The sequence below is a fragment of the Aegilops tauschii genome, chromosome 3, assembly GCF_002575655.3.
Source record: "Aegilops tauschii subsp. strangulata cultivar AL8/78 chromosome 3, Aet v6.0, whole genome shotgun sequence".
In the NCBI taxonomy this organism is placed as follows: Eukaryota; Viridiplantae; Streptophyta; class Magnoliopsida; order Poales; family Poaceae; genus Aegilops; species Aegilops tauschii.
In genome coordinates, this window is record NC_053037.3 from 458,915,504 (window position 1) to 458,987,125 (window position 71,622).

At 47.6% G+C, this 71,622-nt stretch overlaps 3 protein-coding genes across 3 annotated transcripts; 1 reads left to right on the forward strand and 2 right to left on the reverse strand.

Moving 5' to 3' along the window:
• Positions 1 to 12,362: 12,362 nt before the first annotated feature.
• On the forward strand, positions 12,363 to 13,842 carry LOC109771727 (transcription factor WRKY45-1). Its single transcript, XM_020330422.4, has 3 exons — positions 12,363 to 12,872; positions 12,978 to 13,085; positions 13,177 to 13,842. The coding sequence occupies exons 1-3, from the start codon at positions 12,610 to 12,612 to the stop codon at positions 13,619 to 13,621; spliced, it is 816 nt and encodes a 271-aa protein (XP_020186011.1). The 5' UTR covers positions 12,363 to 12,609; the 3' UTR covers positions 13,622 to 13,842.
• Positions 13,843 to 14,202: 360 nt separating this feature from the next.
• On the reverse strand, positions 14,203 to 20,030 carry LOC109771712 (protein FATTY ACID EXPORT 3, chloroplastic). The gene is made up of 7 exons (XM_020330407.4): positions 19,568 to 20,030; positions 18,782 to 19,178; positions 18,424 to 18,594; positions 16,697 to 16,743; positions 16,564 to 16,601; positions 14,726 to 14,809; positions 14,203 to 14,572 (listed from the first exon to the last, which is right to left on the reverse strand). Exons 1-6 carry the CDS (start codon positions 19,796 to 19,798, stop codon positions 14,728 to 14,730), a joined length of 966 nt encoding a protein of 321 aa, XP_020185996.1. The 5' UTR covers positions 19,799 to 20,030; the 3' UTR covers positions 14,203 to 14,572; positions 14,726 to 14,727.
• Positions 20,031 to 24,143: 4,113 nt separating this feature from the next.
• LOC109771711 (tRNA-aminoacylation cofactor arc1) lies at positions 24,144 to 29,989 on the reverse strand. Its single transcript, XM_020330406.4, has 12 exons — positions 29,800 to 29,989; positions 28,467 to 28,547; positions 28,208 to 28,375; positions 27,993 to 28,058; positions 27,390 to 27,470; positions 26,844 to 26,960; positions 25,920 to 26,140; positions 25,739 to 25,829; positions 25,569 to 25,637; positions 25,037 to 25,128; positions 24,636 to 24,699; positions 24,144 to 24,397 (listed from the first exon to the last, which is right to left on the reverse strand). Exons 1-12 carry the CDS (start codon positions 29,875 to 29,877, stop codon positions 24,293 to 24,295), a joined length of 1,233 nt encoding a protein of 410 aa, XP_020185995.1. The 5' UTR covers positions 29,878 to 29,989; the 3' UTR covers positions 24,144 to 24,292.
• Between the last annotated feature and the right edge of the window lie 41,633 nt (positions 29,990 to 71,622).

The following is a 71,622-nucleotide window of genomic DNA, read 5'->3' on the forward strand; positions in this document are numbered from 1 at the left end:
CCGTCAGTTACTGGCTTACTGCAAAGAGAAGGTCGTGTACGGAGAATGGAAGTTGTCCAAGTCTCTGATGGAGATATCTGGTGAGTAAGCAAGCCACATGCCAGCGTGAACTCTGTCGATGAAGCCACACACCAAACGGTCCCCGAGTTTTCTTCTGGAAATCTCATGCATGTTGCCAAATTCATTAACTGCGCATACGCATTCATGTGATGTGCCAGCTGCCGGCTTCCATGAGATGAGAACATGGACACATAGTACTACGACACTAGATCGGCATCGCGCCTTGGCGCGAGGGTACCGGTCCCAACGATGTGGCGAAGCAAGTAATGGTCAAAGTTAGTAGAAAGCCAGGGTTTATCAGGATATAACAGAATAAAGGAAAGAAGAAGTATTCACATGTAATAGGAGCAAGACATCATAGATGGATACCAAAACTGTAGTACAACACATCTCCATAGCCAACAGAACGACAACACAACACATTTGAGGATGCAATGTTCATATACATGGTAAATTAAAGGATACAATTGTTCATACACGGTAGATATCAAGTACAAAAGGATGGATAGATGTGACAAAAGGGACGCATTCACAAAAGAAGAGGGAGATCACATGGTAGTTTACACGGTGCATCACAGGACCTAGTGGCATCGAATGAAAGTCTAGTCCCATGGTTCATGAATCCAAACAAACATAGGGACTTGTATAATCTAAGAGTTCCTGGAATCACAGTAATTGGTTGTCAACAAACAAAAATAACCACCAGTTTCCGAAACCCCACTATGTATTAGTAAACATATGGTTGTCACATAAAAGTGTCTTCATCCAAGGAAATCAAAAACAATATTTATGGTTGCTTGTTACGACCACGTCACTAATACAACACATACATCAAGTACTCCAACCCTAATGGGGAAATGACACACTATCTTCCCATGAAAGGTTATGTGTAGGTAAAAAAGAAAACAAAAGAATTCATGGTTTCTTCACTGACAAATTCATTTGAAGCAAGTGGAAAACTGGTAAAGCTTTGGAGCCTTGCACAAGGTTGAAACTTTAAAGCCTCACATTCCCAAACAATCTTAAGGAGGGCCAACATAATTGAAACCAAGAAGAACTAAACAATATATCAGCTAGAGAGCAATACATGCACTGGCTAATGATGACACAGTGGCATGTTTGGGAATAATTATGAAAGGTTCCTATTCATCTTCACACGGTGCGTGTTTCAACAATAATTCTGCCCCTGATATAAACAATTTTAGCGAGTGAGAACTTCCTGTCAATGTATCTCCCTGAAATGAAATAAGTTAATAATCAGATTTCATCCTCCCTAGAATGGAGCAAATTAATAATTTGATTACATTCTTATAAGCAACATATTGCCTAAATACTCCATAGAGGTTACTGACAAGTAAACAACATAAGCCACATGCATCAACAGATAAATATCACATGTCTTTCAAGAAAAAATATCACATGCCAGCAAAATAAAGGTTTTGGTAAGTATTTTCCTTCATGTACTCACTCTACAGGACAAACAAATTGGTACCAGGAATCAAAAGGACCAGCTTTTTTTACTGAATAGTAAGGATTAGCTAAATTGATGAACCAATTATCACAGTAACTTCAACTCCATCATGGACACTATCTATTTTCAAAAAACAACAAGGATCGACTAAATAGATAAAGCAATTATCTTATACACAAACAGAAAGACTACATCTACATATCTAAATAGAAAGACTTCATAATTGGCTTCTATCTTACCAATGTAATCGACACCTATAATTGACTCACAAATATTAAAGCCTAACCCGAACCAAAATGGAGGTCGCAATCTATTACCTTGACATAAGAAGTACCAATATAAAAAAATATAGGCAAAACCATTTGGAACCTCGATAACAAGAGTGGTGGTTACATAAGAAGTGGTTTCACCATTTGAGAGAGTGTGGCCATGAGTTTACTGCTTAGGTTTCACCAAAGCATTCAAAACTAACATGTTGATTAGACAACGTGAAGAGCTACAAATATTTACTGGTGCAAGTTTGAAGAAAATGATTCAATAAATAGGCGCTTGTAGTGAAACAACTGGGAAAATGTTTCAATAAATAGGCGCTTGTAGTGAAACAACTGGGAAAATGTTTCAATAAATAGGCGCTTGTAGTGACTCATGATATAACCACTAAATCTTCTCTAGCCTTCAATTGAATGTACTATTTTAGAATTAAAAAATTGCACACAAGAGCATGTAAGAGGCTCAAGTACCTCTATCAAGACCAAAAGCAACACATAAAAGGCGTATCAAAGAGTTCACAGGTTTCCCAGTTCATGGATACATTCCTGCAACATATAGCAACATAATGATCCAGCAATAGGTACCTCTGTCAAGAAAATGCTTCACATTATACCTAATCGTATTTAAGTGCCAGGAGGTTAGCAGGGAATTTCTAAATAACTGGATATGAAAGAGAAGTAAAACAAAGCAACACATATGGCCTTTTGAAGGGGGCAAGTAGATCAATGCTACCTCTGCATATAAAATTAGGCATGTTTATGGGAGACGCAGCGTGCCGGCTGGATCCCCTCTGCTATGGCAAAAGCGGCAACCTGCACGACAGGAGATGGAAGGAGCATCTGTGTGTGTGTGTGTGTGTGTGATAGAGAGAGAGAGGCTAAGACGAATCGGCACCACGAAGGGGAGCCGCACTGGCAGAAGGAGGCTCACCTCATCACGATGCCCTCATCAGCCCCTATATGGCAGCGGCCTCCGGTGCGGTCTGCCGGCAGATAAGCAAAATCCAGCAACCAGAGCACTGACGACCTGCTTGAATATATGCAATCCTCAATTGACATGAGCTATATATAAGTGAGCAATTCAAAAATCCATTATAGCAAGTTTTAGCCTCCTGGCTTGTTTAAGTAGTGAACCACTAATTAATTTTATTATCCTGGTTTGTGTAATTAGCTCCATTGTAGAAAGATTCATCCTGGGTTGTTTAATTAGGGAGCCACAAATTCATTCTAGCATCCAGGTTTGTTCAATTAGTGAGCCACTAATTATTCAATCAATCGAGCAGTAGATACACACAATCAGTGATATATATGCAACACTAATGCAACCATTACTTGCGTTGCTCTCATCATGACACACATCATCTGCTTGTCATGGCAACACACTTACACTGATGTACATGGCATCAGGTTTCAGCATCCATGATGCAAAAATAGCAAGTAAAGCTACATGTATGCTACCTTACTTGATTTAAACAAAATATATGACTTCACTAATCTTATTTTCTCAGAAAACCAATGTTCTTTTTAGTTCCATGTAAAAAATAGTATTGTCATAAGAAAATAATCAATTGATCATTTGCTAAGAAGTATCCATTTATCCCATACAACAAATTAAAGCAAAAAGAGAGAAACTAAAAATGAGCATAAAGGAACACTAAAAATAGACAGATCAGAGGAGGAGGGGAAGTTAGTACGTGAAGAGAGCTGGGGGAGGAAAAAGAGAGGATAAGGGCTCACCGGAGGACAAGTAGGGCGGCGGTGAGGGGTGCCTGGCGGCACGGGAACAGGAGAAGCCTTCTCTCGCTGGACGCCGCGTGCCCCCGTGCGGCATGAACCTCGCCCGTGCCCCTCCTCGACCCTGTATCGACCTCCTCCGCTCTTCTCTGGTGGCAGCGGGACTAGCCCCGTGTGGCTGTGCTCCTCGGGTGACTGTGACCGCGACCGCTGCCCCTATGCTAACCGATGCTGTCAATGACAAGGAGAAACCTACAGAAATATATATGTTGCTTTAGAAAAATCGACAACACATGCATGAAAGACCAAAATCTGAAAACTGTGCAAGAACATGGATGTACAAATTAAGGGCACAATCTCACATTCCTCAAGCAATCAATTTACATGGTCTATAAAATTGCAGCGTCTTACTAAAATACAATCAGATAGAGCAGCTCAGATCGAGCTGCCGCTATATTCTTTTAGGCTCCACTAATTGTGAGGATACATGTGTAGAGTCACACGATTGAAACAATGAAAATAATAGATCATTGCGTACTAAACGAAATTACATTTTCCAATTTGAAGGTATGTTAGTGCTCTCAGCTACCTAAACCGGCTCCCCGCTCAAACCAACGCATCCACTTGTACAATCCATAATATATCAAATCACACACTAACTCACAATTAACCCAACAGAGAAAGCCAAGGAATGATGGAGAGGGGGTTTTGGTAGTGCAGGAGAGGGTAATTTTATACCTACTATGTTGACCCGAGTGCCGAAGAACACTGCCACGGTGGCGTCGACCTGAGAGGAAGTAGGCAGGGAGCACATGTCAGGAAGTAGGCAGGGAGACAAGCAGCAGGAAGAGGAGATATCTCACTATCTCCTGTTATCACTGATTTCCATAGTCCAATCAGATCATTTCTCTCTCAGCAAAATAGACAACGATATTCAGTTGTCTGAAGATATTCTCAAAAGGAAATGGCATTTTCATCTTTAAAAGGGTCAAAGATGAACCTATAATGTGAATGTGTATACGTATACGTATGTTCCAGAAGCGATCACCAATTTTAACTGATTTGTGAAGTTCACCTTTGTAAGAAACCAAACCATACTAAATGAAGCTACTGCCATTAGCACTGCCAAAAAAATGCTAATACTTCTATCAGCGATAGGAGGATACCTTGGAGAACAACAAAGCATTACATATAACTAAAGCGCATATATGTGAAATATTTGTACTAAAGCCAAACTGTAGTTACTTTTTCAAATGATTGTTTGACTGCAGATATATGTTGATTTTATATACAAGAAGTATGGTATGCAGAAGTAGATATAAACAGCAATATCCCAGATGTAGACTATTTGAATTCTAATAATCAGGTATTATACCCCAGAATTAAATTTCCAAAAACTATACCAAATTTGGTTTGGATTTGTGCATAAATCTTGGTGCCCTTGCTCCATGGAGCACCAATTCAGTGTCCAATATATACTGTATCAGTAGTGTTCTCCCTTACTGTTTCAAAACAACAAATTTATGTTATACAGGAGGCGTAGTTGTGAAATGAGCAGCAGCGAGAGTATCCAAGAATCAAACGGGGCATCTGAATTACCTGGGTGCTCACTGAAATAAATTGTGCAGAGACCACAAAGAAATGTTTCAAGGCATTGCTCTTCATCGTAGCTGATCAAGCGCTGAAAAACATCCTCTACAGACAGAATCTCTCCAACAACCAGAGCATCCACAGGAGCCATCGTACAATCAGACTTGAGTATGATTATCCTGCCATCAAAACCAAGATGAGAGAGCGTAGAGCCCTGCACCCACTTAAAACTAACTTCCTGTCCAGACTGCTATGCCCAAATCGATTCAAGCATGTGACAAAGGGCAGTCACCTGTCTTGGCTAGTGGGTTTCAGAGAAGTTGTGTAGTTTCCAGACCAACAGACAACCGACCATGTCTCCGGTTGTGCTAGGTGAATCCAGACCTTGGGCAGGTTATCAAATTTTAGAAAGAATTAAACTGGAGAACCCCACAAAATTATGTAGCTGGTAAGGTTGGAGGATGTATATTACCTGGTCGACTGAGAAGTGCCAAAGACCAGTCCATCACTACATTCGCCAAGGGACACAACACCTTAAAGGGCAAGCGAAGGCAACTAAATTTAGCAGTAAGGGGTCTACTTATCCACGGAGATTAGGAGGGGAAACAACAATCAATTTGGTCAAGAAGAAGGCAAATTGAAACAGGGTCAAACAGCCTGTGAGTGTATCTTGGGGCTGGATAAGCACAAGTAAGGAAGAAAGCAACTAACTTTGACTCCCGGATACAACACCCTTGCGCAGCCCAAGAGAATCAACATACATGAGCCAAGCACATACCAAGCAGAATAAGGGATTTTATCAATTAATAATAATAGTTTTGTATTTTTCTACTAAGTAGAGCTCCAGGCTAAACTTTCCGCTATTGATTGACCTAACAAACCATAACCACGCTAATTTGTAGGGTCTAGAACTCCAGGATAAAATACCATGCTTTTTCAGTAAAATACCATGTTTATTTCACCAATGAAACCATAGCCATGGAGTAAAACTAATCTATGGCTATTTTTTTACGGAGGGAGTACATGATAACATACACAACCATCATTTCTACGAAAAATAAGCATGGGTATACAAATGGAGAAGCTTACCATTTTTCCTTATCTTGCAAGAAATTATCTTCTTGGTACTTGAAGCATGAGACAATTTGTCTTTCTTGATCAATCTACATAGATTATAAGATTTGCATTCCGTTAGAAATCAAAATCCCAACCTTCACTAACTTAACCAGACACATAAAGTAGAGTGCAAAGAAAATAAAAAATAAAACCAAATGATACAAGCTAGGACGGCGCATTAAGGATGCGATATATGATTAATAAGAGGAAGGGTTGGTTATATATATATTAAAGTGGAGAGAGGGGGGAGATCCTTTATTGCAATTGTTCTTCTAATTCTTGGACTGTTTGAGTAAATATAGCTGATAAAATATTAGAATAAAATTAGCATTTATACTCAGATTCTATCATGTTATTCCTCAGACATCTTGTGGGCTGTTAAAAGGATCACATATATGAAGTAACAGAGGCCTTTGTTATTTGGTAATCTCTCATGTGGCCATTAATCAATCATATACATATTAGCCGCGACAAAAGAGCTATGCACATTATCTACCCTACTTCTCTACCTAGACCAGTTAGTGTTATGTGTGGCTGTAGATAATAAAGTACATCATCACACCTTTGATCCATAGGTTAAGGTAGCCTTCCACCTCAATCATCACATCAAATCTCTTTCTATGAGCTGAGAGGAGAAAACCATCAAACATGGGATAATAAAAATGGATTCACCATGAAAGAGTAAGGAGAGACTTGGTACCTCTCGTTCATTGCAGATCAAGATGAGGCAAGGATGCGTTGGGGATGGAGATGGAACTGCTGCTGTTCAGCAACCATCCACAAGAAGAGGTGATTCCGCAGTAAGGATCGGGTACCCGTATCGCGTCCGCTGGTTCCTCATGATGGATCCCCTCACAGAAGACAGGACGATGGCGCGTCAGCCTCGTCGCCCGCAGCACCCATCTTCTTCTGTCTAGATGGGCGGCATGAGGTCGAGGATGACCCACTGCTTCTAACCCTGGCTGCAATTCACCGCAGTTAATCTACACAATAAGATCTTGTTCATCAAATCTGAAAACGAATGACAAAAAGGTTCAGTATCAAGACCTGAGCATACACCCATAGAAAAAGAAGGCATGGAAATTGTTTGTCAACATCCAACCAGTATATATATAGAACCAGAAACACAAAATAGCTGCAAGACCAAATAAAAAGGCATCAACAACACACTTATGTAAAATAGTGCAAAGTAAAAAATCAATCATATATTGTACACTGTAGTAGGAGAGATGTTTATTATCGAGTCCATGACTGTATTTGCAAGCTACTGTGAGAACAAAGGAATCTGACCAAGATTTTTTTTTTCATCTTCTCCAATAACAACTGGAAAAAAAGATACAACCAGCTCTCCTAGATGTATATATCTAGCAATTAAAATCACTGTAAGAAGGAACCTGGTAAAAGCAGCCATACAAATCTATGGTGTTCAAGTGTTCGGTAAAATTGAACAGACGATGCTTGAAACTATTTAAAATGGAGATTTGGAAAGAGGCAAGTAATTGCAGAGTAGGCTTGTACTGGATACCAATCATGGTACTCTCAAAAAGTAAACAAAAAATCAAATCATGTAAATAGACATGACAATTGCCGTATCCATTGACCTTGAGCTCAACCAAGCCGTACAACACGAACCTAAGTAAGAGATCATATTGGGATAAAATGACATACAATTAGAAAAACCTACCAAATAGCACAGAAAATTATGTGCAGGTTTATGGGGTAAATGATATTCATTGATGCTTAAACCAACTAATATATATTCACTCACATGATTAGCACTTCAGTACAGCATCATAATAGTTAGCATGATGCTCACTACAGTAGCATAAAAAGATATTGGTCACAGGTTCATAATAAAAATGCCGGAACACATGCAAGTGAATAAAAATTCATCAAAGAATGAGTTTCTTGATCATCGATGGAGAGTTAGAGATGCAGATTCTGAACTTCTTTTGACCAAGCATGATTCAATCAAACTGCCCTTTTACCCACATCATGGGAGCTGTTCACATGAACACCTTGACATATTTGCGTGACAACAGAAAAGCAAAGGAAAAAACAGGAAGTAAAATCATAGTAGGTCATCTATTTCATATCCACGCATGCATAATCAATATCTGTCAATAGTGTAGGTGGAGAAACCTCACCGGCTATCATCGCCAATAGGAAACTCCCATGGCTATGGCCATTTCTTCATCATGAAAGAAGCAAATAATCCAGCCATACTCACACCAAAAGGGCCAGTACTCCAGTAGCGATGCATTGGTTGTACCGATCACTGCTCGCAACACATACACACTGCAAAAAAAAGTTTTCATAAAAATCAAGCACTGCAAATAATTGGGATGGTCAGGTAGATCTGAGAATCATACAATTTGTCCTAACCTCCTGCAGTATTGGGATGGTCAGGTGGAGCAGCATTCTTATACGCCCTGCCAACCGTCAGGAAGAACGCGTAAAGCCACAAGAAAGTAACGGACATTATGACGGCGAACCCCTCAAAGGCAGTGCCCAGCAAAGGCACCGGATGAGGTATGTACTGCAGAAAAAAATGATCATAAGCTTCAGAAATTGTAAGTAAAGGTCAGACAGCAGCTACGTAGGACTGATGATGCATGTACCTGGGAAAGAGCTACCAGCAGTATGATCTCTGGAAGACCGATTTTGATACATTTCATGACCTACATAGCATATTCATACTGTTATGCTATTGTTATGCCCACTGCTGTCAACTACAGCCAGATTGAATTCAGAAGTGTAGATTTGTGTATGCACAACATAAAAAGTCTTACACTTGGGAATCGAAGCTTGTAGAGCCCGAATCCAACGAGCGCGATGAGCATCCCGGTGACTGCAACACAGCTAATGCAATCCGTCACACGGTCACACACGCGTTGAACTCGAGGGAGAGGGAAACATGACCTCGAGGCGGACGGCGGTGAGCTCACGCACCTAGGTCAGGGCCGAAGAGGGTGCCGCTGTAGACGACGTTGGGCGCCTTTTCGCCATGGTCGGAGACAATGCGGTCCGTGGCGAAGCTGTCGGTGGTGGTGCGGAGTCCGCATCAGCCCGACCGCCGCTGCTACTGATGGTGTCGGCATGGAGCAGGCAGTGGACGGAGGAAGCATCCCTCCGTTGAGGGAACCACGCCGGGGGGGCCCTGGTCGCCGGGATGCGTGGCGGCTGCCGCGGCCCCCTCCTGTCGGCGGCAGAGGCGGCGCGCGACCCAGAGCAGCGGGAGAAGACCTTGGCCGGGTGACGCACAGTGATGCCGGCCGCCTCCTCGTCGTGCTCGTGGCCGGCGCTCCTCCTCCTCTGCCTGGCCCCGATGGGGAGGAGGAAGGACGGCGGCATCAGGGGTGAGGGATGGACGGAGGCTCCGCTAGATGGACGCCGCGTTCTCCATCCCCGCCCTCGTCCCGGCTGCTGCTGCTCTTCCTTCCTGCGTGCGGCGGCCCGGTTGGCCGTCGACGGCATGCTGGTAGTGGGGAGAGCAGCTAAGGCAGCAAACTCGGTGCTGGGAGATGTACGGGGAGGAGAGGAGGACGGGACCATGGCGGCGACGGCTGCGGTGGAGAAGGGGAGAATGGGCTAGGGTTCTCACCCAATCGGGGACCCTCCTCGCTCCTATGCCAAGCGCAACCACCCACACGACGCCACGCACAGCCACGCACGCGAATTCCCGCAAATGCCCTCGGCGGGGTATGGGAATTACGGCGGTGGCATGAGATCTTTTCGGTGGAGAGCAGACTATTCATTGTAGCAGTAGCTTCATGTCGATCCAACGGCCCAGCTCCTCCCAACGCCCGGAAACGCATCAAGCGACTCGATCCGACGTCCGACAGTGGCTGAGCTCTGAGAAGCCTCAGGTTCTCCCAACTAACATAGTAGTCTGATTACTCCTATATGAGATGTTCAGAGCAAATTTACCCAATCAGTTAGTTGTCCTTCAGAAACTACAGCTGGCATTTCGGTTCATAGTTAGCCTTGCATCCATTTGGACCCCTTCAAAGACGGTACGATCCAGTCATATTCCCTCGAGTAATGTCATTTTCCCGCTCGGCGGTCACCAACTAGAAGCGTGTGTGCGTGACCATACTAACCCTAATTTTAACCCGCTAAAGCCAATCAACTGGGAGTCGCAGTTACGCACTGCGTGTATGTTTTCTCGGTAGCATAGCAGGCATGATAGCTCCAGGAGGTGGTTACTGTCAAACCCTAGCTAGAATTCGGGTCAAATACCCGCAGGCAGGGGAGAAATTCTTCGATCGGTTGGTGTATGTTTTCTCGTATAATTAACAAGGACGCAGGCCTACGCTCCGTACTAGGCGTCGCATTCCTCAAACCTGGATCGGTCAAACACGTAGATTCAAGAACAATTTTCTTGCGGAGACCCATGAAATGCGTCCGAATCGCGCGCGACTTTGAGGTACGTACATATACTCCCTCCATTCGGAAATACTCGTCGAAGAAATGGATGTATCTAGACGTATTTTAATTCTAGATACATTCATTTATTCGACAAGTATTTCCGAACGGAGGGAGTAGCAAAAATTTGTAGCCATGCGTGGAAGTCTAAGCCGTTTTGTTTCGCATATATGATGGTTTTGGAAGTTTCTAAAATACATACAGTTCTGATGGTCGTTTGCTCTGACCACTAGGAACATACATAAACCTCGCCATTTTCTGTACCATGCGTGGAAGTCTAAGCCGTTTGTTTTTCGCGTATATGATGAATTTGGAACCTTCTGAAATAGATGATCTGGATGGTCTTCCCTCTGTGCGGAGGTTGACCACAAGGAAATTGCTCGCACATTCGTGGCGACTCTCAGGTCAATACGATATAGCTTTTCTATAATCGGACAAGTCAGGTCAATTCGAAGAAAATGGTACCGTGCACACAGGTCCTCGATTATTCTCGCCCTTTCGGTACAAAGAAGCTAATCTCATGCACTTACTACTTGTCGAGGCTTCTTTAGCTAGTTAGTTAATGGATTAACAGTCGTGTCATGTCAACTTTCGAGACCGAACATTTCGACATGTCGAACCAGGACGTACTGACGGAAGATGGCCGGACATTGCCCATTGGTGAATGGTGACTAGCTACTGTGAGAGGCCAGTTTCACGTTCTACCAAGAGAAGGAGATCATCTCTCATATCAAGATTCTGAAATCGAAATCAGGCATTATTGCAGCACATGCGGGCCAGTTCTGGTGAGAAACCACCCCATTGTTTTTGGCAGGGAAGGGAACAACCTAATCTCGCTAGCTACTCGACTCGAGCATCGGGATCACTGGCCATCACTCATTCGACTTGAACACTAAAACTAAACTATTAGACTTAGGGGAAGACTGTACTACCAGTGTTCTCATCATGTCCGGCCTGATCAACCAACATATTATAAGCTCGCTTTGAACCAGCTCGGGGTGCAACTAAACTGAAGATAGGCACACATGAACATGAACAATATTATACTGGTGATCGAGGCTTCAATTTGCAGAAGGATCTTTCCAGAAAAGAAAATCGCAAGAGGATCAATCAATCAACCAACCAACCAACCAACCAAACGTACGCGGCCGGTCCAGGGATTACACGGCCGCTTTGAATCCTTTTGTTTAGGGCCCAACGGCGGGCTGGCACTGCCGGTACATGCACTGAACCTGAACCCGAATCCAGAGCCGCTGAGCGAGCAGGCAGGCACCACGCACGTGCCGTGCCAAGTGTCAACCACCATCGAATCTAGGGACACTTGCAGTTTTCTTGCGTCTCTCTGCGCGTGTGTGCGTGTATAGGGTTCCGTTTTCCCAGGAGTTGATTAGGACCACGATCGACTAGACTGGTCACGTTACCCAATCACTCGTGAGAGTGAGCTCGAGTCGCCCATGTGACGGCGTACGTACGTACCACATGCGTAGGGCAACGCGTTCCCGTAACCACTACACGTCGCCTTCGATCTCACTCGGACTCTGAGCGTATGCGTATCTCTACTAGCTTCGATCTCTCACACAGATTACAATTATCTCACCTGACACGTATAGATTATCCTTATCGCTTATCAGTTGTCTCTTGGCTCTTGACTCTCTCTTGGATCGGCTGCAAAGGGAAAAAGAGGAAGGGCTGGGCTCCGGGAGTGGACTTCAAAAGTTGTCGCGTCGCTGAGCTCAGCTTCACTTCGGCCGCTTCCATGCCAGCTTCCCCGCTGCTTCCCTTGTCCTAGGTTTCCTATAAATTGCCCACGATATGGCAAAGACCCGCCGAATTCATTCGCACTCACAAGCTCGACAACGAGAAGCCAAAAAAAGTTGGCGCACCACGTACTGTCCAGTTCTAGTGCAAAGTTCGAGCTAGCAGAGAAGACAGAGACTCGCCATGGCGCTGGCCACCCCGACGGCCGTGGTGCTGGAGCTGATGACCATGGGGCAGCAGTCCGCGGCGCACCTCCGGGACCTGCTCCGGGCGGCGTCCCCGCCTGTGCAAGCGGAGCACCAGGCTCTCGCCGCCGAGATCCTCCGCTGCTGCGACCGGGTGATCGCCGCGGTGAGCGCGGGCGCCGCCGATAAAAAGAGGAAGGCAGCGGACCCTGGCGCCACATCCTGCCATCCGCCCATGGCCGCCATGCCGTCCAAAAGAAGGTGCGAAAGTTTGATCGCTACTCGCACCGGGACGGAAGGAAGAATTCTGAATTCCTCCGCCCTTGCACGAGCGCTTGACTGACAGGTTTGCCGTCGAATTCGCAGGGTGCGTGGCGCGGAGGCGCACAGAGAGGTCCATGCCGACACGACGGCGGACGGGTTCGTGTGGAGGAAGTACGGGCAGAAGGACATCAACGGAAGCAACCACCCTAGGTACGGACAAGAAATGCCCCTGATGGTCCGGACAAACGGCAAGCCTGTCGATCAGACAGAGCAGAGCCTGACGCTATTTTGTTGCATGCAGGCTCTACTACCGCTGCGCGCTCAGCGGCGAGGGCTGCCGCGCGACCCGGCGGGTGCAGCGGTCGCAGGAGGAGCCCGCGGCGTTCGTGATCGCCTACTACGGCGAGCACACCTGCGGAGCCGCCTTGTGTCAGCAAAGGGCGGAGCCACTGCCTCCTACTGTCGTCGACTCCGGCTCAAACGCTTGGGGAGTCTTCGGTGCCGTCGACCGGAACAGGGGCTCGCCTCTGCTGCCGTCGCTCGGAGCCGAGCAAGGCGCCGTGCGCCGTCACGTCGAGGCGCCCGGTGACACGTCGCGGCGATGGTCGTCGCCGTCGTCCTCCTCATCCTACTCCTCCGAGGTGGAACTTGGTGCTTCTCCTGTCGAGGGGTTCCTCGATGGCAACTTCGACTGGGAGTGGGAGACCGTCGTCAACTCGCTCAGCTTCCGCGATCTGCTTCACTAGAGCACAGTAGATTGCACGACCTGTGCACTGTTTAGTGGACAGATCTGGAGCACATCGGCTGTCGCAGTGTGACTAATGAGTAGTGATGATGTACGGGGGTGGGTGAGAGGTTCCAGCTGCAAGAGCTTGTGATGTAGAGTTGGCTAATCAAATTGGTTGCAATACTAAGCATTTGTTCAGCAAAAGTAGTAGTTAATCAAATGGTTAAACAAATTGACAAACTCGGCAATAAGTAAATACTAACTCCGTCCTGTTTTATTGGTCCCCTAAGTATTTTGTGCCAAAATTTGACCATGGATTTAGTTGATAAAATGTTAATGCATGTCACAAAAAAAATGGTATCATTAAAAACTATATTCGAATACGAATCCAATGATATGATTTTTTACGACATGCATTAACATTTTGTCAGTTAAACTTAAATCTATGGTCAAATTTTAACACAAAATACGAATAGAACTAATAAACCAGAACGGAGGTATAGTACAGTACAATACAATCTAGCAAACATTAAGCAACAAAAGATAGCACGTGGCTGTCACTGCCAAAAATTGTTACCCTCAGGCCAAACAGCAACATACTGAGCGAGACAAACCGATTTTCGGATTTCACTGGATATTCAATGTGTTACAACTACGTTGCATAAATAAACAACATAAATGATGAACGGATTGATACATACTAGAGACCTTCAAGGGCCATTCCTTATTCTGCTTCTGGGACAGCATCTATATTACACGAGGAAAGGAACAAAGGTGAGGGGCGAGTGTGCGAGGCAAGTCTTGTGAGTCCAGGTATCACTGTATAGAGCCACTTCAGAGTTCAGACACCACAAAGTGTGCCTGAGTTGAAGGCTGATGAAAGAAGGAAACCTTAAGGCAAAGGGTCACCATCATTCTTCAGAACCCAAGTTTCCACGGTCATATGATTCATCCAAGTGTGTTGTATAACCTAGAGAAGTGTTGTGCCGTGAGATATAGAGCAATTTAGTTCAATCATTTAAGGCACATATGGTTTAGCTAGTTCAGTATCCAAGTGCATATACTTTACAAGGTACGCTGGTTTATACAAAAGCATCTTTAGGTGAAAGAAGTGAGGTGTTACCATTAGTTATCTGAACTGCTCTCGGTGCGACCATTGTGGCCACCAGTCACAATGCGATGAATGTAAAAGGTCGCCACCATTCCACTGCAGCACAAATAAAATATATATAAATATTGTCTATGTTTTTCGTGGTCGAATTCAAAATAGCCCTAGTGGCCTTTGCAAAGAGCATAAAGTGCTCTCTAAATGACGTACACAAATAGCCAACTTAATTGCTGAAAGAAAATCTCAAAAAAAAAATCAGTCCTCCTGCAAGTTCACAAAATGCTGATTTTTTTTTGACATAGGTGTCAAACTTCAAACTTCTATGTTTTAATATATTTAGATTGGGCAATCATATGTGCTGATTTGTCTAGAAAGTACTTCCATAGTTTCATAGCGTTATTAGATTTAATAAATACTCCCTCCGTTCCTAAATATAAGTCTTTTTAGAGATTCTAATATGGACTACATACGGAGCAAAACGGAGGGAGTAGAACAGAACAGAAATTATGGGTCATTGGGTTTTGGAGAGCACGTAAATGTCCAAAACGCCAAAATTGGGGAACTAGAGGAGCTCGTCCGATCCGCAGGGTGTCACATTTCTACCTAACAACGTACAGTTAAGGAATGGAACTTCACCTCTTAACAATCTTCTATGTTTTAATATATTTAGATTGGGCAATCATATGTGCTGATTTGTCTAGAAAGTACTTCCATAGTTTCATAGCATTATTAGATTTAATAAATACTCCCTCCGTTCCTAAATATAAGTCTTTTTAGAGATTTGAATAAGGACTACATACGGATGAATATAGAAGTAGTTTAGAGTGTAGATTCACTCATTTTGCTCCATATGTAGTCCATATTAGAATCTCTAAAAAGACTTATATTTAGGAACGGAGGGAGTAGAACAGAACAGAAATTATGGGTCATTGGGTTTTGGAGACCACGTAAATGTCCAAAACGTCAAAATTGGGGAACTAGAGGAGCTCGCCCACCCTCGTCCGATCCGCAGGGTGTCACTTTCTACCTAACAACATACAGTTAAGGAAAGGAACTTCACCTCTTAACACGTTTTTTAGGGGGGAACTAGAGGAAGTAGTAGAGCTACCAGACATCTTAAGACTTTTAGTCGACGGGGGGCTAGTACATGTCCAACTAGTATTATTTGACAGCAATTTGTGTCTAATGCTTGACATCAACTATGTGATAGATACTTCCACTAGTTCCATCCTTCTGTTTAAAGGAAACATTCATCACATTTGGGTTGATAATGGTGCAAGTCTTGCACTATAAGATACATCCAAAGCGTAGTAGGGAAACTCAAGGGCGAAAAAAGATGAAAATGATGTATTTAGCGGTTTAGCCTTTAGTAATCATCAGCTTCTTGACCACACCTTAAAAATATAACGCTGTAAAACTACTGAAAGGTGATACCGACAGAAGAAGGAAAAAAAGAGGATTTCTAACAGATCAATGAGAAGTGTCACCCTGTCAGGGGATTGCAGCAAAGGCAGTCAATATGGTTTTGCAAAGAGCTATGTGGTACAGTGGCAGTACAGTAAAAGTGAGAGGTGGTCTACTGCAGAGCACAGGTTGCCAGAAAGGTTTAATGCAAAATTGCAAATAGGTGAGAAAATCGTAATATCCACCAAGGAAAAACTGTATACTGTGTAGAGCCCTTGTAGCCACAGGAACAAGCCATTTTATGCAGTCTTGCAGGTATAAACGCACAACATAAACATGCAAGCAAGCAACGTAGTTCATGACAATAACTGTTTATATATCACTATATGTTTCTCTGATTCTAGACTGAAAGTATTCCTAGCAAGTACAAGGATTAAACGTGTACTGACCTGAGAAGGACTGCGAAAACATTTGGAAACCACCCATACTGCACACACACAAAATTCAATTAAATCCTGGCATTGCTTGGGGGGTGGAAGCTATCACAGTAGTAATACAATTTGAGCCAAATTAGAAACCTACCCGGAAGAAAACTGACAAGTCCTTGAAGAAGATAACGCTTGCAATAGCTGCATGCCACAAGTCAAGTATGTTGGGATTTTGCAAGTTATTAAAAGAATAACAAACCAATAACTTATCAGAGCTCAACTGATAACTTCATCTTGAGACTATTACTCAATGTGCAACTATAAATTGAGCCTCACTAGTGTTACACGGTCAATACAAGTCAATATAAATAATCAGATCTATGAATCATACAAGAAGTGCATTGCATTATCAATCTGAATAGTTGAAACCTTGGAGGCTCAACTTGAGTCTAAATTCCATCAGTAATATATGTCCAATATTTGTATGCATTATGGAACTCAACTTGAGTCTAAACTCGATGTGTGCTATGTGTGTAAACTCCCAAACAATCTCAAAATAGAAGTGGATATAGCCGGAGCACCCATAGTCATGTAAAAAAGAGAGATCAAGATCAAACAGAATCACATCCTCAAGATTAAAAAAAATAATCTGCATGCAAGACACTAGTCACTGTACAGTGTACACCACCTACTCTATGTGTTTACAACATTGTTTGACAACTTCAGAAGAAAAAAAAGTTACATGTGGATTTCTTAGAGTTTACGCTTAGTTATGTTTCATTTGGTATTTGCCTTTCAAATATATTTACATATCATTACAGAACTGAACATCAGCTCCAGTAGACAGCAAAAACAATTTTATTATAGTAAAAATGGAAAATGTCAAAATAAGTAGTGCGATCTTCTTTTTGGCATGGACCAATTATAAAAGTTAACTGTTGACGCACAAGCATCAATGATCAAGTTTGCAGAAATAACAAAAGCAATTCTTAAAATCCATTCCAAAGAAAATACAGAAATCCAGATAGTATATTTAGGGCCTGTTTGATTCACAGTATTCGCAAAATGCAGGAATAGAAAAAACGCAGGAATAGAGTACCATGCCCTCTTGTATCCTACAGGATTAGCAGACTACAGGAATTTGGATGGAAGAGTGTTTGATAGCACAGAAAAAACAAAGAAATTCTACCAAGAGGTTTGAGTGAAGGGAAAATTTCCTCCAAAATGTAGTACAAATGAATGAATCAAATGACCACCGTAGGAAAAAAAAACTAAGGATCCAAATCCTTAAAAAATCCTATGGATTTCCTTTGGATCAAAGGAGTTATAGTTGCAACAATATCATGCTGGAATACTGGATTCCTGTTTGATTTACTTTGAACTAATCTGATTGGATTTTATTGGAAGCTATCGAATTTAGATAGAGGACATGAGAAGCCTGATGAAAATATTCTTCTATTCGCATGGAGTCCAAAGCTATTTTGCAATACCCATACAATTCATAGCTGGAAACAGTCACCTATTTTCTCTCAGCAGAATTGTGATGGTGTCTGATGGTATGCATAACAAAAACTGATACATAGCACCTCACTCAACAAATTTAAATAAGCACAAAAACATAAAACTCCTAGATAGACAAAACAAACAGATCAATTGAAGAGCAATCTTCTGAACTCAATACATCACAAACAAATGTACTCCTATTTTACTTCTCTTTTCTTTCATTCTGTTTTTCTTAACTTTGCCAACATTAAAAACATGTCATATAAGTATACAGATAATATATACTGGCAGAAGTAGCTATGCCAATGCCACTTCAATCATGAAATAGGGGGAAATAACATCAAGCAAGGAAAATAATGTGAGAAGAAATGAACTAACCAGCTTGCCCTTTCAGCAGAAGACGAGGCTGACGACCGCCTGCTCTTTGCGATCTCAAACTTGAGATACCCAGAGCCAACAGTGCAAACCCAAGGACAAAACCAAAGCGAATTGCAGATGTACTTCCAGTTAGCATGAAGTTAAGGAAACCTCCTACAGTAAGAAAGGTACCTACAAGTAATACAGTTCCATTAATACTATTCAATTGCAGCCCTAACATAGCAAGGCAGCACCAAACTGCCTATATAACTGATGATCTAACAAAGCCATTTCCTGAATGAGCCACATGTTCGTCAACTTGCAGCATGAGTATTACTTAGATAACTGGAAATGCTACCAACATAATGCCTTTACATACCAAATGAAATGCCGACATGATAATCCTTATAATCTGATGGCCCATTGAGGTTGCCAACTGCATTGATTGTCTCGGTGATATCCTTGATAGAATCTGGGGAGTTCTTAGCTGCCAGCTGTAGATATTCCTGCCCCTCCTCACCAACCTCTGCAGCGATGATGGTCAGGTCCTTTTGTGCTTTATCTGCCTGGATCCTTAGCTTCTCCGAGGCCTCTAACAGCACCTCCCTCGCCCTCTTGGAGTAGACATCGTATGCCTGCGTTGTCAGGGCCTGCATTCGGATGGCCTCGGCCTTGAACTGCTTGAGCATTTCCCTCCACACTTCCTGGGCCTCCTCGGGCTCTATTTCAATCTTTTCCGTTTCCTTTTCCTTGTCATCACCCAATTCTGAACTCATCTGAATTCAGCAGACAAAATAACTCGTGAACTTAGCATAATTTGGCATCACAGTTCAGCCAAGGAATATGGTATTTAGCACACAGAAATATTGTCAAAAGACCTACACCGCTGCAAATATCTCCCATTCGGCACACGAAAAGAATATACTCGCACATTATCCTCAATGCACTCAACGAAGCGACAATTGTAAAAGCACGCAACGATTATTTCAGCCCGTGCGTCGCGCGAGTAAAATAAAATAAATAGAAATGCGGGTGAGGTGACCAACTACAACCTAGCAGATCAGATAGGCAGGGGCGGAAGGAACACGCCTCGGAAGTCAAAACAGGGCGTCACCACTGGAAACAGAAAACCAGGGCAAGGATCTCGGAGAGGGCGGGCACTCACCGGCTCCTCCCCCGCGAGGGCGGCGACGAAGCGACGAGAACGGGGGGCGGCGAGGCGAGCGCCGCCCGAGAGCGCCCGGAGCGGGGCGTCCAGTCGGGCACGGCGGTCGGGGGAGGAGCGCGCGAGGCGCAGGAATGGAGAGGAAGCGAGGGGGCGGAAGGCCGCGCGGGCGGCCGGGCTGGGCCCCGCGAGCGGGGAGGAGGCGGCGGCGTGGAGGAGAGAGGCCGCCATGGGAGACGGGCGAGGGGCTCCGCGGCTGCGGTCCTCGGGAGGTGGGGAGGGTGGCGAGGGGTAGACGAGACGGCGGAGGCGGACGGCACGAAGGAAATGGGAGCGGAGGATGGACTGGAGGAGTTTGGTGGGGTTTCTTCGGGGCTTTTGTTTAGGAGAATCGGTGGGGGACGGGAGCTCGCGTGCTGTTGTGCTTGGTTCCGTTGCGTTTGCGTGGTGCTTGACCGCTGCGGGGATTTTGCTAGAGATTCGTTTCTTTTTCCTTTTCGGCTTTCGTAAGCAGGCAGCGGGGTGCTGAAGTGAGACTGAGATCCGAGGAGACATGTCGTCCATCCTTTTTTTGCGGGGGGACATGTCGTCCATCCAATGTTCAACTAGGGTGATTGTAAATCTCACACATGGTATTGGTACATGGATTTGTGCCCAAATTTGTGTCGAATGCGAGAGCGGGTAGAGTTATCGAAGAGCTGTGTGTTTGCATCGAACGCGTTTAATCTGGAGTGTAAAGTTATCGATAGGTAACCAAACTGTAATTGACGAAACATGTACGCAGTGATACGGATCACGAGGTCGGAAGGTCTAACCGCATGTGGTAGAGATGGCCAAAACCATCCGTGGTAGGTGATCGAAAATGTCGTCAGAGTCTCGGTGGGTTCCGTCGTCAGTTATATCATGTCATTTTAATACATAGGGGGGAGCACCCGAGCAAGGGCTCCCGGAGGATGTATGAGCTATTGAGCAGATGGCGTCGACCTACCCTTGGCCTCGCCTTATAAAAGGGACGAGAGCTATGGTTTTGCAAGGGCCCTAACCGACCTCGCCACAGGAGCTTCGTGGCTTGCACGCCAAGATCATGTTTCGTCCTGAAGCCGGGCCCTGGATTGATCGCTGGGCTAGGGCTACCGCCAGACCTCCTAAGCCCCGAGGCCAACCCAATGTTAGGCTTCCCGAGCCACCCCTGATATACTGTACCGTCAACTAGCTGAACGCCGGTCTCAGATTTCTAACAAGTGGAATTTCAGATGGATTTCAAGAAAGGCCCATGTACAAGATGCTCTAGAGAAGCAAAAAAAGGACGACACAACATGAGCTTCGATCTATTGTGTGTGGCACTTAAGTTGTCGGCGAATGTGAGCGATAGAAGTCATGCACTTCTGTATAGTCTTTGAGAAGCAACCGAAAAACAGTGGCAATTTGACCAATATTAGGTGTGTATGGGAGGAGAGTACCATCATACTGCAAGATCACATGCAGCATATGAGGCGTGCAGCCACATAGAGCAGACCAATGCACAATCAAATGTGTGTTGTGGTACCGTTACCCTGGGCGGGGGTTACTTTGCCCTGAGGGCATGTTTGGTTGCCTGCATGAGGCTCGGCCTGGCTCGCGAGGGACGACAACGGGCCGATTGGTTGCCTGCTTTTACTGTTCGGCCCACATGGCACGAACCTTAAAGCACTCCTGGGCCTGGCTCCCTGGGAACGCTCGAATCGGCAGTTTCTCCAGGGCCAGGCCCGAGCGGTGCACGTGGGCGGCAGCGGCTGCACGCGCGCGGCCACGCTCGAGAAGCTGCGTTGCTTCCCGAAGCATCGGCAGTTATTAGCCTCACCGCCCCTCATCGCTCCCTCTCCCCACTCTCCCAACTGTCACCGGCGGCGGCGGATCGGAGGAGAGCAAGAAGACCACTGGACTCCATCACCGGCGAGCGGATCATCACTTGGCCCGCGCAATGGCGGTAAGCACTTCTCTCTGTTCGTCATGCACTACTTTTTCCCGTTCGATCCGGCGATAGATTCGATCCACGGCGGAGAGGGGAATGGGGAATAGAGGTAGATAAGCATGTAGAGGTAGTTCATACTAGTTCATACGAGTTCATACGAGTTCATACTACTTCGTACTAGTTCATGCAAGATCGGAATAGAGGTAGATGCGGATGCAGAAGGGGGATTGTGGGTACACAACGGACACCGGCTAACCGCGGCGGCCGTCACGGGCGTGCGGAGCGGCGGGTCGAGTGGCTGGCCTTCATCTTCTTGTTCATCGCCGTGCGGGGCGGCGGGCCGTCGTCATCATCCTCGGCGGAGTCGAGGTCGCTCTGCCAGGTACGACGGCCTGGCTCCGGCGTCCTCGCTGGCATCTACACCGGTTCTTCCTCCTCCGTAGGCTCCCCACCGATGACCGCCGGCGACACGATTGCCGTCTCCCAGTACACTGCGGCACGGCGGTCATTAGGAGCCCAGTAGTTCTTGTACTTGCACCACTTCTTCCTCTATTTAGCGTCATCGGGGACGGCCTGATTCATGGCCCAGCGAATGATGTCGACTGCCATCGCGCCCTTCGCTGGGTCAGGAATCAGCATCTTCAGCTCTGGTGCAGTGGCCCTCATGAGCACTGCATCAGGTTCCTTCTGCATGTCAGGCATGGAGCCGAAGTTCGAGCACACCTCCATGGTGTTCTCGAACTTGGTGCGGTCACCAGCCGACCACCCGAGGAAGAAGGCCCTCCAGCCAATACCCCAAGGGAAGGGGTTGGCGTTGGAGCTGGAGCTAGAGCTCATGGCGATGGAGAGGAGGAAGGTTGACAGTGAGAGAAGAGAGGGGGTGGGTAAGTAGTGGTGGGCAAGGTGAGTAAATATAGGGGCGATGAAGAGGAGGAGAAGAGTGACAGTCATGCCGTTTTAACTACATGCTCTTCAATAAGCCAATGAACTCTGTGTTGTGCCTGACTCCATGAATTGTGTGCAGATCGAGGAGAGCAATGAGATGGGCACGGAGGTGCTCCCGGCCGTTGACAACAAGGGCAAGCAGCCCCTTCATCCAATGCCCGACGAGGTTGTGCTGCCGCCCACCACCGAGGAAGAACCGAAGACGCCTGAGGCTGGCGACGACGAGCGCATGGAGGAGCCCCCCCCCCCAAACAACAAGCGCCGCAACTACGGCCACTACCATGAGGAGGATGGCCCAACTCACTTCTGCAAGGTCATCCTTGCACCGAAGCTTGAGTGCATCCCCATGCCCCTGGACTTCACCAAGCACTTCGTCGCGGTGCCGACGGAGTTCAAGCTCAGGAACAACACCGGCTGCTCCTGGAAGGTGACAGTGAAGCTGATGAACGGCAGGGTGACCCTGGATCAGGGGTGGGCCACCTACGCAGTCGTTCATCAGATCAAGATCGGCTACATGGTGACGTTCAAGCTCCTCACTCCCGACACCCTCAAGGTCATCATCTTCGACGGCGATGGCATTGAGGTCGTCAACAAGTGCGGGAAGCACGACGAAGCCTTCGCCGCCAAGGACTAGGGCCGGGGCACCTTCTTCCTAAGTACTATCGAGTCTGCTTTGAACTGTTTATGTTTATGGTTTATGCGTTGAACTGTTATGAAGTGTGGTACTGCTTATCTGAAATATGCTGTTAAGTAGTTGATGCTCTGCTTATGATGTGTGCTACATGGTTGTGCCGAAGTGTGCTGGTAACCTCACGAACTAGCCAAAGAGGTTACCACACACCAGACGTTGCATACAACCAAACACCATGCCTTGGGTTTGTCCACTAACATGCATGCAACCAAACACCAGGCAGTGTTGTTCAGCTCATGCGGGCAAGAGAGCATGCAGACAACCAAACAATTTGCAGATGGTGCATTTGAGGCTGCATTTGCATAGCCAGGCTGAGTTGAGAAAGCTATGCAATGCAGCTACTATTACTACTGCAACCAAACACGCCGTGAGTTGTTGAAGGCACACAAGACGTTGATGAAGGCAGGCTGGTTGCTTGATGACACCAAAAGAAGACATACCAAAGCAATGCATAGTGCTGGTTGCTTGGACATGGCAAAAGATTGCAACTAAACTACTTTGGAGAGACATTCAGCTTCTAGGCTAAACTTCCTATGACGGTTGCGGCCAAAACCTAGGAATCAAAGAATTGATGTATTCCCTTGTGCGAGAAGGGCAAGTTTTGATCAGATTCCAAACAATACTTTGCCACGGAGAGAGGCAAGATGCAGGTCAGGCAAAAGGAGCTCCACAAGGAAGAACTCTTGTGGCAAAAAAGAGGGGAGGAAGAACTCGATTCCCATGGCCTCATGCTAACTCTCCAGCGAAGCAAGGTATTGCTTGCTCTACAAAGATGTAACTGCTTCAGATCACTGGGTGGTCTCTAAACAGCTACAGGTAAATACTGTGGATATGCCATTGCACAGTTATAGAGCAATAATAGTTAACTGGAACCAAGGGCAAGAAAACTGAGCCACACCATTCTCAGCACACAGAACCGTGCACTTGGTTGATCACCTTTTGCGCAATAATATCATCAGGGCCATTTTTTTCCTTTTTGCGCATAGACAAAACAAAATTTGTTTTCAGATATTAAAAGTCAAGAACTGACAACTCTGTTAACATATGGTAACATTTAATATGTGCATTACGACAAAATGGTACATCTGCATGTGTCTTAGCACATCAATGTTTGAAATCAGCATGCTTAACGAGTTGCTCACTTAACATCCGCATTCGGAACTGAGGATCTACACAGACCGGCTGATGTAGTGAATGGTACCCCTCGGAACGTTGCAATTCCATTCTCGTCGGTACGGAGATGCTGGATACACATAATAAAGCAAAGTTATTTGTTAATTCATTCAATACATGCAGAATAAGTATGCAATAGCATTCATGAAGGCCTTTCTATATTTGATGGCAATATAAAGGGTAGGTTCTCCAACTAATGACAAAACTGGGTGCATTTACTCAAATCATGCTGAATGGCCAACCTTTGATCACCAAAAGGTAAAAAATAAGCGAGATAACATCAAAATTGGCCATCGATAAATGCTTACAGGTGTTATCTTGTCCAATTGTTTCTTCTTTGGGTTTAGAACATCTTCCGGCTTCCCATCAAACCTAGAAAATTTGAAAAATTGGTAAACATAAATATTTGCAACAGATGCAGATCAAATAGGAACTAAATAACTGCAAGGAGACAATTGGGCAAAATTTGACGTAAGTGTTAAAACTAAAACATTTTGTTTCGCAGGTGGCCACAAGCGCAGATATTCCTTAAAACTAAAAGACAACCCAACAGGTAGCATGACCCTTTGGTTCATCCAAATTGCACTTCCAAATATTGTTATTCGGACCAACATAGTAAAAGCTCTATAGAAGTGCACAAACACACCTTTATAAAATGGGACCCCTTATAAAATGTATAAATTCGTCATTTACAACATATGATTCTTACCCAGCAAAAGAAATGCGTTCTCCAAGCTTGGCACCTTCCGGAGGAATCAAAGGCTCCACGACTGTATGATCTTTATTTGAAGCACACAAGACCTGGTAATACGTTTAATTTAGAACATGTCGAAAACAAAATTTTATATAAACAGAACGACGTTTACAGTTTGGACTGAGGGTTGACAACATCAGAAGACAAAGACAAACACAATGGTAAGGGTTTCACATCATAAATTTATCATTGTTCCACTTCAGATACTGTAACTACATGGTAAGGGTTTTACATCATAAGTTCATTTTTCAAAATAGTTTATCATTCTCTTCCATGAGTTACAGTGATGATTTTAGAGTCTATCAGTATGAGGTCTAGTAATATGCACATGCCTAGTGAGTTAGCAGTGCACAGCAAGGCTTGCCTGGAGCTTGCATTTCACCACAGTAGTATTTTGGGGAAAGATGGCAAACAAACTACTTGCCAAAAATCAACAAGCTTTGTTTAGGGATAGAACAGAATTACAATAGGATGCAACAGAGCATACCAATCCAGCAGACATTACATCGCGCAGCTTCCCAGGCTTCACATTCGTGATCAAGACAACATGGCGATTCTTCAAAAGTAAGGGCAAATATTTATAACAGAACACAGAATCATGTATAAGAGAGAAAAATGAAGAAGTATTCAAGTTCATTGCTGCTGTTGACTACTTACAACAAGTTCATCTGGGCTGAAGAACTTCGCAAGACCACTAACAACTTGACGCACATTGCCATCTCCCAAATCTATCTCCTCCACCAGAAGACTGCAAAGATAACCAGTTGGATTGTCAGAAAGAAGACTGACAGAAAAACAGAGGACCTTTTTACAGGTGTTGGGTGGAAATTTATTGTACCTGTCAGCTGATGGATGTTTCCATGCTTTGCGAATAACTCCGACCTGTATATTCAGGATACTAACACTGCACTCAGAATCCTTTTCTGCACTTTTCTGTGGAGCTTTCTCTGCAGCTGCCTCTGTTTTGCCGGCAGTCTTCTCTTGGACTTTCTTTTTATCCCCAGAAGGTTTGTTGTTTTTGGTAGAAGTAGGATTTGCCTTATCCCCAGGAACCTTATTCTGAAAAGAATCAACACAGCAAAGAAACTCACCAGCTAATAGAAAATGACATATTGTACAAGAAATAGGTTCTGACAATGGTGTACAAAGATGAAAATCAACACCACAACAAACAACAACAACATGAAAATCAACACCGCTATGCAAAAGTTGTACTCCCTCCGATCCAAAATAAGTGTCGCAGTTTTGAAAACTGTGACACTTATTAATGGATCAGAGGGAGTACATAGCTAAACATTTTAATACTTACAGTCTTTCATGTTCTCTGGTGTACTGCACAAGTGGCTACATGAATCAGAACGAAGGGTATGTTTAGTTTCGTGCCCAAATTTGCTCAGCCAAAAATTTGGCAGCCTATGATATTCTGGGTCTTGCTTGTTTAGTTGCCAAAATATTGGCTGCCCATGAAAACTAACCTGGCCTCCTTCCCTTCATAACTTGCCAAAACTTTGGTCAACAAAGGGTCAAGTAGTCTGATAGTATGACCGGTCTTTTGGCCAGCCAATGACTGGAAAAAAATTATAGGGCATGATATAGCAATAGCATCAACCAAACATATCCTATAGTTTACCATGCATTACTAAGGCCAGAAATGCGGTAAAATGGTAAAGTTCCAGCCAAATCTTCACAGCACGATGTACCACGAGTGCCTTCTACAAATAATAATAGTCCAGAAATATCAATAACTAATGTGGATCAGTACCTCCCCTGCAGCCTTTTTGGAGTCAGCAGCTACATCTGACTTATCCGCAACCTTCTGTCCTGAAACAGCTTTCTTGGAATTTGGATCACCATCTCCTTTATCAGCTTTCTTTGGGTGCTGTCAAGTAGAATTAAGAAATGGTATGGTTATTTTTATGATTTAAACATAATCGTTTTGATAAACATTTTGAGGATAGTCTGAAAGAAACAGTGTATCAGTGATTTATCAATTCTCTGAAGTGTTTTTGCACTTTAGTAGTACTAACAACAGTATAGTATCAGTTAGATTCTACAAATGTAAACAAGCACTTATTTAGCAGATCAAGCACGAAATTGATCTTGTAACATACTCCCTCCATCTCAAAATAAGTAACTCAACTTTGTACTATGTACAAAGTACAAAGTTGAGTCACTTATTTTGGGATGGAGGGAGTAGTAATTAGCAACAGCATGCTACAGGGATAATTTCCCATACAGTTTTATATGAAAGTAAATAAATTTAGAAGGAAAATATAAAATACTTTCAGATCACCAAAAAATTACTTACAGAAGGTGCAGGTGCAGGTGGGTTGAAGATAGATTTCGTCAAGTTTATCTTTTGCAGTGTCATACCAAAATCAACAACATTCTGCATCAAGCAGTAAATTCACATGAGATGATATAAATGCCTGACAATGTGGGCATAATATTAATAACAAACTGGTATTTATTTTTAGAAGAGACTCCCACAGTCCCACCAGCATAAAGCTATGGTTACAAATGACACTAAAATAACTGCCCAGCTACAAATTACAATGTAAACCATGAGTTGGTGTCGAAAGGTGTAAAAGCTAGTTTTACGGAAGTGTGCTGGGTAAGCTTCAAATATCAGATAAAATTGATAATTGAAAACATTGCTATTTCCAAAATCTGGTCCAGTAATTTCAAATATGAGATTAAAATGACATTTTTGAATAGGCATGGTGACTGATAAGAAATGAGACGGCAAACATTGGAGATGTATTTAGTTCTGTGTTGGCAAGAAACTCAAATCTATATGGATTTGATTCTTTGATTCTAGAAGAGATGGTGTATACAGCCCACAGGAACAAGTTAATACAAAAGATAGACGCAATTATCAAAACAAAAAATCAAAAGATCCATCTCAAACCTGAATGTAGTCCATCCACCGCAATATATTTGGATATTTCTGCAACTCACTGTCACTAAGATGACACTGAAAAAAGCAATGTACAATTAGAACTTGGGGAAGTAAATGTCTGAAAAGGCATATCTATTAAGTAGTAAGACAGTGATCAAAAAAGTACATCCCAAATGAAGATCTGATGGTGTTCACGTAAATGGGTAAAGTTACAACATACATACCATGAAAACATGCACGGTTGCAAACACAATAATGTCCGCCGCTGATGGTTTGAAACCAGCTAATAGTACCGACATCTGGGACAAATGTTGATTCAAATTACCAAGTAATGCATGCTGTTCTCCATCACTTAGAACAAAATTGCTGGAGAACTCAACCCACTTCTTGACCTACCAATGAAGAAAAGGAGATTGTGTAACAGTACATAAGCAGTAGTGAACAGAATTAATGTACATTGCACATACATGCAAAAACAGTTACCTCATCCTGCGGTGAGGTCACGATATGTGAGAATAGGCTCGCAATATCATTCTCCTTGATAAGTGTACTGGATATGCTATTCTGTAATATTCAGCAGATAAATCAGCAACTGTTTCTAGCAATAAAACTCCATGCAAATAAAGCTTGATAAGAGTGAGAAGGGCAAAATTTGTTCAAAAGTAGCAAATTACGAAAGATAACACGGTAGTACGGTACATAGTACGCATCAAAGTTTGCAGATTGTGCACTACACATGTTGGTCCAGGGACCAGGGGTACCCAAAATACAAGTCATCCCTAAGTTACTCAATTAGTGCCATATCAGACCATGGCCAGCCACCAGAAGAAAAAAAAATGAGGCAAATGTTTTGAACAAGAGAATACACTACTCCATAAAAATTAAGATATATAACAGAGACTATGCCGAGGAGCAAGGGCATATGCTGCATGTGGTGAAGGCATCTTTACATCTAAGTATCTAACATATTGGAGGACTAGTGTTTCAAGCTTCATCTTTGTAACAAAATAATTGAATACAGTATGTTCTAACCATGTGCCAGATGGTAGCCACAGAATATACATCTAACTAGGCTACTCAATTCCTTATCACATTCTTGGCAATCAAACAAGCACCTTTCAGCGATTAGTATAACAACCATGAGAACAAGAATGTTCAGTTCCAACCCGATTGATAACAATTACTCCAGAACCAGAGAGAAGTACGCAGGCATATTAACCAGGATATTTAGCACGAAAGATGTATGTTAGATGTCTATAGCTCTTGCATATTAACATATGTTTGACCAAATATAGTTCTACCTCTTTATCTTACACAAAACATACTAGTAACTTGACATTCCGAACTTATTTAGACGCCTCACTTATTTAACAAATTATGTATTTCGTACCGTATTATTTTTATCAGCAAAACAATCTCGATAGCAAAACGGACCCCTAACTGGAGAATCTTCATAATATAACAGGTACTATTCAGGCCCCTAACTGATCCAGCAATTTAACTGTCGGTAACTTAGGTATCTTCACTTTCCCTAACCAAATCATGTACAAAATGGCCATACCTAAATTCCACATCGCGGCATAACAACAACATGAGATTTAAGCCACGATACTATGCAAACTTAACTATCGGTGAACTAAACATGCCCAGAGCCCCACAAATCTGCACTAAAAAATCTCAGCACGCACCTGTCAGAATGAAAATCACGCCCACATGACTAGTAAACAGCAAACACGGAACACTATCGCTCCGAGCCTCCAAAGCAACAGAAATCAGAACCCAAAGGTTTTAAGAGTGGAAGGGTGGAGGGGCTTACCGGATCGAGGTTCAGGTGCTTGCAGAGCGCGTACGACATGGCCTGCTTGCTCTGCGTGAAGTCCGCCGCCGCCGCCATTAGCAGGTCGAGCTTTTTCCACGAGCAAAGGAGGGATAGGGGAAGTGGAGAAGAGGAATGGTTTAGGGTCTAGTCATTTTGGGCCGCTGGCCCCTTTTTCTATGAGTGGTGCTGTCTCCTTTGTTAATTTGGACTGTACTGAGGCTTTCTTTTTATGGGCTTGGGATATCCTCATGGGCTGATGGCCCACGCGCGCACCGTGCATGGGTCGGAGCAGGTCGATAGCAACAGCTGGACGCTAGTTTTTTTTAGGAACATGTAGAAGTGCATGCTCTAGCCAATGCAACCAAAAAACCGATCTGAGAGAGAGGGTCGGACATTATACTCCAACACTCCCCCTCACGTCTATGCTTCTTTGGAGCTATATATGACATGGGCAGCGGAAGCGGGGGCAGGCCACAATTATTTATTGCGTTTACTGGGTTTTGAACCCTGAACCTGTTGGTTGTAAGTTTATGCACCTAACCAGTTCATCCATCAGACCGATCTAATGGAAGAGACTAGGCAGCACATTATACGTCAACACCCCCCCTCACGTGTGGCTTCCTCAGGCCTAAACGTGGACCGAAAGTGGGCTGCAATTTAATTGCGCCAGCCGGATCTTGAACTCAAGACCTCTTGGCTCCGATACCATGTAGAAGTGCATGCTCTAGCCAATGCAACCAAAAGACCGATCTGAGAGAGAGGGTCGGACATTATACTCCAACAGAACAGCTGGACACTAGTTAATTGCACCATGGTACACAAACTTGTCTCCGATACTCACTTTAGTCCACATTCTCGTAGACCCGAAAAGCGGCTACATCAACTTGTTAATCGTACCCTAAAAAAACTTGTTAATCGCGGTCAGTTTAGTACAAGAACAGCTTAGTGGATGGCAAGAGCCACCGCGTGGCAAGCTGAGTCAGCCGGTATTTTTCTAAAAAAACCCTTATGTTCTCGCATGTCACGTGGTGGTCTTCCATTGCTATATTTGCATATAGCCCCCACCCCTCGACGAGACGAAGATCACAATTCCCCTCTCCCGTGTCTCACTCTCTCTCAAACCCTAGGCCGACGATTTCTGGGTGACGGCGTTGTGTCGTCCGTCGGGCCAGCAACGACGGCTGCTCATGGCGGCTTGGGAGGCGTCGGCATCGAGCTGTCGCGGGCTAGCAACGGTGATGGTTGGCGGCAAAGAACCAGTGGTCGGGTCGGGTCAGCCCGCAATGGAGCGCACGACGATGGCGAGTGGAAGGTGGCCGCGATTGCGTATTGCGGCGACGTTGTGAAGGTAAAATTCCATTCTTGCTCAGTCACTAGCTAGTCAGTTGCATGTCTTGTCGTCTGGGTGGGATTTGAGCTTGTCATCTGCGCTGTAATTATTTTAGGAGGATGATGCGACGATGCAGAAGATGATTAATGTGATGCCTAGCTACAAATTTGATCCTGAATTCAATGGTTTGGAGATGAATTCAAAAAAGACTTGTGGTCACTGGAAAACACCTGCTCGGCATGTGTGCAGTGATATTCAGAACATTGGCAGAAGGTTTCTTGGTTGCCAATATGAGGTAATTGTAGTATTTGTAAATCTGAAATTTGTTGTTATTAACATAACACATGTACTCTGTGCTGATTGTAAGTTGGTAATATATATGCAGCAGGAGCCTTTCCTACTGTTTAACCCTTCAAAAAAAAGCAATGTTAACATGATGAAATTTGAAATGACTACAGGACCACAAAGCATGTAGTTATGTGAAATGGTTGGACAAAGACTGGACTGAAAGGGCTATAGTAGTTATCACCGATCTTGCAAGTGAGAAGATGCAGCTACTGAAAAAGGAGAAAGATATGGAGAGCAAGATCCAGAAGTTAGAATTTGAGAAGAAGATGCCCAAGGAAGTGAACGAAATATGCCGAGGCAATAATAAAGTTGTTATTTTATATTTCCTTATTCATGATAAAGGTTTATTATTCATACTAGAATTGTATTGATCGAAACTTAAATACATGTGTGAATACATAAACAAATACCGTGTCCCTAATAAGCCTCTACTAGACTAGCTCGTTGATCAAAGATGGTTAAGGTTTACTAACAATGGACATGTGTTGTCATTTGATAACGGGATCACATCATTAGGAGAATGATGTGATGGACAAGACCCTTAGCATAATGATCGTTCAGTTTATTGCTATTGCTTTCTTCATGTCAAATACTTATTCCTTCGACTATGAGATTATGCAACTCCCGGATACCGGAGGAATACCTTGTGTGCTATCAAATGTCACAACGTAATTGGGTGATCATAAAGATGCTCTACAGGTATCTACGAAGGTTTTTGTTGAGTTGGCATAGATCGAGATTAGGATTTGTCACTCCGAGTATCGGAGAGGTATCTCTGGGCCCTCTCGGTAATACACATCATAAGCTTGCAAGCAAATGACTAAGCAGTTAGTCACGAGGTGATGTATTACGGAACGAGTAAAGAGACTTGCCGGTAACAAGATTGAACTAGGTATGAAGATACCGACGATCGAATCTCGCGCAAGTAACATGCCGATGGACAAAGGGAATTACGTATGTTGTCATAACGGTTCGACCGATAAAGATCTTCATAGGATATGTAGGAGCCAATATGGGCATCCAGGTTCCGCTATTGGTTATTGACCGAAGAGGTGTCTCGGTCATGTCTACATAGTTCTTGAACCCGTAGGGTCCGCACGCTTAACGTTCGTTGACGATATAGTATTATATGAGTTATATGATTTGGTGACCAAATGTTGTTCGGAGTCCCGGATGAGATCACGGACATGACAAGGAGTCTCGAAATGGTCAAGAGGTAAATATTGATATATATGACAATGGTATTCGGACACCGGAAGTGTTTCGGAGGGTACAGGGTACTTATCGGGTCACCGGAAAGGAGTTTCGGGCACCCCGGTCAAAGATATGGGCCTTATGGGCCAAGAGAGGGAACGCACCAGCCACAAGGGGCTGGTGCGCCCCCCATAGCAGGTCGGCCTAGGAGGAGAAAGAAAGAGGGGAAGGGAAAGGAAAGTGTGGAGTAGGGCTCCCCCTTCCTTCCCTCCCCCCCCCTCTTTCCTTCCCCCTCGGTTATATATGGCAGGGGGGCGCGGCTTGGGAGGGACTACAAGTAGGATTCCTCCTACTTGGGCACCTCCTATGGCTTCTCCTCCCTCCCTCCCACCTATATATGTGGGAGGGGGCGCCTAACAAACACGAGATCAACTGTTAGCCGTGTGCAGCACCCCCTCCACTGTTTACACCCTCGTCATATTTTCGTAGTGCTTAGGCGAAGCCCTGCGAAGATCACTTCACCATCACCGTCACCATGCCATCGTGCTGACGGAACTCATCTACTACCTCAATGTCTTGCTGGATCAAGAAGGCGAGGGACGTTACCGAGCTAAACGTGTGCAGAACGAGGAGGTGTCGTGCGTTCGGTACTTGATCGGTTAAAGCACGAAGAAGTTCGACTACATCAACCGCGTTGTGAAACGCTTCCTCTTACGGTCTATTAGGGTACGTAGACACACTCCCCCCTCGTTGCTATGCATCTCCATGGATAGATCATTGCGTGTGCGTAGAATTTTTTTTGTTTTCCATGCAACGATTCCCAACAGTGGTATCAAAGCCAAGTCTATGCATAGATGATATGCACGAGTAGAACACAAAGGGTTGTGGGCGGTGATAGTCATACTGCTTACCACCAATGTCTTATTTTGATTCAGCGGTATTGTGGGATGAAGCGACCCGGACCAACCTTACATATCCACGCACATGAGGCCGGTTCACCGACTGACATGCAACTAGTTTTGCATAAAGGTGGCTGGCGGGTGTATGTTTCTCCTACTTTAGTTTAATCGAATTTGATTGCGGCCGGTCCTTGAAGAAGGTTAAAATAGCAAACTTGATAAATCACCGTTGTGGTTTTTGCCGTATGTAAGAACGGTTCTTGCTAGAAATCCGTAGCAGCCACGTAAAACTTGCAAACAACAAAGTAGAGGACGTCTAACTTGTTTTTGTAGGGTATGTTGTGATGTGATATGGTCAAGACATGATGTGATATACGTTATTGTATGAGATGATCATGTTTTGTAATTTATCAGCAACCGGCATGAGCCATATGGTTGTCTCTTTATTGTACGAAATGCAAACGCGATGTAATTGCTTTATTTTATCGCTATGCATTAGCAATAGTTGTAGAAGCAATAGTTGGCGAGACGACCACGACGCAATGTTGGAGATCAAGGTGTCGATCCGGTGACGATGGAGATCATGACGATGCTTTGGAGATGGAGATCAAAAGCACGAAATGATGATGGCCATATCATGTCACATATTTTGATTGCATGTGATGTTTATCTTTTATGCATCTTATTTTGCTTAGAACGGCGGTAGCTTTATAAGATGATCCCTTCACTTAATTTCAAGATAAAAGTGTTCTCCCTGAGTATGTGTCGTTGCTACAGTTCATCGTTTTGAGACACCACGTGATGATCGGGTGTGATAGACTCTATGTTCACATACAACAGGTGTAAAGACAGTTTTACACATGCAGAATACTTGGGTTAAACTTGACGAGCCTAGCATGTACAGACATGGTCTCGGAACACTTGAGACCGAAAGGTCAAACATGAGTCATATAGTAGATATGATCAACATAGAGATGTTCACCATTGATGACTACCCCATCTCACGTCATGATCGGACATGATTTAGATCATGTATCACTTAAATAACTTGAGGGGTGTTAACTTAAGTGGGAGTTCATTAGTAATTTGATTAATTGAACTTAAATTTATCATGAACTTAGTCTTATTAGTTTTTGCATATCTATGTTGTAGATCAATAGCTCCCAATATAGCTCCCCTATTTTTGATATGTTCCTAGAGAAAAATAAATTGAAAGATGATAGTAGCAATGATGCGGACTGGGTCCGTGATCTAAGGATTATCCTCATTGCTGCATAGAAGAATTATGTCCTTGATGCACCGCTTGGTGACAGACCTATTGCAGGAGCAGATGCAGACATTTATGAACGTTTGGCAAGCTCGATATGATGACTACTTAATAGTTTAGTGCGCCATGCTTTACGGCTTAGAACCGGGACTTCAAAAATGTTTTGAATGCCACGGAGCATATGAGATGTTCCAAGAGCTGAAATTGGTATTTCAAACTCATGCCCATGTCGAGAGGTATGAGACCTCTGACAAGTACTTTGCCTACAAGATGGAGGAGAATAGCTCAGCCAGTGAGCATGTGCTCAGAATTTCTGGGTACTACAATCGCTTGAATTAAGTGGGAGTTAATCTTCCAGATAAGATAGTGATTGACAGAGTTCTCTAGTCACTATCACCAAGCTATTAGAACTTTGTGATGAACTATAATATGCAAGGGATGACGAAAATGATTCCCGAGCTCTTCGCGATGTTGAAATCAAGAAAAACATCAAGTGTTGATGGTTAACAAAACCACTAGTTTTAAGAAAAAGGGCAAGGGAAAGAAAGGGAACTTCAAGAAGAATGGTAAGAAAGTTGCCACACCTGTGAAGAAGCCCAAAGCTGGACCTAAGCCTGAAACTGAGTGCCTCTGTTGCAAAGGGAATGTTCACTAGAAGCAGAACTACCCCCAAATACTTAGCGGATAAGAAGGATGGCAAAGTGAACAAAGGTATATTTGATATACATGTTATTGATGTGTACCTTACTAGTATTCGTAGTAGCCCCTGGGTATTTGATACTGGTTCAGTTGCTAAGATTAGTAACTCGAAACAGGAGTTGCAGAATAAACAGAGACTAGTTAAGGGTGAGGTGACGATGTGTGTTGGAAATGATTCCAAGGTTGATACGATCACCATCGCACATTCCCTCTACCTTCGGGATTAGTGTTGAACCTAAATAAATGTTATTTGGTGTTTGTGTTGAGCATGAATATGATTTGATCATGTTTATTGCAATACGGTTATTCATTTAAGTCAGAGAATAATTGTTGTTCTGTTTACATGAATAAAACCTTCTATGGTCATACACCCAATGTAAATGGTTTATTGAATCTCGATCGTAGTGATACACATATTCATAATATTGATGCCAAAAGATGCAAAGTTGGTAATGATAGTGCAACATACTTATGGCACTGCCGTTTAGATCATATTGGTGTAAAGCGCATGAAGAAACTCCATGCAGATGGACTTTTGGAATCACTTGATTATGAATCATTTGATATTTGTGAACCATGCCTCATGGGCAAGATGACTAAAACTCCGTTCTCCGGAACAATGGAGCGAGCAAATGACTTATTGGAAATAATACATACCGATGTATGCGGTCCGATGAGTGTTGAGGCACGCGCCGGGTATCGTTATTTTCTAACCTTCACAGATGATTTGAGTAGGTATGGGTATATCTACTTAATGAAACACAAATCTGAAATATTTGAAAAGTTCAAAGAATTTCAGAGTGAAGTGGAGAATCATCGTAACAAGAAAATAAAGTTTCTACGATCTGATTGTGGAGGCGAATATTTGAGTTACGAGTTTGGCCTTCATTTAAAACAATATGGAATTGTTTCACAACCCACGCCACCTGGAACACCACAGCGTAATGGTGTGTCTGAATGTTGTAACCGTACTTTATTAGATATGGTGCGTTCTATGATGTCTCTTACCGATTTACCACTATCGTTTTGGGGTTATGCATTAGAGACAGCAGCATTCACGTTAAATAGGACACTGTCTAAATCCGTTGAGACGACACCTTATGAACTGTGGTTTGGCGAGAAACCTAAGCTGCCATTTCTTAAAGTTTGGGGATGCGATGCTTATGTCAAAAGGCTTCAACCTGATAAGCTCGATCCTAAATCGAAGAAGTGTGTCTTCATAGGATACCTAAAGAAACTATTGGGTACACCTTCTACCACAGATCCAAAGGCAAGATCTTTGTTGCTAAGAATGGGTCCTTTCTAGAGAGGGAGTTTCTCTCGAAAGAAGTGAGTGGGGGGGGGGAAGTAAAACTTGATGAGGTAATTGTACCTTCTCTCGAATTGGAGAGTAGCACATTAGAGAAATCCGTTCCCGTGATGTCTAAACCAACTAGAGAGGAAGCTAATGATGATTGTAACGGCATATTTCTCCCTAAGTGGTTTTGGTGATTGATGACAATGCATTTGCGGACTAATCGTGTGCATTGAGCATTTCAGATATCTCATGTCTAGGCACAAGACGATTCGGTGCCCCTCGGAGTCTATCGAAGATGGCTGTTCTCTACGTTTCTTTTCGGTGGATTGAGTCATAGGAAAGCCATACTATTAAGAGGGGGTCTGCTTCGGAATGGTTAGGGTGGAATCAACATGTACACATCTGTTCCTTTGGACCACCTTTCCTTTGCTTCGATGGAGCACCCTCCGTTTATCCATGTCTCTGCGATATGAGGGCTGCCAAATGCTAAAGCCTCTGTGGCGTGCGGTAGTACTGCTGAAGGGAGCGGTAGTACCGCTCCTGGTGAGCGGTAGTACCGCTGCCTCCAGCACTGAAGCTGATGTATGCGGAAGTAGGCGCAGATGCAATTTTTTACATCCGCCCTTATGCGGTAGTACCGCGACGGCTGTCCGGTACTACCGTGCCGGACTTTTGCACTGTACCAACCTCAGCGGAAGTTGTTACGGAAGTAATTTATTACTTTCGTGGATTTCCAGTGCCAGTTGATGCCTGCCTTACAGTAGTACCGTAGGGGCGCGCGGTAGTACCGCTCCGGCGGTTCCACTGCTCGTTGCCCTGTGCAACAGGCCCTCATCTAGTCACTACCGCGCAAGCGGTAGTACCGCACCCTGCAGCAGTACTACCGCAACCGTGTGCGGTAGTACCATGGCCGTGTGTGGTAGTACCGTGCTGTGCGAGCTGAGAGAGGGGATAACGGTTGGATCTTTTTCCCCCACTATATAAAAGGGGTCTTCTTCCTCAAGAAGACCACCTCTTCCCTTCCCAAGCTCCATTGTTGCTCAAACTTCCATTTTCGCCCGATCTCTCTCCCTAGCCAATCAAACTTGTTGATTTTCTAGGGATTGGTTGAGAAGGCCCCGATCTACACTTCCACCAAGAGAAATTTGATTCCCCCCACTAATCCCTTGCGGATCTTGTTACTCTTGGGTGTTTGAGCACCCTAGACGGTTGAGGTCACCTCAGAGCCATATTCCACTGTGGTGAAGCTGCGTGGTGTCGTTGGGAGCCTCCAATTAAGTTGTGGAGATAGCCCCAACCTTGTTTGTAAAGGTTCGGTCGCCGCCTTCAAGGGCACCAATAGTGGAATCACGGCATCTCGCGTTGTGTGAGGGCGTGAGGAGAATACGGTGGCCCTAGTGGCTTCTTGGGGAGCATTGTGCCTCCACACCGCTCTAACAGAGACGTACTTTCTCTCAAAGGGAAGGAACTCCAGTAACACATCCTCGTCTCCACCGGCTCCACTCTTGGTTATCTCTTACCTTTACTTGTGCAAGCTTTTATTGTGTTGTATCCCTTGCTTGCTTGTGTGCTTGTTGTTGTTGCGTCATATAGGTTGCTTACCCAATTGCACATCTAGACAACCTATTTTGATGCTAAGTTTAATTTGGTCAAGAAAAGCTAAAAATTGTTAGTTGCCTATTCACCCCCCCTCTAGTCAACCATATCGATCCTTTCAATTGTTATCAGAGCCTTGTCTCTTTATTAAGGACTTTACCGTCTGAAGAGTATGGTTGGCACTACAAACGAGGGGGAGGAGCACTCCGGTGTGAATCCGTTCTCGTCTGTGATACGTCTCCAATGTATCTATAATTTATGAAGTATTCATGTTGTTATATTATCATTCTTGGATGTTTTACAATCATTTTATGGCAACTTTATATCATTTTTGGGACTAACCTATTGACATAGTGCCCAGTGCCAGTTGTTGTTTTTTTGCTTTTTTTTACATCGCAGAAAATCAATATCAAACGGAGTCCAAATGCAGCAAAACTTTTTGTGGATTTTTTATGGACCAGAAGACATCCAATGGGCCAGAGCAGCACCTGGGGGGTGCCCCGAGGGGCGCGCCTGGGCCCCCGGGCATGCCCCGGTGGGTTGTGACCACCTCGGTGGCCTCCCGCACCGCCTCTTCGCCCTATAAATTCTCAAATATTCCAAAAACCCTCGCGGAGACCCTAGATCAGAAGTTCCGCCGCCGCAAGGCTCTGTAGCCACGAAAAACCAATCTAGACCCCGTTCCGTCACTCTGCCGGAGGGGAGGAATCATCACCGGTGGCCATCTTCATCATCCCGGTGGCCACCATGATGAGGAGGGAGTAGTCCACCCTCGGGGCTGAGGGTTTGTACTAGTAGCAATGTGTTTAATCTCTCTCCCTCATGTTCTTGAGATGGCACGATCTTGATGTATCGCGGGCTTTGTTAATATAGTTGGATCATATGGTGTTTCCCCCTCTCTATCTTGTTGTAATGAATTGAGTTTTCCCTTTGAGATTTCATTTTATCGGATTGAATACTTTTATGGATTTGAGAGCACTTGATATATGTCTTACATATGAATACCCATGGTGACAATGGGGTATTATTTTGATTCACTTGATATATGTTTTGGCACTCAACTCGCGGATTCCCGAGGTGACATTGGTGTAATCTACGCATAGGGGTTGATGCACGTTCTTGTCTTTGTTTCTCCGGTAGAAATCTTGGGGCACTCTTTGAGGTTCTTTGTATTGGATTGAGTATTATGAATCTGAAATTATTTGGTGTTATTTTAGTACGAACTCTTGGATAGATCGATCGGAAAGAACAACTTCGACGTGGTTTCGTACCCTACAAACGACTTCTTCTTATGTTCTCCGCTAGATAGGAACTTTGGAGTGATTCTTCATCGCACGTTGAGGGATGGTTATATGATCCAATTATATTAGCATTGTTGGGAGATTGCACTAGCGAAAGTATGGACCCTAGCATCATTTTCAAGCATTGCAATACCGTTTTTGCTGTGTTTTATCAATTGCTACCTTGCTGTTTTTATTGTGCTTATTAGAAAAATCAATAACTACTATCTATATTACACTTGTATCACCATCTCTTCGCCGAACTAGTCCACCTATACAAATTACCATTGTATTTGGTGTGTTGGGTGAAGGAAATATGCCCTAGAGGCAATAATAAAGTTATTATTTTATTTCCTTATATCATGATAAATGTTTATTATTCATGCTAGAATTGTATTAACTGGAAACTTGATACATGTGTGAATACATAGACAAAACAAAGTGTCCCTAGTATGCCTCTACTAGACTAGCTCGTTAATCAAAGATGGTTAAGTTTCCTGACCATAGACATGTGTTGTCATTTGATGAACGGGATCACATCATTAGAGAATGATTTGATGGACAAGACCCATTGGGGATATAATTACTGAGTATAAACCGCCCAGGAGGGGTCGGGTTATACCCATAATGAGTTAATCATATTGAAGCCCATGAAGATAAGGATTATGGCGCTTTACGGAGGAGATCTAACATGAAGACCTAGGGCCCAAAGGCGGATTAGGGCCCGTAGATGTAAACCGCCTTATGGTGTATGACTTGTGTTGTAAGACAGGAAAGGGTAGAAACCGAGCCGGACACGTTTATGAGCCGGCCGGGATTCTGTGAACCGTCGGGCGTCAACCTGTGTATATAAAGGGACGACCCGGCGACGGTTGAGGGACAACAAACAACAACTCGAGAGCCAGGTCAAGCGGATTCGCTCCCTGGTCATCGAAACCCTAGCAATTCCACATCAACTGGATTAGGCCTTTACCTTCACCGCAAGGGGCCAAACCAGTATAAACTCCTTGCGTCCTTTGTCCCGCTTTAACCCCTTTAAGCTAACCCGTCGCGATGGCTCCACGATTAAGTCCTTGCACTAGGACATCTGCCATGACAAAACCACGACAGCTGGCGCCCACCGTGGGGCTATCGCACGATGGTTTCATGTTCTTAGAGGGCAGCTTCGAAGGGCACAAGGGATACGTTGTGGGCCAGATGACCAAGAGCCGTTGCGGCAAGCTCTACATCGACGATGCAGGCTAGGTCCCCGAGGCTGGCTCAATTGAGTACGTGTACCGGGTCCCCTTCGGCGGTATTCACGTCTTCATTGGCAAGATCGGCGAACCGGGCCCTGAGCCGGACATCTGCACCGACATCGTCGAAACGGCTCAGCGTGCGAGACCCGCCCGGATTCAGCCTGCCATGAAGCGTGCATTCCTGGGAGTCATCCATGGAGCGGAATCTGAGGATAGATCGGCATCTGGTGGTGAAACCGTCGCTTACTCTGATGACGAGTCATCTACCGGAGAGACCGAGTCATTGTACCAACTGCAGGACGGTCGGCTTGGGGGCTGTTCCGATGGCGACAGTATTCCGGACCCCTTCGATCCGCCGAGCCGGGTTGCGATCTTCATGGCCGATACACAATCAGTGCAACACTCTTCGACCGTAGCAGCGATGATCTCCAGGTCAGCAGCGGCAACAGCGGCTGGGGCAGGAGGCCCTGTGCAACCGCCGGCTCAAGTTTTGTCCGATTTATTTAACACCTTGCAACGCTGCTGGCGGTGGAGGTTAACCCGGCGAATCAGGATCAGCATAACGCGGAAGTTGCGAAGGTGAAGGACCAGATAGTTCAGGCCAAGGCAGACCTGGCAGCTGAAAACACCAGGATGGCTGCGGAGCGGGCCGAGTCGGATGCACAGGCTTACGGGCTTATGTTGGATCAAAACGCGTCAAATGATGTGATGAGGAGAAGGTACCGGTCTCACCTGCCTTCGGTTTATGAGGCAAGGAATCTCTTTAACACGCCAGGAGCAGGAACTAGTAATCAGCCAGTAGTAAACCGGGTGGAAGCACCTGGAGTGGGGGCGCCGGTTCAGCCGCCTCGCCAGAATGTCCCGTCACAAGACCTATCAACGCCTCCTGGTCATTACTCCAACCCTTTGGATAACATAGTCACCGCCGCTTCATGATTGGCGGCCCTCCCAGTCAAAGGCAAGTCCCCCGTAGCGGTTGAGACGCGACGGGTTAGGGAGCTCCTTCAGACAGCTTTGACTCACCAGCAGGCTTATTCGTACAGCCGCGAGAGGATTCATTCCACCCTCCGCCCAAGCCGGAGTTACAGCAGGCATATTGATGAACCAGCTGTGTCAAGCAGTGCGCGGAACCGTAACCCGCCTCGAGGGCATAACACGGCGGGCGGTGGTGCTAATGCTCAGGATGTGGCGGATCACGGTAGAGCACATCGAGAAGCCGAGTTAGCAGCGCAGTACGCGGCCCGTCAGCTTACTCCGGATCGTCCAACTACTTCGGTGGAACCAGGTGTTGCTTTTAGTTCTTTGGGGGTGCCGTGTCTCACCCCGGCTCTACGTAATGTGCGGTTTCCCAAGGATTTCAAGGGTCCTCGTAAAGTGCCCAATTACACTGCTGACTTACCCCCCGAGTCATGAGTCGAAAGTTATGAGATGGCGATGGAGATGCTGGATGTGGATGATGCGGCATGTGCTAAATACTTCACCATGATGTTGGAAGAGGAACAACTCGCACTTGGCTGAAAAGTTTGCCAGCTAACTCCATTGGGTCATGGCCCGAGTTAAAGGCCCGGTTTGTCCCGAATTTCAAGGACACGTGCAAGCAGCCCATGTCAATTGTGGACTTAGCCGCCTGTGTCCAAGAAGAAGGTGAATCGACAACCCATTGGGTGCGCCGGGTCTCGGCAATCTTGCATTCATCGGACCGCATCAATGCCGATACAGCAGTCTTAACGTTGGAGGGCAATTGCCGGTTCACGCCTCTGAAGCTGAAGCTAGGACGACTCAAGCGTCACTGCAATGATATGGGAACGCTTATGGCAGCTCTGGTTAAGTATGCCGACTCTGATAGTACCAAGGACCCGAGTCTGACAATGAAAAGCCGGGAAAGGGAAAGACGAGCGGCAGCACCAAAGGGCAGCAGCATAACCTGGCGGGCCATGGAAATAACGGTAAGCGTAAAGCGGATAACAGTTTAGATTTTGTGGCTAACACCAACACGCAGAATAATGGTCAGTGTCGTAAGGGCAAACCACCCCCGCGGAGTGGAGGATCAGGTGTCAATCTTGAACGCCTATTAAACCAGCCTTGCCCAAGGCACGGGACGCGAGAAAGGCCAGCTATGCACCTCTGGAAGGATTGCTTTATTATGCGGGAGTTCAAAAACTCGGATCTTTTCCAATATGATCATGGACCATCCGGCGGTTCAGGACCCGAATCTCATGGGCCGGGTTATGGTGGAGGCAGTTCTGGCTCAGGATTTCAGGGTAATCATAGCGGACATGGCAATCAAGGCAGTCAGGACAACCAGGGTGGTTATAACCATCAGGGGAGTCAGCAGCAACAACAGTCGGGTTACCAGAGCAACCCGAAGCAGTTGAATAGTGGGCAGTATCATGTCTTTACTACTGGCCTGTGCAAGCGTGATCAGAAGCTTCATAGAAGGGCGGTGAACTCCGTTGAACCGGTGGTGCCCTGTTACTTGCGCTGGTTTGAACAGCCCATTGTGTGGAGTCGAGAGGATCATCCGCCCCGAGTTGATAATCCGGGTCATCTGGCATTGGTGGTGGCGCCTCAGGTTGGAGGGTATAAGTTCACCAAGGTGCTCATGGATGGAGGGAGCAGTATCAACATCCTTTATTATGAAACCTTCCGTCGCATGGGGTTGACAGATAAAAATCTTAAACCGTCAAACACCGTTTTCCATGGGGTGGTGCCTGGTAAATCGACGCACCAGTTGGCAAGATAGCTCTGGAAGTTGCTTTTGGAGATGATCATGATTCAAGATCAGAGACATTGACTTTTGAAGTGGTGAAAATCAAGAGCCCTTATCATGCCCTGTTTGGACGGCCGGCTTATGCTAAGTTCATGGCAAGGCCCTGTTATGTTTATCTGCAGCTCAAGATGCCGGGTCATAAGGGGACCATCACGGTACATGGGAGCCGTAAGATAGCTTTGGAATGTGAAGAAGGTGATGTGGCCTATGCTGAGTTGGTTTGTGCAATAGAGGAGTTGAAGTTCTACAAGGACAATGTTGATCCGGCGGATATGACTTCTTTGAAAAAGCCAACTACAGAGCATGATCCGGCCTTGAAGTTTAAGTCGGCTGATGAGACTAAGTTAGTTGATTTCGTTCCTGGCGATTCATCCAAGCAGTTTATCATCAGTGCTAATCTGGATCCGAAATAGGAAAGTGCGCTCATCAAGTTCATCTATGAGAACCGGGACATCTTTGCATGGAAGCCCTCTGACATGCCAGGTGTACCGAGGGAACTCGCTGAGCACACTCTTAACGTTGATCCTAAGTTTAAACCGGTCAGGCAGTTTCTCTGCCACTTCAATGAAGAAAGGCGTAAGGCTATTGGTGAGGAGGTAGCCCGGCTCTTGGCGGCTGGGTTTATTATTGAAGTATTTCATCCTGAGTGGTTGGATAACCCGGTGCTGGTGCTTAAGAAGAATGACACCTGGCGCATGTGTGTGGACTACACGGATTTAAACAAGGCTTGTCCGGCTGATCCTTTTGCTCTTCCTCGTATTGATAAGATTATTGATGCGACGGAGGGTTGTGAGCATCTAAGCTTTCTGGATGCTTATTCTGGTTATCATCAGATCAAGATGGCAGTTAAGGACCAGGAGAAAACAACTTTTATAACTCCCTTTGGAGCCTTCTGCTATGTGTCTATGCCTTTTGGGCTCAAGAGTGCCCAGGCGACTTATCAGCGCTGCGTGCAGAATTGTCTTCATAATCAGATTGGGCGCAATGTTCATGCTTATGTGGATGATATCGTGGTGAAGTCCAGGAAGGAAGAGACGTTATAAGATGATTTGAAGGAAACTTTTGATAATCTCCGGTTTTATAAGATGATGCTTAATTCAGCCAAGTGTGTTTTTGGTGTACCGACAGGCAAGCTCTTGGGTTTCCTGGTGTCTAACAGGGGCATTGAAGCTAATCCGGAAAAGATCAAAGCTATTACGTCTCTGGCCAAACCGGCGTGTATCAACGATGTTCAACGTCTGGCGGGCCGTATTGCAGCACTGAGCCGGTTTATCAGCCAGTTGGGAGAGAAAGCTATCCCTCTATATCAGATGATGAAGAAGACGGATAATTTTGTCTGGAGTGATGCTGCTAATGCAGCGTTTGAGGACTTGAAGAAGCAGTTAGCTGAGCCACCTGTCCTTGCTACCCCGGTCGATAAAGAGCCGTTGTTGTTATATGTGGCTGCCAATGCCCGGGCTGTCAGCGTGGCCATTGTGGTAGAACGTAAGGAGGCTGGCAAGGAATATCCGGTTCAATGACCGGTTTATTGTATCAGTGAGGTACTTATTGAATCTAAGCAGAGGTATCCACATTGGCAGAAGCTGGTGTATGGAGTTTTCATGGCAAGCCGGAAGCTTAAGTAGTATTTTCAGGGTCATCCCATCATTGTGGTTAGTTCTGCCCCTTTGGGAGATATAATCCAAAACAGGGAAGCGACTGGCCGGGTTGCCAAGTGGGCCATTGAGCTTGGACCTCACGGGTTAAAGTATATGCCCCGCACGGCAATCAAGTCCCAAGCGCTGGTGGATTTCATCAATGACTGGACAGAGTTGCAGGCGCCAGAAGAAAAGCCGGATAATACTTATTGGACTATTCATTTTGATGGGTCCAGGCAATTGGAGGGCTCGGGGGCTGGAGTCGTGTTAACTTCCCCACGAGGTGATAAGTTTTGTTATGTTCTCCGTTTAATGTTCCCTTGCACTAACAATGCAGCTGAATATGAGGCCTTACTCCATGGTCTTCGAATGGCTAAGGAGATGAATTTAAGCTAGGTTAAGTGCTTTGGTGACTCGGATTTGGTAGCTCAACAAGTGTCTGGTACTTGGGATTCCAAGGATCGCTCATGGCAGCGTACCGACGAGAGGTGGATATTGTGGCTGGGCACTTCAAGGGTTATCAGGTTGACCATGTGGACTGGAGAAAGAACGAAGCGGCGGATGCTTTGAGCAGTTTGGGTTCCCAACGTAAACTGGTGCCACCCAATGTTTTTCTGGATGTTTTGCATAACCCATCGGTCAAGCTACCTATAGAGGAGGATTTGGCTGTTCCTGACCCGGAGGCTCAGTTGGTGGCGGCTCTTCACGTTATCCCAGATTGGACGGTCCCATATTTGGCATATATGAACCGGGGCGAGTTACCGAAGGACGAAACTTTGGCCAGGTAGATAATCCGGCGATGCAAGTCCATGACCATTGTCAACAGAGAATTGCATCATGCAGTGTAACAGGGGCGTTTCAGCGTTGCGTATCTCCTGAAGAAGGCTGTGAGATTTTGCATGAGATCCACGAAGGAGATTGTGGTCACCACGCCGGTTCAAAGTCCCTGGTAGCTAAAGCTTTTCGTCACGACTTCTATTGGCTGACGGCTCATGCTGATACTGAAGACTTGGTCAAAAAGTGTGATGGTTGTCAGAAGTTTTCACGCCGCGCTCATGTTCCGGCTCAGGAATTGAGGATGATTCCAATAACTTGTCCGTTTGCAACTTGGGGGCTGGATATGGTTGGACCCTTTAAGAGGTCTAAGGATAAGAAGACCCACCTTTTGGTGGCGGTTGATAAGTTCACTAAGTGGGTGGAGGCAGAGCCAGTCAGTAAGTGTGATGCGGCCACGGCGGTTCAATTCATCAAGAAGGTGATTTTCCGGTTTGGTTTTCCACACAACATCATCACGGATAATGGCACTAATCTGTCCAAGGGGGCTATGAAAGAATTTTGTCAACGTTAGCACATCCGGCTTGACATGTCATCAGTAGCTCACCCCCAATCTAACGGTCAAGCGGAGAGAGCCAATCAAGAGATCCTGAGAGGCATCAAGCCCCGGCTTATGGTTCCTTTATAGAGGACGCCGGGTTGTTGGGTGGAGGAGTTACCCTCTGTGTTATGGAGTATCAACACCACACCTAACAGGTCTACGGGTTACACACCCTTTTTTATGGTTTACGGAGCAGAGGCAGTTCTCCCTAGTGACATCCGTCATGACTCACCTCGGGTGGCGGCTTATGTTGAAGCTAACAATGAGAAAGCACGTCAGGACGCACTTGACCTGTTAGATGAGGAGCGTGATATTGCAGCGGCTCGATCGGTGATTTACCAGCAAGATCTGCGACGTTATCACAGCCGCCGGCTTAAACCAGAACTTTTCAAGAAGGCGATCTGGTGCTCCGGCTCATCCAGGATCAGACTGACATGCACAAGTTGTCCCCGCCTTGGGAAGGACCCTTTGTCGTCAGCAAGAATCTAAACAACGGTTCATACTACCTTATCGATGTTCGAGAGCACAAAGACTCACGTAAATCGGAGGAGGAGACCCACCGGCCGTGGAATATCGCTCATCTTCGGCCCTACTACACCTGAGCCATAGGCTCCTCTCATGTACATATTCTTGACAATGTATATATTATGATCAATATAATAAACCGGCATCCCTACTAAAGCAGGGCCTCTGTCGTTTTTCCTTAAATGCTTTTGAGTACTCGGGGGCTTCTGTTTATAAAATGGAGTTTTGCTTGTCCATTGATCCGGCTCAAAGGTTATAAAAAAACTTGGGGGCTTGTTACCCAAAGTCAAAAGGGGCCAAAGAGAGTGTTGCAAAAGCACAACTCAAACATAGGCACCCATTGAGCACATCTCAAAATATTGCTCGGGGGCTCTTTGCTTCTACAAGAACAAAGAGTCTATAACCTTGTAATAGGCTATAAAAGCCAGGCTTGGAAGCCAGGTGTATTCACCTAAAACCCCGGGTTATCCTGCCTTTTTTAAGTAAGCCACTCCGCCGAGGTAATCCTGGTAAGACCCGTCGAACGTTTGACAAGTCAATCTTATAAAGACCCTGAACTTGTCATAGTTAAAATGACGATTGGTTAATGTGAGGTCCATCTTATAAGGTTTTGCAAAATGGTTTAACTCAATGGCCTGGCAGCCCATGAAAAGCCTCGCCTTTTTGCATGTTTTTTGAATCTTTCTTTTGGCGGTTTATTTTGATGAGGTGTTTACTGACCCGGTCTGGCTTTTGAGTTGCCAAGTACAAAACTACAAGATGACCGGTGTCAATTGACACGGCTTGGCCTTCAATTATAAATTGTCAGTGCACGATCAGTTATAATCCGGTGTATTTATTAACCCGATCTGGCTTCGACTACAAGTCGCCAGTATGATATACAGATAATCCGGTGTTTATTACAACCCGGTACGGCTTTACTATAAACCGACAAAACATGGGAGGAGTTATCAGTACTCAAGATTTGGGTTATCACCCTTACTACAAAAAGTTGGTAAACCAACAATGTGATTCAATATCACAGGTATGATATATTTCATGTTTAATTATTCTTAAGTGCAACCTTGGTTATAAACCCGTGTTATATGTTGGGCATTATGACCCGTCCGGCGGTAAACCGCCAGGACACTTTAAACTTGTTGTATGCAGAAATAGGTTGACTAAAACTGCTAAGGATCATAAGCAGACATAGCATAATCATGGCGGATTAACAGTGACATGCAAAGTGAATATGCACGATGGCATAGCAGACCAAGTGTTTAAACTAGCCTATTACAAGGCGCTTCATGCCCAAAAGGATAATTGTTTTTGATAAGCGTTGCAGTATGCAGAAAGCTAAACCGGCCTCTGGTTCATGACTTTTCACCAGGCTGACTTGAAGGTTGTGGATCATCCTGCGCCGGTTCATCCTCCTCCTCTCCACCCAGTGGCTGGAAGTCAATGGTTGCCCAGTCAATCCCAGTTAAGGCTTGGAAGACAGCTTCATCACTTATAAGGGTGGACGGTTCAACATTAGGGGCGTAGGTATGCTTACGGATTGGCGGGATAAGATTTTACACGTCATAAGTTGGTGCGTTAACCCGTTTGTTGTTGGCGTCATAAATCGACTGGTAATATGACAAATCAGTGTCTTCAGCCAATTTGCTAGCCAAGGGGCGCATTTCTTTCGTCAAAGCTCGAAGGTCATCATTATCAAAATCTGATCCGTCCTCCTTTAAGCTTGGATAGCCATTACCCACATCCGCTGGATCAAGATCAGGTACCCACGCTTTGGCCCGGGTTAGTGCGGTCAGAGCACCTGCCCTTGCAGCTGATCTTTTTAACTCTTCAAACTGGGCAGGCAACATTGACAACCTCTCTAAGGTTTCCTTGATCAAGGTTGGGGGTGGTTTGTTATGAGAGGTGGTGCAGATGATCCGTTGTGCACCGGTATATAATTGCTCTATAAGAGTATAGGCAGCCTTTAATTTCTTCTGCATGTCGGAGCCAAGATGAGTAATGCGAGATCCTGCATCATTACAAGTATTGGTACCGGCAGTTTATGGGATAATACATGTGTAAAGCTTAGGAAGAGGTTCTTTACCAAAAACAGTAGAAGTCATGGCGTTTATTTGGCGCTTCAAACCAGTCAGCTCTTCTACCATCGGATTAAGTGCTGCTTCTGCATCCTCAGCCCTCTTTTGCAGTGTGGTTTTTTCTATGTCCCAATCTGCCCGCTCCTTCTTGAAGTTTTCCTTCAGTTTCTCCATGGCTGCTAAGGCACTGGTCAGCTCTTCTTTGGCTTTGGAAGTTTCTGCTTGTTGGGACTTGATATTTTCTTGAAGGTCAGCGGTTTGAGATTCCTTTTATCTCAGCTCAGCCTGTAAGAGACATACATGTTATGAGTTGGCTGCATATATTTGAAGTACCAAGCACATAACTTGGCACTTGGGGGCTAATGCCTATTGCTTCTTATCAAAATTTTCTTATAAGTCCCAAGATCAATTCAAGTATTATTCTTGGCACTTGGGGGCTAATGTATATTTGCTCAATAATAAAGTCCCGGTTCATCTTGAAAGGATAAACCGACCCTTGGGGGCTATACAGGCAAAAGTTAAAGTATTACATAGTCCCAGTTTACATTGATATCATAAACCAGCCCTTGGGGGCTACTGGAGTTGATATTAGAAATTGGACACAAGAGAGAAACAGTTATGCAGAGTTAAACATCATTTACCTCATATCGCTCTTTCATCAGGTTCACTAAACCGGCTTCATAGTCGCGGTTTGTGTACAGGCGGTTTAAAAACCCAGAATGAATGTCTTGGGCGTTGAGGTGGGCATAGCTTGACAAATCTGTATTCCACTTGCCTTTGTCCATAGCAGAAAATTCTTCCTTGGCACTATGCTTTGATAAAGTGACGGGATTGCCAGGGGTGGTGTGGCCGAAGCCGGTAATCATAATATCATCCGCCTTGTCATCAGCAGCCTTGACTGGACTTGACGGTTTATCAGCAGCTCGGACCGGGCTTGTCAGTTTATCAGCATGGCCCGTTGGATCAACTTCCACTTGTTCAACTAAAAAGTCATGATCTTGCGGTGGCGGATCATCAAGCATGGCATCAGCATTTGCTTCTTCCATATCTGGAGTTCTCTCCGATTCAGTGACCACAATGTCATCAGCCGGTTTATTCAATTTAGCCTTTGCTGGGTCTAGACTTGGCACTGAGAAGAACAAGCATAAAAGTCAGTACATCGGGCAAACATAAGGTGTTAAGGGTAAATTTAAAGCATAACTCACCCAGGAACCGTCTTGAGGGTTGGAAGTTGCGTTTCTGTTGATTCGCCAGAAGAGGAATGGGAAGTTCCCTGATAATTTGAATCAGACGGAGTAAGAGGTTGCCGGAAGTAACCCGCCTTAGGATAATGTGGGTCAGAAATATAAGAGACCTCTGGGCGACGTTTACGAACCGGCGTGTTCGGCAAACCGGAAGAAGTTACCACATGGCCTCTATGCCGAGTTGTGCGGCGAGCTTCGTGTTGTAGTTTCTTCAAAAGAAAGTTTGGATCCATGTGAGCTAGAGGGTGAGAAAATCTTACTTTCCGGTTTGCTTGACGGGTTTTCGGAGTTGGCAGAGGTTCTGAGCCAGAGGAAAGAATAATTACCTCTACATCACCAGCTTGGCTAGCCTCTGCGTCCTCCTGATAATAATCATTGTCAATGAGATGTATGAAAAAGGAACCAAGTGAATCAAGTTCTACCTCTGACTCATGATTGTCATCATCAGCATCAATGTTTAACTCGTTGGAGTCAGCGGTTTCCTTTTTAGCAAAATTCTTGGTGGCTTTAGTCTTGACACGAGGGGTTTTCGCCGGTTTATCTTGTGGCTTTTTCTTCCAGAACGGATCATCACCCTGACAAAGATTGAAAAAGGTTATAAGGGAATATATAAAAGGACCGGATTAAAACAAGAGTTATATAATTCTTACAGCTGGCGGTTTATTGGAAACGCAGAAGGGACTAAGCCCTGTTTTGCTACAGATAGCCACTGGTTCATCCAGTATCTTTTTAACAGCTTCTGTAATTTCAGCCTCACTTAGCTAAATGTCGATATGCCATTGAGGGTCTTTCAAGTCCCCTATATATTCGCACATTAAACCGGGGCGACGGCTTAAAGGCAGAATGCTCCAGGATATCCAGCAGCGAACAAAGTCAACACCTGTTAAACCATTCGCAACAAAAGCTCTGAGCTTTGAAAGTTGTGGTGCGTAGTTGGCCCGTTCCTTTGCAGTCAGCCTTTTAGGGAATGGATGTGTATTGGTAAGCCGGTGAGCACGATAACCCGGCAGAGGATTTTCTTCAGCGGGAGACGTATCTCGGCAATAGAACCAAGTCTGATTCCAATCTTTTGGGTGAGTGTGATGTTTGGCATGAGGGAAACTGACATCTTTCCTTTTCTGAATTGAAACCCCGCCAAGTTCAGTATTAGGCCCATCTGTAAATTCAGTACGGCGGTTCAAATAGAAGAAGTCTCTGAACAGTTCAACAGTGGGTTCTTCCTGCAGATAAGCCTCGCAGAACACTTGAAAATTACAAATATTGGACACAGAGTTGGGTCCAATATCTTGAGGGTGGAGTTGGAAGCTAGCAAGCACATCGCGGAAATTTTTTGATCCGGGAGGACTGAACCCTCGACCCAGGTGATCAACGAATACAATCACTTCTCCATCCTTGGGTTCAGGAGGATTTCCGGACCGGGGGCCCTCCGGTGTATGACATCCTTTTTTGCTAAAGCGCCGGTTGCAACGCACCCATTCAGTTTTTCTTCAGTAACTCGGGAGGAACCCAGTTGCAGGCATAAAAAGACTTAGCCATTTATCCACAACCTGAGGGAAGGTTTGAGCCGGTTTAAGGTTTATGAATGACAAGGCATAAACCGTCAAAAGCGAAAAAGCAGGTGTTGAAATGCATATAAGTGTTAAACCGGAGGTTGGTGTCATCATAGTTATCAAGACGAGAAATTGGCGGTTTAAGAGGGGACTAATGGTACCTGGCGGATTATCATTATATAAAATTAAACCGCCTATACTAGTATGGAAAGTACAGATCTGAAGCGATGGAAAACAGGTTTCATAGATTGATATGATAATTTCAGATCTGAAGCGTGTCAGCAAATCAAAACATATTCAGACCTAAAATACAGGTGCTTAAGCAGTTCATCAGATCCAGATGAGATTTTTCTATACAAAGAGGATGCACTAATGATGAAAAAGGGAACTATAACTACGACTGCACAGGAAAATATCAGATTTGAACTCGCCATTTACGCTGCGGAGAAGAACAGGGAAGAACAACACTGAGCTTCGATGAACTCGCAGAAACCCTAATGACATATCTATGGGAAGAGCAAAGGAAGACTCGCTAGGGCTGTTGAACGCGGAGGTGTGCAGACGAGAATCTGGTCGAACCAAGTTGATGCAGCGGTCGTTGTTGGGGCAGAGGCGAAGGTCGACGGCGGTGGCAGAGCTCGAGCGCTAGGTCGACGCAAGGAAGGGGACGATGTGAAGAGGCACGGAGGGTAAAATGAAAGGGACCCTCGGCCCTATTTATAAGGCAAAGGGATAAGAGACAGGTGCGAGAATCGAGGAGCCCAAAAAATGGATATGTGACAGAGCTGTCGCCTCGGTTTTCTGAGGCTCATTAATAAAGGTGAGGTATATACGGTTTTTAATAAACAGGTCACGTCATGGTGGTTTATTATAATCTTGGAAGATGACGTCATGGCGGATTACAAGGTTTACATGAAGGTGCTGAAGGGGGAATTTTCTTAAGTATTGAAGATTGACATGAACAGGTTCAAATCAATCTGGGGCCTAATGTTGGGGATATAATTACTGACTATAAACCGCCCAGGAGGGGCCGGGTTATACCCATAATGAGTTAATCATATTGAAGCCCATGAAGATAAGGAATATGGTGCTTTACGGAGGAGATCTAACATGAAGACCCAGGGCCCAAAGGCGGATTAGGGCCCATAGATGTAAACCGCTTTATGGTGTATGACTTGTGTTGTAAGACAGGAAAGGGTAGAAACCGAGCCGGACACGTTTATGAGCCGGCCGGGATTCTGTGAACCGCCGGCGTCAACCTGTGTATATAAAGGGACGACCCGACGGCAGTTGAGGGACAACAAACAACAACTCGAGAGCCAGGTCAAGCGGATTCTCTCCCTGGTCATCGAAACCCTAGCAATTCCACATCAACTGGATTAGGCCTTTACCTTCACCGCAAGGGGCCGAACTAGTATAAACTCCTTGCGTCCTTTGTCCCGCTTTAACCCCTTTAAGCTAACCCGTCGCGATGGCTCCACAACTAAGTCCTTGCACTAGGACATCTGCCGTGACAAAACCACGACAAGACCCATCCGTTAGCTTAGCATTATGATCGTTGAGTTTTATTGCTATTGCTTTCTTCATGACTTATACATGTTCCACTGACTATGAGATTATGCAACTCCCGAATACGGAGGAACACCTTGTGTGCTATCAAACGTCACAACGTAACTGGGTGATTATAAAGATGCTCTACAGGTGTCTCCGAAGGTGTTTGTTGGGTTGGCATAGATCGAGATTAGGATTTGTCACTCCAAGTATCGGAGAGGTATATCTGGGCCCTCTCGGTAATGCACATCACTATAAGCCTTGCAAGCAATGTGACTAATGAGTTAGTTGCGGGATGATGCATTATAGAACGAGTAAAGAGACTTGCCGGTAACGAGATTGAACTAGGTATGATGATACCGACGATCGCATCTCGGGCAAGTAACATACCGATGACAAAGGGAACAACGTATGTTGTTATGCGGTTTGACCGATAAAGATCTTCGTAGAATATGTAGGAGCCAATATGAGCATCTAGGTTCCGCTATTGGTTGTTGACCGGAGATGAGTCTCGATCATGTCTACATAGTTCTCGAACCCGTAGGGTCCGCATGCTTAACGTTCGATGACGATCAGTATTATGAGTTTATGTGTTTTGATGTACCGAAGGTAGTTCGGAGTCCCGGATGTGATCACAGACATGACGAGGAGTCTCGAAATGGCCGAGACATAAAGAATGATATATTGGACGATGTTATTCGGACACTGGATGAGTTTCGGGGGTCACCGGATAAATATCAGAGTGCCGGAAGGGTTATCGGAACCACCGGAGAAGTAATGGGCCTTATTGGGCCTAGGGGAGAGAGAGAGGGGCTGCCAAGGGCTGGCCACGCACCCCCCATGGGCCTAGTCCGAATTGGACTAGGGGTAGGGGTGGCGCCCCCTCCTTCCTTCTCTTTCCCCCTCCTTCCTTCTTCTCCTAGTAGGACTAGGAAAGGGGGGAGTCCTACTCCTACTAGGAGGAGGATTCCTCCCCCCTTGGCGCGCCTATGAGGGCTGGCTGGCCTTCCCCTCCCTCCTTTATATATGTGGGGAGGGGGGCACCCTAGAATACATCAAAGTTGATCTTAGCCGTGTGCGGTGCCCCCCTCCACATATTTCCACCTCGGTCATATCGTTGTAGTGCTTAGGCGAAGCCCTGCGTCGGTAACTTCATCAACACCGTGACCACACCGTCGTGCTGACGAAATTCTTCCTCGGCCTCAGCTGGATCAAGAGTTCGAGGGACGTCACTGAGCTAAACGTGTGCAGATCACGGAGGTGCCGTGCGTTCGGTACTTGATCGGTTGGATCGCGAAGGCGTTCGACTACATCAACCGCGTTACTAAACGCTTCCGCTTTTGGTCTACGAGGGTACGTGGACACACTCGCCCGCTCGTTGCTATGCATCACATAGATAGATCTTGCGTGATTGTAGGTAAAAAAATTAAATATTGCGTTCCCCAACACTGGCATCTGAGCCAGGTCTATGCATCCCTAGATGTTATATGCACGAGTAGAGCACAAAGAGTTGTGGGCGATAATAGTCATACTGCTTACCAGCATGTCATACTTTGATTCGGCGGTATTGTTGGATGAAGCGGCCCAGACCGACATTACATGACCACGTTCATGAGATTGGTTATACCGCCGTGCTTCGCACACAGGTGGCTAGTGGGTGTCAGTTTCTCCAAATTTAGTTGAATCGAGTGTGACTACGCCCGATCCTTGTTGAAGGTTAAAACAGCAAACTTGACGAAAAATTGTTGTGGTTTTGATGCGTAGGTAAGAACGGTTCTTGCTAAGCCCGTAGCAGCCACGTAAAATTTGCAACAACAAGTAGAGGACGTCTAACTTGTTTTTGCAGGGTATGTTGTGATGTGATATGGTCAAGACGTGATGATATATAAATTTTTGTATGAGATGATCATGTTTTGTAACAGTTATCGGCAACTGGCAGGAGCCTTATGGTTGTCGCTTTATTGTATGAAATGCAATCGCCTTGTAATTGCTTTACTTTATCACTAAGCGGTAGCGATAGTCGTGATAGCAATAGTTGGCGAGACGACAACGATGCTTCGATGGAGATCAAGCTGTCAAGCCGGTGACGATGGTGATCATGGCGGTGCTTTGGAGATGGAGATCAAAGGCACAAGATGATGATGGCCATATCATATCACTTATATTGATTGCATGTGATGTTTATCCTTTATGCATCTTATTTTGCTTAGTTCGGCGGTAGCATTATAAGATGATCTCTCACTAAAATTTCAAGGTATAAGTGTTCTCCCTGAGTATGCACCGTTGCGACAGTTCTTCGTGCTGGGACACCACGTGATGATCGGGTGTGATAAGCTCTACGTTCACATACAACGGGTGCAAGCCAGTTTTGCACACGCAGAATACTCGGGTTAAACTTGACGAGCCTAGCATATGCAGATATGGCCTCGGAACACTGAGACCGAAAGGTCGAGTGTGAATCATATAGTAGATATGATCAACATAGTGATGTTCACCATTGAAAACTTCTCCATCTCATGTGATGATCGGACATGGTTTAGTTAATTTGGATCACGTGATCACTTAGATGATTAGAGGGATGTCTATCTAAGTGGGAGTTCTTAAGTAATATGATTAATTAAACTTTAATTTATCATGAACTTAGTTCTGATAGTATTTGCATAACTATGTTGTAGATCAATAGCTCGCGATGTAGCTCCCCGTTTATTTTTGATATGTTCCTATAGAAAAAGTATGTTGAAAAATGATAGTAGCAATGATGCAGACTAGGTCCGTGATCTGAGGATTGTCCTCATTGCTGCACAGAAGAATTATGTCCTTGATGCACCGCTAGGTGACGGACCTATTGCAGGAGCAGATGCAGACGTTATGAACGTTTGGCAAGCTCGGTATGATAACTACTTGATAGTTTAGTGCGCCATGCTTTACGGCTTAGAACCGGGACTTCAAAAACATTTTGAATGCCACAGAGCATATAAGATGTTCCAAGAGCTGAAATTGGTATTTCAGACTCATGCCCGAGTCGAGAGGTATGAGACCTCTGACAAGTACTTTGCCTACAAGATGGAGGAGAATAGCTCAACCAGTGAGCATGTGCTCAGATTGTCTGAGTACTACAAACGCTTGAATCAAGTGGGAGTTAATCTTCCAGATAAAATAGTGATTGACAGAGTTCTCTAGTCACTATCACCAAGTTATTGGAACTTCGTGATGAACTATAATATGCAAGGGATGACGAAAACGATTCTCGACCTCTTCGTGATGCTGAAATCGACGAAGGTAGAAATCAAGAAAAGCATCAAATGTTGATGATTGACAAGACCACTAGTTTCAAGTAAAAGGGCAAAGGAAAGAAAGGGAACTTCAAGAAGAATGGCAAGCAAGTTGCCACTCCCATGAAGAAGCCCAAAGCTAGACCCAAGCCTGAAACTGAGTGCTTCTACTGCGAAGGAAATGGTCACTGGAAGCGGAACTGCCCCAAATACTTGGCGGATAAGAAGGATGGAAAAGTGAACAAAAGTATATATGATATACATGTTATTGATGTGTACTTTGCTAGTGTTCATAGTAGCCCTTGGGTATTTGATACTGGTTCAGTTGCTATGATTAGTAACACGAAACAGGAGTTACAAAATGAACAAAGACTAGTTGAGGGCAAGGTGACGATGTGTGTTGGAAGTGATTCCAAGGTTGATAAGATCACCACCGCACACTCCCTTTACCTTCGGGATTAGTGTTGAACCTAAAATAAATGTTATTTGGTGTTTGCGTTGAGCATAATATGACTGGATGATGTTTATTGCAATACGGTTATTCATTTAAGTCAAAGAATAATTGTTATTCTGTTTACATGAATAAAACCTTCTGTGGTCATACACCAAGGTGAATGGTTTATTGAATCTCGATCGTAGTGATACACATATTCATAATATTGGTGCCAAAAGATGCAAAGTTGATAATGATAGTGCAACATATTTGTGGCATTGCCGTTTAGGTCATATTGGTGTAAAGCGCATGAAGAAACTCCATGCTGATGGGCTTTTGGAATCACTTGATTATGAATCACTTGATGCTTGCGGACCATGCCTCATGGGCAAGATGACTAAGACTCCGTTCTTCGGAACAATGGAGCGAGCAACTGACTTATTGGAAATAATACATACTGATGTATGCGATCCGATGAGTGTTGAGGCTCGCGGCGGGTATCATTATTTTCTGACCTTCACAGATGATTTGAGCAGATATAGGTATATCTACTTGATGAAACACAAGTCTAAAACATTTGAAAAGTTCAAAGAATTTCAGAGTTATCGGCGTTCTGGGAATGGGGGTCCCCAGACTTGCCTGCCTGCGGCCCACGGCGTGGATGTGCTAGCAGGTGTGTACGGCCCATCTTCATCAACAAGGCATCCAAGACCCTCGCGAGGGGCCAAGCCTCGCGAGGCGGACGACACAAGACCTCCTCGGGAGCGGCCTCGCCAGGTTGGCTCGCGAGGAGTGGAGAGATCAAGGCAGGGCAAATCTCATGAGGTTCTCGTGATGTGAGCCATGACGATCAAGATCAGGCGAGCGCCAAGCGGGCGCCAGCGCGCGCAGTGTCCTTGTTTCCTTTTTGGTGCTAAGGGAGCGAGCGCAGGCGCAGGGTACCGAGGCATCAAGCAAAGGTTTCCATATTGGTGCAACGAGACCAAGACAAGCAGGACGGCAAGACGGAGGTCACCATGGAGCCCAAGGCGGCGTCACCACCAGAGCCTTTTGCAGCCGAAGTCCGCTTTTGTCAGGATAAGCTATACTAGTTGTCCCCTTTCAAGTTGGCCATTGTTGGATCCCTTCCCGCTCAATATTTGGGGAGAGGACCAGGGCCTCTGTAAATAGGACTAGCCACCACAGTAGGAGGCATCTGATCTGGAGCCAATCCTTAGCCACACACCGAGCACAAGAACACCTCAACCTCGGGAGGCTGTTCTTCCCCTTGTACTTTTCATCATCAACCCAAGAGGATTTCCACCACCACCACACTGGAGTAGGGTATTACACCACAACGGTGGCCCGAACCAGTATAAATCTTGTGTCTTTTGTGTTGTTAGTTCGTCGAGTTCATCCGCGAGATCTTAGCAAACCTAGGTCGTGGATCGGTAGGGGGAAAGAACTTCGCGCGCACCCCAGAGTTTGAACCTTAAGGGTTTTGCCAGAACCCGTGATCCAACATTTGGCGCACCAGGTAGGGGTGCGCCGTAGCCTTCCCTTCGCCAATCTACGCTCCGCCACCGCGCTCCGCCCTCATGGCAGGTGCCTCGCTACCGGCTCCGACGGCCGGCGCTGACGACGGGGCTAGGGGGATCCGAGCCCTGGCTCCCGCCTTACGACGGGTGCAGTGGCCACCCAAGTTCAAGCCGGAGCTGCCGCTGCGCTATGACGGCACGGCGGACCCGACAGCTTTCCTGCTGGCGTACAAGGAGGCCGTCCTCGAGGCCCGGGGCGACGACAAGGTCATGGCCAACTGGTTTCCCATGGCCCTCATCGGCACGCCGCGCGCCTGGCTGCTCAACCTCCCCGGATGCACGGTGGCATCTTGGGAGGGGCTGCGCGACCTCTTCACTGCGCGCTACGTGGCACCAGCGCACCACGCGGTCGCGGCCCTGCTTGGCGGCTCTCAAGCACCGCCTTCATATCGCCATGTCAAACCATTCCTTCGCCAGATCGGCGTCGCCTCCAAGCGCTCGGGGGCTCCGCCGGGCTGGGCTGCCCCCAAAGCCGTCCTCACCTTCGACTCAGAAGACCACCCTGTCACCACCGTCGGCTCGGGTATGGTCCCGATGCTCTGCACGCCCACCATCTGCAACGTGGCCGTCACCAAGACCCTCATCGACGGCGGCGCCGGCCTCAACGTGCTCTCCGTGGAGGCCTTCAGCCTTCTTCATGTGCCGCTCGAGCGGCTCAGCCTCAGCAAGCCTTTCTCAGGAGTTGGCGGCGGCACCGCCCGCTCCTTGGGGCAGATCCGCCTCCCCGTCACCTTTGGCACGCGCGACAACTACCGCACTGAGCTGGTCGACTTTGACATCGCCCGCATCGGCCTTTCGTACAACGCCATCCTCGGGTACCCAGCACTGGCCCAGTTCATGGCGGCGACCCATCCGGTCTACAACCTCATGAAGATGCCTGGAAGCAAGGGCGTCCTCACCATCAAGGGGGACGCCAAGGAGGCCCTGGCAGCGCTCAAGCTTGCCTTCAAGACTGCCGCGGCGGCGCAGCCCGCCGACGCGGGCACCTCCGAGCCCAAGGGAGCGGCACCAACCAAGAAGAAGCAACCGTTCACCCAGGACAAGGCGGAAACCAAGCCGGTGCCGGTCGATGAAGACGGATCCTCGGGGGCCACCTTCACCATAGGTGCCGACCTCGACCCAGGCCAAGAGGAAGCATTGGTGAAGTTCTTGCGTGCAAACAAGGAGATATTCGCGTGGGAGCCCAAGCAGCTGGTGGGGGTCCCGAGAGAAGTGATTCAACATCACTTGAGGGTGTGCCCCAATGTACGCCCGGTGAAACAGTGGGCGAGACGGCAGTCCACGGAGAAGCAGGCCTTCATCGTCCAAGAGACCTGCAAGTTGGAAGCGGCGGGCACCATTCGCGAGGTTCGGTACCCCGAATGGCTGGCGAACCCCGTCGTAGTGCCGAAGAAAGGCGGGAAGGAGTGAATGTGCGTCAACTTCACCAACCTCAATAAGGCCTGCCCCCAAGATCCGTTCCCTCTCCCACGCATCGACCAGATCGTTGACTCTACCGCCGAGTGCGACCCGTTGTGCTTCCTGGATGCGTTCTCAGGGTATCACCAGATCAAGATGGCGGTAGAAGATGTAGAGAAGACAGCCTTCTTGACCCCGTTTGGGGTGTACTGCTACACCTGCATGCCCTTCGGACTGCGCAACGCGGGCGCGACCTTTCAGCGGTTGATGCACATCGCCTTAGGACGGCAGCTCGGGAGAAACACGGAGGCCTACATCGACGACATTGTGGTGAAGTCTCGGGAGGCAAGAACCCTGATCCAAGACCTGGAGGAAACCTTCGCGAGCCTGCGCTAGGTGAACTTGCGACTTAATCCAGAAAAGTGCATGTTCGGTGTCCCTTCCGGCAAGCTGCTGGGATTCCTCGTGTCCCACAGAGGGATCGAGGCTAACCCGGAAAAGATCAAGGCCATTGAGGACATGAGCCCACCGCAGACCCTCAAGGAAATGCAGAAGCTGGCTGGTCGGGTAACTGCGTTGGGATGCTTCATCTCCAAGCTGGGAGAGTGCGCCCTACCCTTCTTCAAGCTAATGAAGAAGAAGGGCCCATTCGAGTGGACCCCTGAGGCCGGCCAAGCTTTTCAAGACCTCAAGAGATACCTGACCAGCCCTCCGGCGATGGTGGCGCCACGACCCCTCGAACCTCTAGTACTCTACCTTGCCGCCACCCCGTACTCCGCCAGCGCGGCGCTGGTGGCGGTTCGGGAAGAGCACCAAGCCAAGGGCGCGTCGTGCCAAGCTACGCCGCCAGCCGGGGTGACGCAAGATCAGGAAGGCGCAACAAGAGCTGTGGCGGCATCAACGGAAGACCAAGCTCAGCAGGACCACGTCGCCGAGATTCTCGCAAGCGATTAGGCGTCAGGAATTCCACCACCTCAGGAGACGCCCCAGCTTCTGCAAGACACGAGCCTCACCGATGCGCCAGCCCTCATCGAGCACCCAGTGTATTTCGTCAGCACGGTGTTGCGGGACGCAAGGGCACGATACCCCATGCCCCAAAAGCTCCTTCTCGCACTCTTGGTGGCCTCACGCAAGTTGCGGCACTACTTCCAGGGCGACCCCATCAAGGTCGTCTCAGCCTATCCTTTGGAGAGAGTGCTCAGGAGACCCAACTCTGCTGGAAGGGTCGCTGAGTGGAACATCGAGCTGCAGGCATTCCAGTTGGAGTTCAGTACTACCAGGGTCATCAAGGGAGCTGCACTCGCTGATTTCGTGGTGGAATGGATGGATGCCCCGATGCTGGAAGTAGGCGAGGACCGGTCCACCTCGTCGGGAAGTGAGGCGACCGATGGTTGGGTCATGTATTTCGATGGGGCCTTCGCACACCAGGGTGCGGGGCTGGAGCAGTACTCGTCTCACCCACCCAAGACAAGCTCTACTACGCTGTACAGCTCTGCTTCCAGCAGGGCGAGAAGGTCTTCAACAACATCGCAGAATACGAAGGCCTCATAGCTGGCCTGAAGGTCGCGGCAGCTCTGGGGGTGAAGCGCCTCACCGTTAGGGGCGACTCGCAGCTCCTCGTCAAGTTCTCCAACAAGATATACGAGCCGAAGGACGAGCACATGGAGGCATACCTCGCGGAAGTGCGTAAGATGGAGAAGCAGTTCCTGGGCCTGGAGTTGCAGCACGTACCTCGTGGCACCAACAAGGAAGCTGACGACATCGCCAAGAGGGCGTCCAAGCGGCAGCCCTAAGAGCCTGGCGTCTTCGAGGAGCGGCTCTTCAAGCCGTCAGCAACGCCACCACTTTCAAGGATAGCTCAGCCTCGGGAGGAGCTCCTGCAGCCGCCAGCCACAGGAGCCCCAGCCTGTGGCCCGACCTCGGGAGCGCGCCTACTCTTGGCGCTCGAGCCCCAGGAGGGATGCTGGACCAAGGAATTCAAGGAATATCTGGTGCAAGGGGCGCTGCCAGAGAAGGAGGAGGACGCAGAGCGCGTGGCCCGGCAAGCCACGACATACTGCATCCAGGACGGTGAGTTGTACAGGAAGCGACCGAATGATGTTTCACTGCGTTGCATTTCCAGAGACCAGGGGAAGGAGTTGCTAACTGACATACACGGTGGGGACTGCGGGAACCACTCATCATCACGGACCCTCGTCGGCAAGGTATTCCGCAGCGGATTCTACTGGCCCACGGCGCTCAACGACGCGGCCGAGCTGGTGAAATCCTGCGAAGCTTGCCAGTTCCACGCCAAGCAGATCCACCAACCCGCTCAGGGCCTCCAGACCATCCCGCTCACATGGCCATTCACGGTCTGGGGGCTGGACATTTTGGGCCCATTCCTTCGAGCGCCTGGGGGCTACCGCTACCTCTACATCGCCATCGACAAGTTCACCAAGTGGGCAGAAGTGGAAGCCGTCCGCACTATCCCAGCTGGTTCCGCAGTCAAGTTCATCAAGGGTCTCGTGAGCCGCTTCAGGGTTCCCAACCGCATCATCACCAACAACAGCTTGTAGTTCACTAGTAACCTCTTCAAAACATACTATGCTAACCTTGGAACGCAGATCTGCTACGCTTCGGTGGCGCACCCCAGGAGCAATGGTCAGGCCGAACGCGCCAACACAGAGGTCCTGAGGGGCCTCAAGACCAGGACCTTCAAGTAGAAGCTCGAGGCCTGCGGCAGGGGCTAGCACGACGAGCTCCAGTCTGTGATGTGGTCCATTCGCACCACCGCCACCAAGCCGACGGGTGAGACCCCGTTCTTCCTCGTCTACGGAGCCGAAGCGGTCCTCCCTCATGAGGTCAAGCATCGCTCCGCATGGGTCCTGGCGTTTGACGAAACGCAGCAGGACGCCACGCGGGGGATGGACCTCGTGCTAGGGGAGGAACGTTGCCGTGAGGCTACACTTAGGGCAGCAAGGTACCAACAGGCGCTGCGGTGATACCACTGCCGCAACATCCGCTCCAGGACGCTCGAGGCGGGTGACCTCGTTCTGAGGCGGGTCCTCTCCAGGGAAGGGCTGCATAAGCTCTCGCCCATGTGGGAGGGTCCGTTCAAGGTCGTCCATGTCTCCAGGCCTGGCGCCGCGCACCTGGAGACACAGGACGGGGTGCCCATTCAGAACGCCTGGAACATCCAGCACCTCCGGAAGTTCTACCCATGAAGCAAGGCCTAGTGCCTGTGAAGAAAGGCCCAGTGCCTGTGAAGAAGGCCCGGTGCCTGTGAAGAATCGCCGCCCGTGACACTCTCATGTAATAATGACTGGGGCTGTACACGCCCCGGAGTCTCAGGAGTGCCGCCCTCAGGCCTCGGGGGCTCCCTCCTACGCCTAGTGGCAGCACTTAGCTCCGCGCTGGTGAGAAGACTTGAAGACTAGATTAGGTGTCGGATGCGGCTTTTCATTTGCTTTCCATAGTTGGCTCGCCTTCTTTTAATCGAAGTTTGCCTCTGGTGTTCCTTGCTGATTTGGTTCCATCGCCTTTTGCCGCTATTTCCGACTCTAGTTCACCTATGTTCTCTCTCTCGCATACCTCGTGAGGGGGCTAGGCAGGTGCCCTCGCGAGCGTTTTTCCTTCTCTCTGCCTTCTGCCTGCTTTCTCGTGAGCCCACAAGCTGGCGCATCTCTCCTAATCTGTGCCCCTCAGGTACCGTGATATGAAGCGCTGGGTCAAGGCTTGGGTGAACGATAAGTCTCCTAGCGAGCTTCCTAATGAATTTTTTGCAGTTCCTGAGCGACCACTAAGTCAAGACGGGCACGAGGAAACAAGTGCCTCGTGAAGAGGAGGCTGCCTCGAACGCGCCAAGCTAAGTTATCTTTGCACAAAATAACGACACAGCACGGAAACAACAAGCATCGCATAATGATTGAGGAATCATAGTTCGATACACACCCCTCCGGGCCCATATTGGTTTCATTCTTGATACATGGAGGAAAAGGAGAACAAAACAAAAGCAGCGCTCGCCCCTGTAGCGGTCCATGGTGGCAGGCCCTTGGCGACGTCCCGAGCTTAGCCGGATTCCTCCTCGCTCTTCACGGAGGCGCGGCGACGAGACGATCCTCTACCACCTTCAAAGCGAGCGCGGCGGCGTGGCGGCTAGTCGTAGCCGCCGCTGCTGGAGCTGTCGCCAAGAGAAGAGCCACCGTAGCTGGACGAGGCGCGGCCGGTGGGCTCACCCTCGCCCTTGTCGCGGTCGTCGCCGAGGCCGAGCACCTCCTCGCCGTCGTTCACCTCGGGGCAGCACCCAGCGCGACGACCATCTTCCCCAAACACCCTCACGTAGAGGGTCACATCGCCATCGTACTTGAAGTGGAGGGTGCACCGACTGCCCAGGCCGCGCGCGCGGGAGAACGTCTGCCAATCGCAGGCCAGAGCTATGTTGCCCGCGACGGAGACCTCGACCACAACCCAAGAAGCCCTGCTGCAGCAACCGTCTGCCTACAGCCAGAGCCCACCTGGGCTGGAGGCCGGCAGCTCGTTGGCAAAGAAACGGGGAAGCTGAAGCCAGTTGCCAGCCGGATCCTCCGACCAGACAACGAACTCCGGCAGCACCTCAGCCTAGTGGAAGCGCGGCCGGGGAGGCCGCGCAACCACGGCGCGTCTCCCCTCATCGACGGGGCTGCCGCGACCGGACCGACCCCTGCCACGCGCAGCGGCACCACCCCGGGAGGGGGGGGGGGGCGGCGGGGGTCGCGATGTGCTTACGGGGATGACCGCGTCCACGCTTGGGCATAGGGGAGCCGGGCCCCTCGCGGGGGGCCTTCCCCTTCTCCGTGGCAGAGAACCTTTTCGACGGCGCCATTGCTACTAGCAGAGGAGCAAGGAAGAAGAAGCAAGCGGACTGGGGAGAGATGGGCGACGGGGGCTTTGCCCCCTCCTCATTTATAGCGGGAGAAGGCCAACCGGCGCCTCCCACGATCACAGGTAATGATGGTTTTCCTTACATGTCGCAGGGACTTGTCAAGTCAGGCAGTTGCCGAGGCAGCGCGGGAAGCAGGGACGCCCACGTCCAATCAACCGCCACGCGTCGACCAAGGCCGCAGGCTTTTGGGGCCCACGGCGCTCCGCACTTGACCTTTGGCTTTGCCTCGAAGCCAAGCCCAAGCGCGCCTTGGGCCCGGGGGCTACTGTCGGCGTTCTGGGAACGGGGGTCCCTAGACTTGCCTGCCTGCGGCCCACGGCGTGGCTGTGCTAGCAGGCCTGTACGACCCATCTTCATCAACAAGGAATCCAAGACCCTCGCGAGGGGCCAAGCCTCGCGAGGCGGACAACACAAGGCCTCCTCGGGAGCGGCCTCGCCAGGTTGGCTCGCGAGGAGCAGAGAGATCAAGGCGGGGCAAACCTCACGAGGTCCTCGTGACGTGAGCCATGACGATCAAGATCAGGCAGGCGCCAAGCGGGCGCCAGCGCGTGCAGTGTCCTTGTTTCCTCTTTGGTGCTAAGGGAGCGAGCGCAGGCGCAGGGTACCGATGCGTCAAGCAAAGGTTTCCATATCGGTGCAACGAGACCAAGACCAGCAGGACGGCAAGACGGAGGTCACCATGGAGCCCAAGGCGGCGTCACCACCAGAGCCTTTTGCAGGCGAAGACCACTTTTGTCAGGATAAGCTGTACTAGCTGTCCCCTTTCAAATTGGCCGTTGTTGGATCCCTTCCGCTCAATATTTGGGGAGAGGACCAGGGCCTCCATAAATAGGACTAGCCACCACAGCAGGAGGCATCTGATCTGGAGCCAATCCTTAGCCACACACCGAGCACAAGAACACCTCAACCTCCGGAGGCTGTTCTTCCCCTTGTACTGTTCATCATCAGCCCAAGAGGCAATCCACCACCACCACACTGGAGTAGGGTATTACACCACAACAGTGGCCCAAACCAGTATAAATCTTGTGTCTTTTGTGTTGTGGCTTCGTCCGCGAGATCTTAGTAAACCTAGGGCGTGGATCGGTAGGGGGGAAAGAACTTCGCGCGCACCCCAGAGTTCGAACCTTAAGGGTTTTTCCAGAACCCGTGATCCGACAAGAGTGAAGTGGAAAATCATCATAACAAGAAAATAAAGTTTCTACGATCTGATCGCGGAGCCGAATATTTGAGTTATGAGTTTGGTCTTCATTTGAAACGATGTGGAATAGTTTCGCAACTCACGCCACCTGGAACACCACAGCGTAATGGTGTGTCGGAACGTCATAACCGTACTTTATTAGATATGGTGCGATCTATGATGTCTCAGTCGTTGCCGTCGAGCCCCAGGCTCCGGTGTGGGCGTAGCGTACCGTCCGTTTCCTCCATACAAGAGAACTCCCCGAGGAACAGGAAGAGGCAGAGAAAGTAGCCCGTCGGTCCAGCATGTACCAATTTGTGGATGATGCCCTATACAGAAGGAGACCGAACGGTGTGAAACTAAAATGCATTCCTCGGGAAGACGGACTGAAGCTGTTGGCAGGGATACATGGAGGCATGTGTGGCTCCCACATAGGGTCAAGAGCCCTTGCCGGCAAAGCATTCCGGCAGGGTTTCTTCTGGCCCACCGCTCTCCAGGATGCAGCTGCACTAGTAACCAAGTGTGAAGCGTGCCAGTTCCATTCAAAGAAGCTTCACCAGCAAGCTCAGGCCCTTCAAACAATATCTCTTTCTTGGACATTTTCGGTCTGGGGGCTCGACATACTAGGCCCCTTTCCCCGTGCTGTCGGGGGCTTTGAGTACTTGTACGTTGCGATTGACAAGTTCACAAAGTGGCCGGAGGTGGAACCGGTGAGGAAGGTGATAGCACAATCAGCCGTCAAGTTCTTCAAGGGACTAGTCTGCTATTTTGGTGTGCCGAACAGAGTCATCACCGACAACGGCACACAGTTCACGAGCCGCACCTTCATGTAGTACATTCAAGACCTCGGCATCAAGGTCTGTTTTTCTTCTGTTGCTCATCCCAGAAGTAACGGCCAGGCTGAGAGGGCAAATGCAGAAGTGCTGCGAGGCCTCAAGAGCAGGACCTTTGATAGGCTACACAAGTGCCGAAGGCGCTGGATTGATGAGTTGCCAACGGTTCTTTGGTCAATTAGAACGACGCCACATCGAGCCACTGGCCAGACACCCTTTGCCCTGGTATACGGGGCAGAAGCAGTTCTCCCCACGGAACTCATATACGGGTCACCTTGAGTGCTCACTTATGATGAGCTTGAGCAAGAGCAGTTGCGCCAAGGTGATGCAACACTCCTTGAGGAAGATCGTCTTCGGGCTGCTGTGCGAGCTGCTCGCTACCAGCAAGCCTTGCACCGCTACCATAGCCACAAGGTTCATGCCCGAAGCCTTGAGGAAGGTGACCATGTTCTTCGGCGAATTCAATCCACCAATAATTCCAACAAGTTGACGCCGAAGTGGGAAGGCCCTTATCGGGTAATACGAGTCACCAGGCCCGGCGCAGTCCGCCTGGAGACCGAAGATGGGATTCCAGTGAGCAACTCCTAGAACATCAAACATCTTCGTAAATTTTACCCATAAGGCACGGTTGTCGGGCCTCCCGGCAGACCACTTTTTGTACAAGCCTTGCCGGCAAGGCATGTAACCCTTTGTACAAAGCCAGGCGCAGACCCTGAGCAATAGATAAATAAATGAAGCACTGGCACCCTAGATTTAGCATGCATGTTAGGCTGAGTCTGTCTTCCTGTGTTAGGGTTGATAGTGCTTGACGGCAACTAACCCCTAGCATAGAGGTCAAGTTCATGTCTTTCTGTCTCTTCCAGTCCGTTCTTGGTTCGCAGGCAGCACAGGCGCTTCTGCAGAGCCGTTTGGAGGGAAGAAGGCAGATCGGCACCCCCGACCCCGGCAAGCCGAGGTTGCCGGGGACTGCAAATTCAGATAAGTTTTCTCTCCCCTGCTATGCGCTTCCGTATGAAACTTGAACGTACGAAACTTCGTTCGTTCCTATGTCACCGTGCTCCTCCTTCCTATGCGCAAAATCCCTTTCAAGCCAGAATTTGGTTCTAGTTGCGGTGGAAGGGAAACAAGCGAGGAGCCCGATCCTACTTTACCCATGCTCCCCGCCAAGGGCGTGGGTTTAGTCGTGGTATAAGGCAGGAGGACGGCAAGGTTTGTTGCCGGGCAATGTTGTTTATTTAAGATAACAAGGACTCGCTCCTTGCTGTGGGCTTCGCTCACGCACAAAAGAACCTGGCAAACACCCTTTTTCATTAATACGTTGATTAAACAAGTACAATTCATACGGAATGAGAACATGAGCAAGGGAATACAAAGTCTAAATTCGACAAGTGCCCGCAGGCTTAAGGTCTAAAAAAAGATAAGATGCCCGTAATCCCTTTCTTATCCCTCTCCTCAGGAAGCGGGTCGGGATAGCAGTGGGGCAAAAGGAGCGCCTAGGCGAGGTACGAGCAGCAGAAGACACCAAGAGAATGTCCCGGCGGCCGCCCAGAAGAAGGCTGGTGATGACGGTGCCGGGGAAGAAGTCGAAAGATGAGGCAGCGGGCCGGCAATATGCGACGAAGGCTTCGATGCCATCGTACTCCGACTTGACGGCTCGCCACCCGCCTTCTTCATCTTCTCCGGCCCTCCAGCGCCAGTCGCCAGAAGCGACGGCCCCGAGAAGTTCAAGGAGCTGGCTCAAGGAGCCACCGCCAAGAACTGCCCCCCGGCAAGTCGTCCCGCCGGGGAGAAGGCCAGGTGCAGATGGTGCTGCTGCCGGCTCCGCCTAGGGACGGGGCGTTCGACATCTAGTCGGACCCGTCCGCATCGTCCTCCCTACTGGTCCCCTCCTCGTCGCCGTCGCTCGAGGAGGAGCTCTCGTCGTCGGTCGAGCTCTCCGCGCAGTACCCTAACCTGTGTCCCGAGCGCCCAAAGACCTTGATGGAGAGTAGGTCGCTCTCCACTAACTTGAAGAGGAGGACGTGCCCCTTCATCAAGCAGTGGGCGCATGCAAAGGTTTTCCAACCCCGACGAAGGAGCATAACATGAGGGACGGGGAACCTTGTGTTCACCCACATGTCGCCATTGCAACACCCCTTCATGTGAAGCCTCAGCCTCGGTGGCTTGTCGATCTCCAGCACCCTCGCGAACGCCTCGGGAAGGCGAAGGCGGCTACGCGGCGGCTCGCGCAACTGCAGGATGAACTCCAGCACTGTGTCTCCAACATGGCCGCTGGACGAGGCTGGAGGAGATGGTGACGACGCGGGTGTCCCCGTCCGGTGCCTCCACCTCGAGCGTGGCCTTCACCTTGGGCATCTGGCTCTTCCTTAACCACCGCGGCTCTCTGGCGGGAGGAGAACCTAGTCACCTCCACTGAAGGACGGCCGCGGCCCCGCCCTCTCGGCATTGTAGTGGATGGAGAATGGGGGCGAAGGGAAAGCATGAGAGGATGCCTCTCCTCCTCCTAAGTTCCCTCTTTATAGCCAAGCAGGGAAGGCTAAAGACCGGCTCTACGCCCCTGAAGAGCCCTTTCAAGTCCGTCTCATTAAGTTGGCGACGAGCGGGGTCGTCGACCGCCCTCCCCGCGCCAATCAAAGGCGCATGGGTATCGGCCAAGGCACACCTTCCCGTATCCCGCGCATCCGTCACCTTCCCCGCGCCATGCATGCGGCGTACGCGGCGAAAAAGACGGGCGTGGTGGGAAACGTGGAACGGTGGTTTCGAGGTTGAGAGAGGCGAGGAGAATAAATGAGCAGCGGCCCTGCAGTTTCCCCTTTTCTTATGGGGAAGGCGCGGGCTGCCTCTTTACTATCCACCGCGGGATGATGCAAGCATGCTGCAGTCATCCCACGCACGACCCTCACATCACGCATTCAACGCGGGTCGTGGGGAAGCGCAACTGGTGAGGGAGTTACTACGGTAAAACTCTGCCACGCGTTTCCGCGCACCGTTCTGGGCCTGGCCCAATAACGCTTCGCGCTTATATGTGGCCCAGGCCCGGGGGCTCCTGTCGGTGTACAAAAGAAGGGGCCTTCTGTAGCCCTTTACTTGTGCATGGGCAGTCGTAGCCACACCTGCGGCCGCGCTCGGCAGGACAGAAGAGGAAGCAAGGACACAAGACCACCAGAGCAGCGCCCAAGCCAGAGGCGCGAGGAGCAAAGGGACAAGATGGGCTTTCCCCGGCAGGAACCTTGCTGGGGCGGCCTTCGTTGCCCCGGCAAGAGCCTTGCTGGGACAACTTGCCCAACACTAGCAAGGCCGCCACCCTCGAGCCTAGGAATTCCGACACCATCAACAACATTGGAACCAAGGCTCGGGAGGCGCCTGCATGGTGGCATGCAGATCTTTGTGAAGACCAGAGGCCTGCAAATCTAGATGAGAACCAGAAGACGAAGACCCCCCGCAAGACCCTTGCCGGGGACGCCCATGAGACCTCGGCAATACCCTTTCCGGGGACGCCCATGAGACCCCGGCAAGACCCTTGCCGGGACCCCAGCAAGACCCTTGCTGGGGACGCCTGCGAGGCCACAGCCAGGCCCACACCTACCGAGGCTCCACCGCCGTTCTAACACAGCAGTCAGCCCACCAACTAAGCAGGCACCTGCATGGCGGCGTGCGGCTTCCAGGCCAACTCAGCAAGCACCTGCGTGGTGGCATGCAGATCTTCGTGAAGACTCTGCCACCGTACCAGCTCAGCAGCCAGCCAGCCAGTGTGGCGCTGCATGCCTCGTCAGCCTGGACGCGCGTCGGAGCGAGGCGAGGCGGCTACGAACGGGACGAGCTTCCTTGCCGTCCCCGATAAAGTGATAGGGCACGTCGGCAGCATATTAAATGTGTTTTGTCCTACGGTGCCAGGGATAGACTTGTACACTGTACATACTTTCCACCTCCTCTGTGCCACTGTGGCACCCCCTTTAACTATAAAAGGAGGCCTGAGGCATACTGAGGAAGGATTCAAACTTTTTGAACCCTGCACGTCTTGTAGCTAGTCCAAGAACACCAGATAAACACACCAAAGCAGGATTAGGGTATTACACATCGCTTGCGGCCCGAACCTTGACAAAATTTCCCCGTGTTGATCTTCTAAACACTACAAAAAAAGACACATCCGTGACATTTTGGGCCGAACGAATTTTTTTCTGTCATACATATGACACTTCTATGACGATAATTGTGACAAAACCCGGTATCATCATAGATGTGGTGGGCTCCTACTTCTATGACAAAAAATCATGACAGAAAATGGGCTTTTCGTCCTGGGCGGGCCGGAGACGCAGCTGCATGACATTCTTTGGGCCGTCCATGACGGAAAAAAC

Coding starts and splice junctions, on each gene's coding strand:
- LOC109771727 (XM_020330422.4), top strand. CDS start 12,610: ATGGCGCTGGCCACCCCGACGGCCGTGGTGCTGGAGCTGATGACCATG. Junction 12,873..12,977: donor GCCATGCCGTCCAAAAGAAG/GTGCGAAAGTTT, acceptor TCGAATTCGCAG/GGTGCGTGGCGCGGAGGCGC. Junction 13,086..13,176: donor AACGGAAGCAACCACCCTAG/GTACGGACAAGA, acceptor TGTTGCATGCAG/GCTCTACTACCGCTGCGCGC.
- LOC109771711 (XM_020330406.4), bottom strand. CDS start 29,877: ATGGCGGCGGCGGCGGACTTCACGCAGAGCAAGCAGGCCATGTCGTAC. Junction 28,059..28,207: donor CAACCGTGCATGTTTTCATG/GTATGTATGTTG, acceptor TGCTTTTTTCAG/TGTCATCTTAGTGACAGTGA. Junction 24,700..25,036: donor GAACGCATTTCTTTTGCTGG/GTAAGAATCATA, acceptor CAAATTTTCTAG/GTTTGATGGGAAGCCGGAAG.
- LOC109771712 (XM_020330407.4), bottom strand. CDS start 19,798: ATGGCGGCCTCTCTCCTCCACGCCGCCGCCTCCTCCCCGCTCGCGGGG. Junction 16,744..18,423: donor TCTGCTGAAAGGGCAAGCTG/GTTAGTTCATTT, acceptor TGTGGCATGCAG/CTATTGCAAGCGTTATCTTC. Junction 16,602..16,696: donor ACTTGTCAGTTTTCTTCCGG/GTAGGTTTCTAA, acceptor GTGTGTGTGCAG/TATGGGTGGTTTCCAAATGT.